The sequence below is a fragment of the Eumetopias jubatus genome, unplaced genomic scaffold (genome assembly GCF_037043125.1).
Source record: "Eumetopias jubatus isolate StellerSeaLion01/CBP00866 unplaced genomic scaffold, mEumJub1_p1.0 scaffold_7, whole genome shotgun sequence".
Taxonomy (NCBI): Eukaryota; Metazoa; Chordata; class Mammalia; order Carnivora; family Otariidae; genus Eumetopias; species Eumetopias jubatus.
In genome coordinates this window covers 60,194,389-60,266,477 of record NW_028274813.1, presented here as the reverse complement: position 1 = coordinate 60,266,477, position 72,089 = coordinate 60,194,389, and the positions used below count along the sequence as shown (strand labels likewise).

The 72,089-nt window shown below is 43.5% G+C and overlaps 1 protein-coding gene across 3 annotated transcripts; it reads right to left on the bottom strand.

Moving 5' to 3' along the window:
- Positions 1–53,344: 53,344 nt before the first annotated feature.
- NKX2-1 (NK2 homeobox 1) lies at positions 53,345–57,071 on the bottom strand. 3 transcript variants are annotated; one of them, XM_088025051.1, is made up of 5 exons: positions 56,639–56,662; positions 56,125–56,263; positions 55,532–55,676; positions 55,048–55,433; positions 53,345–54,093 (listed from the first exon to the last, which is right to left on the bottom strand). In XM_088025051.1, exons 1-5 carry the CDS (start codon positions 56,660–56,662, stop codon positions 53,345–53,347), a joined length of 1,443 nt encoding a protein of 480 aa, XP_087881177.1. The 3 variants fall into 3 exon arrangements, with proteins under 3 accessions (XP_087881177.1, XP_087881178.1, XP_027957948.1); XM_088025052.1 differs by lacking the exon at positions 55,532–55,676 and having other exon boundaries at positions 56,125–56,356; positions 56,639–56,711; XM_028102147.2 differs by lacking the exons at positions 55,532–55,676; positions 56,125–56,263 and having other exon boundaries at positions 56,639–57,071.
- Positions 57,072–72,089: the final 15,018 nt, after the last annotated feature.

Sequence of the window (72,089 nt, the reverse complement as noted above, 5' to 3'; positions counted from 1 at the left end):
CATTTCATATATACAATTTTAAAAATTAGATTTTCCCTGGTAGACAGCTACCTGAGTTTACTATAAATCATTTTCAAATGTGAAAACTATGATTGTGACTTGTTATTTGCCCCACTGGAAAAAAATCACGAGGAGTTAAAATAAGACAGAAATTGTACAATTCTCTCTGGTCGGTGGCTATGCAATTCGTTAAAGATCTTGAGCGTGACCGTCAGGCAGAGACAGCAATATAATGACCCAGCACTCTCTCTGGGGCTTGTTGTGAAGGAGGATGGCGGACACAACTTGTCTGCAGAGCGATGGATTCGTAGCTGCTTGCTGGGTGAGAACATCATTTTACCCAGATTAGAGGAACGATAAATAATCGGGGCTATTTCCAATTTTGTAGTATCACGGGTTGGCATTAACAGATGAGTTATGTCATTTGATAATGGGTTGCCTTCATTATAACATTGGCAGAAGAATTTTTGGCATCACTCAATGACAGAAAGAAAATTAGTTTGAGTAAAAAGTTGTATGTGCTTAGGCCTTAGGTAAAATAAAAATTAAGGTAGACTGTCCTTTCATTTAGCTAAACAATAATTCAAAAATATAATTTTAAAGACAACTTTTCTTGAACTAGACAAGTTGCATAGGGAAAAACAAAAATTCTTGAAATTTAAGATACTATATAGAAGATGTATGATTATAATATGCAAGCAAATTATGTGAAGGACTAGAATTAGAAGAAAGGACTTAAAAATGTGGAAGGACAACATGTAAGAAACTGGTTAAAGTGATAGTATCTGCACGTGCCCGGGTGGCTCAGTCGGTTAAGCATCTGCAATCAGCTCAGGTCATGATCCCAGGGTCCTGGGATTGAGTCCTGTGTCAGGTTCCCAGCTCAGCGGAGAGCCTGCTTCTCCCTCTCCCCCCTGCTCATTCTCTCTCTTGCTATCTCTGTCTCTCCTTCTCTCTCTCAAATAAATAAATTTTTTTTTTAAGTGATAGTATCTGGATAGTGGTCAGTGAGTGAAGGGAACTGTTTGAAGAGTTAAACTTTACATGACTGTATATTCTCTTTAGTTTTCTTAATTAAAAATAACTTCCAAGACATTAATTAGTCAGTTCTTGGTATTTGTAGTGTTTACTTTTTATATATATAAAAAGTGCTATGCACTTGCCTCAAATCAGTTTTTGGAAATTGTTGGATTACAAATGATAAGTGAATAAATAAATACACAAAACTCCGTGAGAAGGCAGTTGGGGTGCAGTAGGCTGAGGGGGATTAAAACAAAGTATTTCATTGCTCTGACTTTTACTCATCTCTCTTTTATATTCTACATTCTGAACCTCATAGAATCTCTCTGCAGATTTCATAATTTCAGTTTTTACCCAACTCATCCACCTTATAATTATGAATATATGGACATAATTAACTGAATCACTTTGAGAGAGGAAAAAATACCCTACTTAAGGCTAATTAGATGAATCATGAATGCCTGGAAGAATGCATTTCAATAAGGTGAAAAACTTTGGATAAAAATTTAATGAAGTTTCTAATTGCATTTGACTACAGAGAATATTGATAAATGTTCATTCCATGCAGATTATTAAGCTGTATCGATTTAGGATCCCAAAGTCTAAATACCACCCTTGCCTCCAGAGGAGACCTGATTGCACTCACATGTCACATTCATAAAAAACATAGTGCACTAATTGGGAGTCTCCCGCCATCTGCACACTTGCTTCCAGGCGCACATAAAATGATCAATGGGAAAGCAGGGTCAATCCAGGCAGACTGTGAGTGAAATTAAAATAATAAAATGTCTAAACATTTAACTGCAAATAGGAAATCTTTATACCCACCCACACCCTATTCTGTAGCATAAAGCTAAGGCACAATTATTCATATACCTCAAGTAATTTGCAGGCTCCATACAAAATCTCATTTAAAATAAGAAATTGCTATTTCTGCACATTTATTCTACCAAATGCCAGCTAATTGCTGCAATGGCCATTATAAAGAATAATTTTCGCTTAGTGAAAAAAAAAGGAATGAAGAGAACATTTTCTGGTTTTGTTCCACTGCGAAGGCTCTATTCAGTGAATACTGAATGCACAGCGTTTCACTGCTACATTTATTATGCTGAGAGGTCAAGTATTACACAGCATCTTGTATTACGCTTTGCATGCTAAGTATTTCACTTCACAAATTGACCCTCCGGTGTACTTGCTACATAATGCTTTAAAAACCCAGCTAAAACGCAGGACAATTAGCAATACTTTTACTCCCAGTTAACAATGGGAACACCAATGTAGGTGATTGCATTTACAGTGTAGCTTTCTTCACAAAACATTTTTGACACATTAAGGTACTTCGGAATTGTGCAGTACCAGTCCTCTCTTGTGAATGGCTTTCCAGCATTTGCAGAGAGAAACAGTTACTGTATGTTAGAGCTTAATTGAAAAGAATTCAACCACGGCCTATGAAGCACCAATTAGGGTGATATTATATCATAAAAAGCTGTGATATCCATGTTCAGACTTGCGCATCAGCCAATACAAAGTAGGACACGATTAAAAAGATATACAGTTTAAACTCTTGAAACTGTTAAATTTAATTAGGAGTTCAGTATGTGGGGGGAGGGAGGTGTGTTTGTGTGGGATGGGGCAGCCGGGGGGCGGGGGGGAGCGCAGAGAAAAGGAAGTTCCCTGCAGGCCTGGAGACCCCAGGCACTAGCTGCCCAGGATAACCACGTCAGTTGGTCCTTTCCATTTAAACCACCTTTAGTTAATGGAAGTGTGCGGCGTTTGCTTTGCCCCAGCGATGAGTTGCTGAGATCAGATGAATATCCCTGCTCAGTCCGGACGTGCTGCTTTCCATTAATTCTGGGGTGCCCACTGGCACTGGCATCTGGGAGGGAGAGAAAGCAGAAGTGGCTTGCTTGGACCGCGGAAGTGGGGGTGTGCTATGATGTGCTCTGGCCCACACAGATCACACACAATTAAAAGAGTTAACTGCATTGCTTTTCATGAAGAAAGACACAGATAATTGTGAAATAAAATGGACATGGCCAGATCAGCATAAGTGTCTTTGCAGGCTTGGCTCTGGATGTAATATTTAAATACTGGAACCTGCATGAATCCCCACTTGGAGGTGACAGCCAGCAGGTAATTATCAGTAAAACAACATTATCAAAGTTCTCGTGCGTAGCATGTTTGACTGACTGGAGTGCTTCTCCTTACAAATCCTGCTAATATCCATTTCAATCTGCTTTAATATGTTCACAAGTTGGGGCTTATTTTGAATTCCACTGGGTAAATGAGGACAGCACACTTTGAATTTGCATACTATACACATTCCTTTCATTTGTGGTGGGGTTTCCAGAGTATTTTTTTAAAGGAAACTACTAACATCCGAATCCAGAAAAACTTTTTCACTATGAGAATGAAGATAGGAAACAGCTCATTTCTCCAGTGTATTTATTTCATCTGAGGCTATACAACAGATTTATGAAAATGATCCTTATTTAGTCTTAAGAAGAAAAGATATTTTTGAATGTATCGGTGTTTAAATAAATAAATAAATGAAATTTATCAGTGTGAATGCAATTTTCTAAGGTACTCAAGCCATTGAAATTAAAAGTTAAAGTAATTTTTTAAAAAGTCTGTGTTTGAAAAAATCAGATGGAAAAGTCCTCTTCTCTGATTTGAGGTCTCTCACTCTTCAGTCCACGAGGTTACTTCAGGCCTTTTTTAAATTTCCACCTTTTCCTGTCCGACAAAAAAGCAGAACTGAATGGCATTTTATTGATGAGATAAATTGGAATTTTGTGTGATCTAAAATCAGATATTCCATGTTCCCTTCTTTCTCAATGAACTCTTCATGACCTTTAAAATATCAGCAAACAGAAAGAAGTATCTCATTAAAGATCCAGGGAGGCCCCACCTTCAAACCCAGCGTGAGTTCCAGATAATTCAGAAGACACAGTCATTACTTTGGAGCAATATCTGATCTCACCTTGGCTTCCAATGCATTGAATTAAATTAAATTAAATTCCAATACATTGAATCAATTAGGACATTAATAAAATAGTTACTGATATTGTGGAAATCTACAGTAAGGTTACATTAAATTGTACAGGCTATTTTTAGGGGCACCTGGTGGCACAGTCGGTTAAGCGTCCGACTCTTGGTTTCAGTTCAGGTCATGGTCTCAGTGTCATGAGATTGAGCCCCATGTCAGGCTTCAGGCTCTGCGCTCCACACAGAATCTGCATAAGACTGTCTTTACCTCTCCCCCTGCCCCTCCCGCCTCAAATAAATAAAAAATTGTACAGGCTGTTTTTGTATTATTGGTTGCACATGTAACAAGAGGCATAGTTTTACTGGGAGATTCTGCCTTTGAAAACTAGGCCAATTAGCAGATTGCAAGGTGGTAGTGATATGAAGATGTTTTCTCTTTTAATGAAAATGGAGCCAAAATGATGAATGTGATTAACATTAGAGGGATTCTAAGGGACATGAATGTGAAGGAGTTTAGATAATGCTGAAACAATTGCATAGGAGTTATACACTGAACAATCTGGACTCTAGACCTTTCTGTCCAACCCCTTTTCTGCGTTAGATACTGCTTCCCAAATGAACAAGACGGAGGAAGTTCAGTTCGAAGGTTTTATTGACAATTCAGTATCTTGTATTAAGATTCTTCCAAGGTGACAAGATTTTGCAAATGTTTCCCTAAATTCATTTTCTGACTAATGGTATTTGTGAAATTCTCACTCTCTGAGGGGGCTGAGAGAATTAATTATCCCATGTGGTCTGGAACTGAGTTGATGATGAAAATTGCTGCTGAGGTATCAAAGACCTATTTTTATTCTTTTCTGCAGGAAGAAAAATGTCTCTTCTTCCATGAACCAGTTTTATCAAAAAGATACCAAAGGGCTTAGGCACCAATACCTCACTTTTCCTTCCTTCATAGTGAGTTACTATGTGACCTCACTATACGTAGTGACCTCACTGTACCCCACTACTCGAGAAATCATCAAATTTTCATTCACTACAGCCAGGGGTCACACCTTCATACACAACCCTGGACCAGTAGGAAATGTAAATGGGTAAAGTGCACTGGGTATAAGGGAACAGTTGGGTGGGGGCACTGGGAAATTAGAAAATGCCAAAAATGCCGTTACTCAGCTCTGGAGATTTGGGTCATGCAGAAATATAATCTCACAGTGGCAAGATCTTCCAGTTTTTCCAAGAGAAGCCAGAAGTGTGTGTGTGTGTGTGTGTGTGTGTGTGTGTGTGTGTGTGTGTGTGTGTGTTTCCCTGATTTTAAAACATTGTGATCAAAGTAAATACATCTAATGGCGTAGGTTTGGAGCAATGGGCCATCAGTTTGCAATCGCTGATATAATTCACCATCTTCAAATGTGTTCTAAGTTTCCTTCCTTATAGTAATGGACTATCATCTTATCATTGTGAAATGGTTTGCATTTTTATAGGCATTAAACTTTTAACTACAGTATTTAGCAGGCAAGTCAGGTATTTCTTCTGGTACATGTATCTTCATAATCACTTGAAATGAAACCCTATGGCCGGAAAGCCTTGTCTCCAGACTTGAGAGTAGCTTCATTCTCGTTTCTATTAGTTAGTAATTTTAATTATACTGTCTAACATTTATTGATCTGTAACTTAGTTCCAAGTCATTTTAGAATATGTGTTTGTACGTGTGTTATCTGACCCAACCCTCACAACAGTCCCACGAGTTAAAACAAGCTAGCTGATATGCAGTAACAACCCCACAGCTTCTGTGATTTAACATAACCAAACTTTATTTCTCACTGATTCTACATGTCCAACATGGATCATGAGGGTGACTCTGCTCACCGTTGTTACTTAGGAACCCAGGCTGAAAGAAACTTCATCTCAATCAGTGCTTCTGCCATCACCCAGATAGGAAAAGAAGATGAGGCACATCATATTCTGGCTCCTAAAGCTTCTGTCCAGGAAACACAGCTTTTGCTTACACTTATTGGCCTTAAAGTTTACTTAGAGGGACAAATACTTGAAAACATAACAGAATTGTATTTTTTAAAATTTAATTCCAGTACAGTTAACATACAGTGTTATATTTGTTACAGGTATATAATACAGTGACTCAACAATGCTATACATTACTCAGCACCCATCATGATAAGTGTGCTCTTAATCCCCATCACCTATTTCACCCATCCCTCACCTGCCTCCCCTCTGGTAACCATCTGTTTGTTCTCTGTAGTGAAGAATCTGTTTCTTGGTTTGCCTCTCTCTCTTTTTTTCCTTTGCTCATTTGTTTTGTTTCTTAAATTCCACATATGACTAAAATCATATGGGATTTGTCTTTTACTGATTTATTTCACTTAGCATTATACTCTCTAGATCCATCCATGTTGTTGCAAATGGCAAGATTTAATTCTTTTTATGGCTGAGTAATATTCCTGTGTGTGTGTGTGTGTGTGTGTCACATCTTCTTTATCCATTCATCTCCTAGGACACTGGGCTACTTCCATAATTTGGCTATTGTAAATAATGCTGCAGTAAACATAGGGGTACACATATCTTTTTGAAGTAGTGTTTTTGTATTCTTAGGGTAAATCCTCAGTAGTGGAATTACTGGATCATAGGAGTTCTATTTTTAACTTTTTGAGGAAACTCCACACTGTTTTCCACAGTGGCTACACCAGTTTGCATTCCCACCAACAGTGCCCAAGACAGTCCAATCATATTTTATTTTATTTTTTTAAAGATTTTATTTATTTATTTGACAGAGAGAGACACAGTGAGAGAGGGAACACAAGCAAGGGGAGTAGGAGAGGGAGAAGCAGGCTTCCCACGGAGCAGAGAGCCCGACGTGGGGCTCGATCCCAGGACCCTGGAATCATGACCTGAGCTGAAGGCAGACGCTTAACGACTGAGCCACCCAGGTGCCCCTGCAATCGTATTTTAAATAGAAGGAAGAGAAGAATAGTTAGGAGTAACATGCATTATCAAATATCAGAAGAACTCATAAAGGCATTAAAAACAAATCAAGTATTTGCATAAGAATAGATAAATCAGTGGAACAGGACATAGAATCCAGAAATAGATCCTGATATATATGAGAATTTAATATATGATGAAGATGTTAGACCAATCCAGTGAGAAAAGGGTGGGTTATTTTTAAATGGTATAGAAAAATTAAGTTGAACTATACAAAAATGATTTTAGATGGGTTAAAAGCTTAACAATAAAAGAATAAAAATGCTTCAAGAATGTCCATGTTTTGGGACATTTTTGTAACTAAGACAGTAAACCTAGAAGCTGTAAAAGAGAAGATATACACTTTTAAGTATATTAAAATATGTATTTCAAATGATAACAAAAATGGGCAAATGAGAAATCTAGAAAAAATTTACACAAATGAAAAATATAATATACAATGAGTTCTTCCAACATACACCCCAAAATAAAAAGAAAATAGCCCACTTGCAGAGGAGCAAAACCAGATAGCTTCCAGATTTATGAAAAGATTTAAATCACCAGCAGTTAGGGTGAAAATAAAGTAACAGTGAGGTTTAAACCCATTAGTCTGGCCAAAAAAAAAAAAAAAAGGTGATTAACGTAACATAATAAAATAAAATTTAAAAAAGAGTAATAACATACATTCTGGTATGAATGCAGGGAGAAATGATGTTGTCATTATTCCTGGCAGAAATGGGAATTATTATAATATTTTTTTTGAAAACAATCTGATAACATTTATTAAAATTAAATAGCCACATCCTTTGACTCAGAATTCTCACTTCTAGAAAGCTCTTCTATAAAAATAAGAGCCCTGGTACACGGGACAAATGTACAAGAGAGTTAATCACAGCATTGTTCAACATAGCAGAAAACTGAAAACAAAATAAGTCATGGTACATGGCACACCACAGAAGTAGCAGGAAATGAAGCAGAGCTACATTAGTTGACTTGGAGACATTCTCCTGAGGTATTTCCTAGTGAGAAGACAAATGTAGGACAAGGGTATATAATATGATGTCAAAAGGGCATATAATGATTTCTAAAAAATGGTGCCCAAAACCCATATGTGGGACTATATATACTTTTATGTACATATATATGCTTACATAAGATTGTATGAGCATGGATAAAAAATATGCAAAGATGGAGCACCTGGGTGGCTCCTTCGGTTGAGTGGCCAACTCTTGATTTAGGCTTCAGGTCATGGTCTCAGGGTCCTGGGAGCCTAAATCAGGCTCTGTACTCAGCGGGGAGTCTGCTTGAGGATTCTCTCTCTCCCTTTGCCCCCTCCCCCTGCTCACGCTCTCTCTCACTAAAATAAATAAATAAATCTTTAAAAAAGAAAAAATATGCAAAGATACAAGCTAGTGTGAGGACATGGGTTGTGGTGGGGTTCAGAGTAACAGGAAAACAGAAGAGGAGGGAGGAGATTTGCAAAGGGAAAAGGAGAAAAATTAGTGTGCACCCCAAAACCCCCAACATGTATGCTATAATCCCATTTACTCATTAATGCAAAGATTTACATATAGTATATATGTGCAAATAATTTCTGGCTATAATAAAAAGATGTAAAAACAAACAAAACAGTTCAAAGGAATTGTACTTTACTATGATTGAGGCTCTAGATTGAGGAAAGTCAATCACTTATCCCATTAAACACGAGAAAGGACTTTAACTATACCACCTGATGGCTGGTGCTTCCCAGAGGTAGATGGCATCCATGTAGGCAGGCAGAGCTCCTCAGTGTTCCCGAAAGGAGGCTTTATGGCTGTGTGTTTGTTGGATCTCCAAAGTATATGGATTTGCCACCAACAATCCTATCCCTGCTCTTCAGGTTCTTACAAGAGAAAATAACCTCAAACTCTGCTATCTGTATGGGCTGCTATCCATATCCCAATTGCTTCAGTTTCCAAAGAGGAGAATGGGCTCATTTCGGTTGCTGTTAGCTAGTAATTTTAATAATGATGATTTTACTTGGATTTTCTTCTAATTGATAGGTCTGGTAAACTTATCTGGGCAAAAGTTTGTAATGGAGGGGCACCTGGCTGGCTTTGTCAGAAGAGCTGTGACTCTTGATCTCAGGGTCATGGGTCTGAGCCCCACATTGGGTGTAGAGATTACTTAAAAATAAAGTCTTTTTAAAAAAACTTTGTAGTGGAAATTGGTGTACATTTTGACCGGAACTTCGAAAGAAAAAAACCACTTGCTTCACAACAAAGTAGACTCAAAGAGGCTGTTGAACGTGTTTGCACCCTGGGAGTTTTAATAATTAGTAGTCTTTCTATGGCTACTAAGGAATTTCTTTTCTTTAATCATGGACGTGTTACCTCTGCCAACTATTTTCAGCCTCTAGTCAACCACACTGTAAGCAGAGAGAGATCTTAACCAAAGAAGAAAACAATTTTCAAAAATTTGAAGCGTCCATTCTTGGTGCAGATATTTAGGTGTCTCTCAAGGCTGCCCAACATTTTAAAGTAGTGGAGAAGCCAGGAAAGGAGCTCATGGATTTTGGATTTCCATCACTCAGCCTAAACTTTCACAGTCAAGTTGGTGAGACAGAGAACGCGTGATTGAGTCTATGCCAGCTCTGTGGTGCTCCACTCAGTGACTTGAGGTAACTCACTTTCACCTTCTACAGCCTAGTGTTCTCGTGTATTCTCTGACACGTGATGTCAGAGAACCCTGCTCTTTTACTTAACAACACTCATAAAAATATGTAATATACACTTAAGTGTATGATTATGGTTTAATTGCTCTTTCCTCCACTAAAACATAATTTCTGTATGGATAGGGACAATATACTATAACCTCAACACCTAACATAGTGGCTGACACACTAAGTTTCAATAAAAACTTATTAATTTAATGGATAAATGAATATATAAAACGAGAGAAATGATCTCAGAGTACCCCACTGACTATCCCACAGTGACTTTTGTATATGTAATTCTCTAAATGCAAGAAACTTTTGATTTTTTAAATTAGGCCATAATTCTGTCACTCTGCCTACACATCGTCTAGTAGATGAAATGCCTAAGAGAGCATGGCTCTGTTCCGTGTAGTTACTCTGCAATAAACTAAACCTTTTAGTCATAATCCCATATCTCTGTAGGGGTCTGTAAGATGCCATTTCATCCATAGCTTTTAGTAGAACTATAGTTCATGTAAGATAGATATTTGTTGTGGATTCTAAAATATTTTCAATCTCCCTTGCTATTTTGTTCCTGGATCTTGGAATCCGAACAGTAATTGAAAAATTACTAGAAGGAAGAAATTCAGAGAAGGAAAAGGACTTAGAATTGTATAGTCCACTGATGTTCCCAAACTGTATTTTAGCAGTAGAACCCTGTTTTTCAAAAAGAAATCTTAGGCAGAAACTTGATATTTCTATATGTTAATTTAGATCTTTATAACTAGGTATAGCTTTTGGGAGGGAGGGAGGAAAAAAGGAAGGAAGGAAGCAGAAGAGAGAGAGGAAGACAGAGAAAAACCAAAGAAGAAGGAAGAAAAAGAAAGAAAGAAGGGAGGGAAGGAAGGAATGGAGGGAGGAAGGAAGAAAGGGTGGGAGGGAGGGAGCAAGGGAGGGAGGGAAGGAGGGAGGGAGCGAGGGAGGGAAAGAAAAGATCTGCCCTGGTTGAAGTGAGAAAGGGAACTAGAGCCCTCCCCCAACCCCCAAGCTTTGCCTTGATCTCCACATTGGGCCCCTGCTCCATCACCTTCTCTGCCTCCTCCTGCCCTGTCTGGTCCATAATGCCCTCTAATGTACCACTGAGACCAGTTTGAAAGTCACCACTTTGAATGAGTATCTCCTTTTAACAAATAAGGAAACTAAGACCTGGTGACTGAGTCACATTCTTTAGTGTTCCAAACCCTTCCCTCCAGACGTAAACCCATTTTATTTTTGTTTCTTATTAGTAGATGATTCTGTACAGTCTTCTCCAAACAATTTTATATGAATCCAGATTATCATTGCTCAACATATTCTTCTTATAGTTAAACCACCATAATTTAGTTCTACCCATATAATTTTTTCAACAAAACAATTTTGAAAATGCTAGAATTCCATAAGCATTGCTTTCTTGTTGCAAAATACAAAGTTTATTTTAAAACTTAAAAAAATGACTTTTATAATCACAAATCTAATTTTGGTTGTATTTATTATGAAGACACAGAGGTGAATTAAAAGAAGACATTATTGGGACCGCTGGGTGGCTCAGTCAGTTAAGCACCTGCCTTCAGCTCGGACCTGGGATTGAGTCCCATATGGGGCTTCTTGTTCAGCAGGGGGCCTGCTTCCCCCTCTGCCCCTCCCCCTGCTTGTGCTCTCTCTATCTGACAAATAAATAAATAAAAATCTGGGGGGGGGGGGAAGAGAAGACATTTTATTTAACATTATGAAATGAAACAGAGTTTACCCAAATGGAGATGAAATAGATGTGGTTACTTCATAGAAAGCAAAAGCTATGTCTACCAAAGAGCAGACATGCAGTTATTGATCTGGAATTGGCACAATGACAAACTACTGTGCAAATCTTCCTCTTCCCAATTAAGGTGTCTCTCTTGAACTGATTGAAAGCCGTTTGATAAGTATACTTTTTTCAAGATGGTGTGCTCAGTTGGGGGTCTTTTTATTAAACTGAAATTCCATCATTAGCTTTGACTAGCACCAGCTGCTTTATAAATTCTGTGTTGATGTAGGCCTCCACTGGTATTCCAAATATTGCAGGTGAATCTCTGACTCCAAAATCCTCAATCATGCAGTATGTATAATTAACATCTGATAAATGCAGAATAGGAAGAAGTCTCATTAGAAGACACAGTAGTGGGGTCATAATCCTATCTCAGCTTCTCAGAACACTGAACCAAATAGTTGTTAAAAAAAAGAAAAAAAGCAAGTCTAAATCTCCCTACTTCCTAACTTTTCTCTATACCTGACCCAAAATGGGAAAGTTAGGACACAAGATGAAGTGTTTTTGTCTTGCAGCAAATTTAGAGACACAATCCAAGATCTAGCACATTCTAATGGATGTTTACTTGGGTGTTTTAATTCCAGATCAGTTCCCAGGAATGTGGCTCATATCAGCCATAATTGTTCTCCCTCCTAAATAGTTTACAGTCTATCACTGCTTTAACACAAAAGAGAAACTTTCCTATTCTTGAATCTATTAATATCTGTGAGATACATGGTATAAATATAGCACAAAAGAGTTAGAGGAAAGTTCCTGGTAATGTTGAGTTTATAAAAACGTTTCTTTGTGTACTAGGTGTGCCTAGTAGAGCTTTTCCTAAATATAGTCGGTGTTATCAGGAAATAAGTTTTAAACCATGATAAACTTGAATTTATGAAATAATGCAATACAGTAAAATGAAATATGCTGTGAGAGTTCAGTGGTTAAGAGTAGAATGTTCTGGAGTTCAATTCCTGAGCCTCGGTGTCTTCATCTGTAAAATGGGAATAATATTAATGTCAGGCTCATAAGGTTACTTCAGGCACTAAGTGAGAGAATGCCTGTATGGTATTTAGCATAGCACAAGGTATTCATTTTCTACTGCTGCACAACAAATTACCATGTATGTAGTAGCTAAAAAACAATACCCATTTATTATCTCACAGTTTCTTCAGGTCAAGGCATGGCTTAGATGGCCCCTCTACTTACAGTGTCACAAGACTGCAATCAAGGTGTCATCTGGACTGTGCTCCCATCTGGAGGCTCAATTGGGGAAGGAACCCCTTCCAAGCTCACTCACATTCTTGGCAGAATTCATTTCCTTGCAGCTCTAAGACCAAGGATCCCAGCTTCTTCCTGGCTGTTGGCTGGAAGCTGCCCATAGTCCCTCACCATGTGGGCTTCTCCAACATGGCTGCTTACTTCATCACGCCGGCAAGGTCAGTCTCCAGGTTGAGTCTTCCAGCAAGACAGAGTCTTTATTATGTAACACAATCACAGAAGGGACATTGCATCACCTCTACTATATTCTACTGTTCAAAGCAAGTCATAGGTCCTGCCCCCACTCATGGGTAGAAAGCAGGACTCACTGGGAGCTACATGTGAGCCTGTGTGCCGCATAGAACAAATGCATGAATGAATAAATGTGTGAATGAATGAACAAACGAGTGAGTGAGTGAGTGAATCCGGATACCGACTTAGGTATGAATGGAGTAAGCCATAGCCCTCTCAGACATCAGCAAATATTAGAAATAGTTCTAAATCTAGGATAAATAGGTGAATAATGGACTCTGTAGGTAACTGCTCTGTTGAAGGCATAACACAAATGTTCAACCTTTGTGAAAGTAATGTATTGAAGACTAGGGGGCCTGGGCTCTGAGGTCCAGAGAATGTCAGTATAAAATCTCAAGGGTGGTGAGGAATGGAACCCTAAGGGAAAATTAGGATTTTTAGTCCCACTTTAAGGTGATAATTTTCTTATAATTAGAGCAAGAGAAGAAATTGGAAGTGAAATAAAATGGTCAAATATAGACGAAAAATTTTTAACTTCTAAGCAATAAAAATGACTAACAATAAAAACAAAAGAAGAATATTCACCACAAATGGAAAATAGTTACCATCTTCAAACATATGAAAATTTATTCAAACATATTTATGAATATTACCAATACCTCAGTGGGTAAATGGGCAAAGGACATAATTATGTGATTCATGCACAGGAAATATAATTAGTAAATTTAATTTGAAAAAAGTTTAAATCTAATATGGATGGGACAGAAGACTTACAAACAAAACTTTTTTAAAGACTTTATTTATTTGAGAAAGAGAGAGAGAGTGAGTGAGTGCAAGCAGGGGGAGGAGCAGAAGGAGAGGGAGAGGGAAAGAATCCCAAGCAGACTCTGCGCTGAGCATGGAGCCCAACACAGGGCTCCATCTCACGACGCTGAGATCATGACTTGAGCTGAAACCAAGAATCAGACCCTTAACCTACTGAGCAACCCAGGCACCTCACAAACAAAAATGTTTAAAGTACTAATCTATAATCCTTGCTTTACTAGCTGATTACTCTGACATAAGAGAGTAAATAGTAAAATAAATTGCGTTAGTATTATTCGCCAAACACCTGCCGTAGCCTGTACTTCATCCTTGGTGGATGGATATTTGATGACTAACTCTCAGTCAGTGGTATGAAAGCTAGTATGGATGACTAGCCAGATCATCAAAAAACTTATTTTCTGTTTCTAATTTATTTCTACTACCCTCATAGCTGAAACACAGTAAAACAGCTATAGATCAGACTCAAGAAGAAAAATATTAGTCAAAGGGACTAGATACTCCACAGGATGTGAATCTGCCCAAGAATGAAGCCAGTGCCTTTAGTTTAATGAATATTCCTAAGACAACACCTTGCCTTCTGATGACCTCCTTTGTTGCTGGCTCTCCGGACGTCGCAGGGCAAACACCATTCCTGGACTTGGCACAGAAGCCATAAGGTAGGTAGGTTTTCTGCCTTTCCCTCTCCCATAGGCCTGTCCTGGGTACACAGGGGATATTAGTTTTGATGCCAGTGATAACGCATGTGTCACCAGATCTTTTCAGGAGTAGGTATAGCATGTGTCTTATCATGGCCCAGAATGGAAGGGCCAACAATTCAATGAATAAGAGTAAGCACTCACTAAATATATGTTGTTGCTAGTGATGTCTTTTACCTTTGGTGGGAGTGAGGCAGACAAGGATGGATTCATTCCTGGAATCAAGACGGGGTCTCTCGTGGTGTCAGGGAGGCAGGCAGGCACAGGTGGGACAGTGGCCGTGGGGGGTGGTAGGTGGCAGCCCAGCCCAAGGAGCACAGTGGCTGCAGATGATGCTGACCAAGGAGCAGCAGATAGTCTCTGGGAGGCCTGACAGCCACAGTCAGGCCCGTGTTTCCAAACACAGCTCCGGGCTAACCAGCTCCAGGAGATCTGGGAAGCTCTTCAAACCAGTGCCACCCCTCACCCCCACGGATCAAGGGTAGGGGCAGTCTGGGACCTGAGGCAAGGCTGGGCGGGGGGAGGAAGGTAACATGGGAAAGTGGGTCAAGAGGGAAAGTGGAGAGAAAAGTTAAAGAACCAGGCAGGGGGAGGTACAGTACATTTCTGAGAGCAGCCCCAAGTTGCAACGCACTGGCAGAGAGGAGGAAGGAGGTTAGGACAGAGACCTTCAGAGGGAACGAGCACATCACACTTTTGTTCTTTACGTTTGGCCCAGGTGAGGGCTGGATGTCCCAGCTGGTCTCCACTGGTCCCTTCCCTCCCCAGTCTATGTAATAAATGTACTCTGGTCCTGATCTTTTAAATGTGATTGTCCTAGACTTGTCTGGGCTAGTTTCAACAATATTTGTCTGCGGTGGGTGGATCTGAAACATGCACGCTTGCCATCAGTATGTCTTTCTTGGACTGTAAAATTTCAGAATGCATGCAGCAACCGAATCTATGTAGTTCTCTACAAAGAGTATGTGAGCTGCAAGCAGTTAGGTGGTTAGTATTTTTAAGATGAAGGAGATGACTCCACTTACAAAATGCAGCAGAGAAGTGAGACCCTTTCTTGTTTGTACTAATACCAATGGGACTTGAAAAGTGAGTCCTGTGCCAGTGGGAAAAGAGCAGCATCCCTCCCGGCCCCAAATGTGAAACTAGCTTTCCTATTCCTCCTCAGATGTTTACTTCTAGAAGCCTGGTGTATAGACATAGTCAGCACTAGGAACAGAGATTTGTTGAGCACCTGGAGGCCTAACTGTGGGAAAGTGGCCAAGTGAAGCTTGGTACCCCTGTAAGATGGACTCTCTAGTGGTCATCAAAAATCAGGCTTAATGATATTAACAGGGAAATGCTCACATTAAAGTAGCAAGTAAAAAAAGCACCTACAGTATGTTTTCAACTGTGTTTTTCTCAAGCATAGAAATATTGGAAAGAAATACACCAAAATGCTAAAGAAGGGTGAGGGGAGGTGATGGCGGAGCAATGGCTTTGAGGTGAGCAATGAGGAAACGGGAACCAAGTGTAGGGAAACGAACATGTTTTTGAACGCGGACTATGTGCAAGCAAGGGGCTAAGCACTTAACTCTGCGAAATTGCTTTTAATTATTGAAGATAGGGGCGCCTGGGTGGCTCAGTCAGTTGAGGTCTGCCTTTGGCTCGGGTCATGATCCCGGGGTCCTGGGATCGAGTCCCGCATCGGGCTCCCTGCTCAACGGGAAGCCTGCTTCTCCCTCTCCCACTGCCTGCCACTGCCCCTGCTTGTGCTCTCTCTCTCTCTCTCTCTGTCAAATAAATAAATAAAATCTTTTAAAAAATTATTAAAGATAAGCACGGAAACAAGGCTCCTGGGAGAAGAGTACCTCTTCACAATGAACAGAAGCCTCCCATCTCGGCATAGTGAAAGAAACAGGAAGGCTGGGATAGTTCGAGTGAAGTCTCAGTGAGGATGTGGATGACTCGGAGGTGGCTAGGAGCCCATCACCCCTGCCGAGCAGCTGAACGTGACAGTAAAGAGGAGAATAGGAACTGGCCAAAGGGGAATCACTGTAGGCACTGTGCACATGTGTGGACAGTGGGGATAGGTGAGACACCAGGCCAGTCTACTCTAGTTCCGAAACCTCATCCAGAATTACGTAGAAAGACTTCTACAACTATAGATGTGTAGCAAAGAAGGCACAAGGCGAAGTGGCCAGGTCATGTTGTGGATAAGAACGCAACGAGATGAAAGAGGGCAGGGCCAGCGCATAGAGAATAGAAGGGACTACAGTCACGCGCACGCCTGGCGCTTGGTGCTTGATACGGGCTTATGCATTACCCTCTCACTACAGCATTGCACTGCAAGTATGCTCTCTCCTGTCGAGCCTCTCCTAGTCCCTCTTGCTTTTATTTGCAATCTTAACCTTTCTACTGACTTCTCTCAGCAACATTTAAATGGGGTTCTTCTTTACCCCCATTCATCTTGCAGCTACTACTCTCCTCTACTCTGTCCTCCCATTCAAAGCCCCAATTCTCTAAATGATCAACTAGACACACTCATTTCCTCATTCCCATACACTCCTCAACCCACCCGCATCTGGCACCCATGCCCACCTTCTTTCTCAAACTGCCTTCCCCCGTGTCACCAGGGGGCTCCTCATTGCTACAAGTAATTGCGTATTTCCATGCCTTCCCTTACCTGACTTTCCACATTTCACGACTGAAATTCAGCTTTAGAGTCACGTGTCTAGCTACTTCAATGGACATCCCACAGTGTCTTTAAACCTCAAACTCGGGGCACCTGGGTGGCTCAGTCGTTAAGGTCTACCTTCGACTCAGCTCATCCTGGGATCGAGCCCTGTATAGGACTCCCTGCTCCCCGTATAGGACTCCCTGCTCCGCTTCTCCCTCTCCCACTCCCCCTGCTTGTGTTCTCTCTCTCACTGTCTCTCTCTCTCTCTGTCAAATAGATAAATAAAATCTTTAAAAAAAAAATAAACCTCAAACTCAATGTGTTCCACGTTGCACTTATCATCCCCAAACCTACTCATTCCATGTCAGTAAAGGGCACCACCACCCCAGCCAGAAACACGTGGGCTCTAACCAGATCTTTTCTCCCTTGTTCACCAGCAGTGCGCCCTCCCTCACTGCCTGTAGCATTCCACTCAGTTCAGACCACCGCCATCACTCACCAGTACCCCCATCCACACGCTGCCCCACATCCATCCCTCCTCTCTGCCCTGGAATGCAGTCCAAAGGATCTTTCTGAAATGCCAGTTTGATTATGTCAGTCCCCTCCTTAAAACTTTTCCATGGATTTCTCCTGTTCCTAAAAGTCTAAACTCCTTTTATGACTTGCAAGATCCTCCTCAAGCTTCATCTTTGATATATCCCCTCTGTACACCACGCCCCGCCACACTTCTTGCTGGCCTTCCATTAGAAGGGTTCTCTTTTCTCTCTGGCTGTTTCCAGTGCCTAAAATACTATCCTCTGGTTTTTCTTTAGGTCGCAGCTATAGTCACTTCCCCAAGTCCAGGTTAAATATCCTTCTGGGGCATTTATTGTATTGTAAATGTTCTCAAAACTGACTTGCACTGGACCAACTCACTTGAAACACACCATTTCCCTAGTAAAGCGTATACTGCCTCAGCCTCATAATGCTGAGAGGTGGTAGACTACGCTCTATGACGTCCACCTTACTTCCGCTCCCACTAGTTGAATTCAACCATATGCCTAACTAGAGCCAGACATGTTTGTTCCAAACTAATTTTGTACCAGTTTTACTTGGTATAATAATTATGTTGTTCAGTGAAATATTATGTAAATTCATAAGGTATGAGTACGGAAGGAAAGTAGTTGTTTCTATGAAAAACAATGTGGGCGCCTGGGTGGCTCAGTCGGTTAAGCGTCTGCCTTCGGCTCAGGTCATGATCCCAGAGTCCTGGGATCAAGCCCCTCATTGGGCTCCCTGCTCAGCGGGGAGTCTGCTTCTTCCTCTACCCCTCCCCCCTGCCTGTGATCTCTCTCACATGCTCTCTCTCTCCCTCAAATAAATAAATCAAATCTTAAAAAAAAAGAAAAAGGAAAAGAATGTAGGCTCCTAAGTGTGAGCTGCTAAAAAATTGTTGTCATGTTACATATGGATGTAAGAGCTGTAAATGGAAGAAAACCCACAAATCTAAAGGGATTCTACTCTGAGATAGATTTGTACGTACCTAAGTTCTTGTCCCAATTTAAAGAAATTTAAGCTGAAAATAATATATATATATAATATTTTTTATGGGAGGGGGTGTGGTTTATGCCAGAAAGATGCCTTGGGGCTTCAGTTATGGGCACATAAAAAGTCCTTAGCCATACATCAAAAGATTGGTAAAATAATGTTTTATTTTATATATAATATAAATTTATATAATTTTTTATTGAGGTCGACGTCACATAACATACAAGTAACCACTTTAAAGTGTACCACTCAGTGTTATTTAGTGCATTCACGATGTTGTGCAACCTACACGTCTCTCTAGTTTCAAAATTTTCTCATCACCCCAGAACACCCTGTACCCTTTAAGTAGTCATTCCTCATCCTCCCCTCCCCTGTTCCCTGGCAACCTCTAATCTGTTTATATTGAAATAGAACATTTAAAACATGTAGATAACAATTTTTTTATGATTCTCTACTTTATTGACTTGTTTGACCAGTCTATTAACTATTGGTCTAATGGTCTAACTCCAGCTGGAGAAGTGGGCTATCCTTACAGCTCCATTATTTTTGCTTGGTTTTGCTTATTTAGTTGCCTGTCTCCCACCCCCAGGCACTGAGTGCTTTGCAGGCAGGGTGGTGTTCTGGCTGTTCGTCCGTGGCCCTACGGCCCCTAGGACGATGTCTGGCATCCAATGTGCTCCACTAATTCACATTACCAAGAAGTTAATCTGTCCAAGGACATATAGCTAGTAAATGATGAGTCACAATTTCAGCCTAAGCCTCTCTCACTGCCCACTAGGTAGCAGGGGATGGGGCCTGTTTGGGAGGCAAATTTAGACAGCAGTCATACTAGAGTTGATACTGAGGAGGGTTGACTAGGTACCCAGTGCTGTTCTAAGCCCTTTTCAAGTATTATATTGTTTAATCTCCCTAACAACTGTACAAGATAAATAGTACTATTAGCCAGAAATTCTGGAGTGGGAAGGGGTGATGCCTGAATCCAATCTAAGTATTATAGGCTTTGAGGAAAGCTTTGGGTCCACGAGTAGCTTGGTCAAATGCCAGGAGAGACCATCATTTTATCACTTTAATAACAACTTCTGGGACTAGTTTTAGGGAAGAGGAACTAGGTTGTGATGGCTGAAATGGAGCCTGCTCTCGAGTTCACCTCACACCCGCACACATACACACACATCTTGGATTGTGTTTCGTATATGCTTGGTTATAATTCTTGTGGAAGATGCCATTTTTTTATGCTTTTATGCTCTGTGGGGTAGCACTGGGTCCTGCAGGTACAACAGTATCTACTCTAAAGTAGAATCCTGCTGCCTCCGGGCTGGGTCCCGCTGCACTTCAGGGCTCCACCGTGCCTGTCCCTCTCTGTGAACCACTGCCTTCTGCACAGTCCCCAAGGCATCCACCCCTCTCCTGGGCACCACCCTTGCAGATAATGCTGGGTGCTGCCAACAAAACCCCAGAGCACCAGATGGGCCGATGCTGCTCAGTGATCTGTGGTACAGCGGGCGAGAATACCTCTCCATTTTCCCTCCGCATCAGATGTTACCAAAGCAGTATTGGCTGGCTCTCTGAAGTCTCCAGAGGTTTGTGTAAAGATAGGTCTTCTTGTTTCTATTCACGGTCCTCTCTCTCTTCCAGGGAAGAAATGGAAATCTGGGCCTGGGGCCAGTGTGACTGACCCTGGGGTACTTGAATAACTACTCTGCTCCAGCAGTGAGGTTTGTAACTGAACTGGGCTCTTCCCACTTGACCCTCCTCCTCTTGTTCTCTCAGGCAAGGTCAGCTGATTCTGAATTCTAAAGGTGGGGACATTTTTAGCCTAGAGCTGGGACTCCATCTCACTTAGACTCAGGACCAAGTGTGGAAATAAGTGACAGAAAAACAATTTGAGACTCTGTAAGAGATGGAGCTCAGGATTTGGTGAACTCTTGATCACAAAGACTTTTAGCACTAACTTATATTCTGAGTCTCAGTGGGAAAGTTTCGTATTTTGTTAAGAGCTTTAGGGAGTTCTATAAAGGGAAATAAAGAAGGTATGAGAAGTGCAATCTTAAAATCTCGTGGCTTAATTTCTATCCCGTCCTGTCATTATAGGAATAATATTAGTGAGATTATGCTTACTATACCACTTTATCTTTTTTAAAGATTTATTTCAGAGAGAGAGAGTGCATGAGCAGAGGAGTGTGGAGCAGACTCCCCGCCAAGTGTGGGACTCCATGTGGGCTTGACGGAGGGGGTGGTGTTGGGGGCCCTCCTTGCAGAGCTCAACACTGGGCTCGATCTCCTGATCTGGAGATCATAACCTGAGCTGAAACCAAGAGTTGGACATTTAACCGCCTAAGCCGCCCAGGCACCTCTGCTATACCACTTTAAAGCCTTGGTTGAAATGCATTTGTTAAGGAATCCAGCCATGCAGAACACCATTAAGGGCTTCTTTGTGGGGTTCAGACAAAGTAGGATAAATTCTGATCCCTCATGGCATTCCTTGCACCTGGGGGGACCCAGAGCAACACAAATAAGCATTCCAAATTTCTGGAGGCTAGAGTTAGGGCTGACTGTTATATTCAACTTTTTGCCTAGCCACATTCTCTTATTTTCTCTAACACACGTGTATTGGTTGTGTGGTGAAAAAGTGAAGTAAAATTAAACAAGGACGAATACTCTTTGATCAGAGTTGACATCCTGTGCCCTGATGGCTCAGTCCTCCTGCAGCCTCCACCCTTCTCTTCCAGCAGAGGATGGAAGTGCTAAAGGGAGTCAGAGGACCTCTGGTCAAATCTCTTCTTTCGCTCCCTCTGCTTTAACACTGAGCAAATGGATACACTTGGGACCTCATGAAAGCCTCCTCTGTGCATTGAACACTCCCAGCTGTTATGTTAAATAATAATAATAATAATAAATAATGTGTCTGAGGCTTTTACAAAATAAATAGGCTGAATGCTGACCCAAAATAAAAGTAAAAGGCTTTAAGCCAATGTTTCCCAGTGTGCCTTTCTGTTATCCACTTTTCAGTGTGATCTTAAATAAATAAAATAATCTACTCTAAACATCCCATTTTTAGACTCAAATCTTTGAGTAAGCTTTCTTCTAAAAATATATGGAATTGGATTAGCTTTTGGTGGTGTTTTTCTTTCCTTTTTCTAATCCATATAAGAACAATACTCTTATGTATATAATTCCTCTGAGTTGGAATTAAACGTATTAGGATCTGAATTAGAATATCTCTTTAATAACTGACTTTCTGTAGTGCCTTTTTATATGTTGGCCACCATTTAAAAAGAATTTTTTTGTTAGAGGAAGGTAACGTGCGTGTGAGTGAGATGGGGGAGGGGCAGAGGGAGAGGGAGAGTGAGAATCCTAAGCAGGCTCCATGCTGAGTGTGGAGCCCAATGTGGGCCTCAGTCTCATGACCCTGAGATCCTGACCTGAGCCGAAACCAAGAGTCTGACACCCCTTGGCCACCATTTTTACCATCATTGTCATCACCACTGCAAACATTTAGATTGGACTTAAAATTTCCAAATCGTTCCTCCACACAGTATCTCTTCTCATAGTTGCCCTGTGATCCCCACTTTATTGAGGGCCAAACTGAGGTTGCTGGAGGTTGAATGACTTTCCTAGGATTTTTACAGCTAATTCAGGTACAGAGCCGGACCTCAATCCCAAACTTTCCAGCTCTACATTTTTTATTCTTTATTCTCCCACACTGCTATTCCATTTCCTTAGTTGCTGGATTTTAGCGGTGATAGCATTTGGCTTGACTTAGAAAATTTCAAATTAAACCTTTGAGTAGCTACCTTTACCACAACCCCGAGAGAACAAGCCAGGGGTACAAACTTAGTCGGAAAACAGCCCTCCTGTCTTATTCTACATCTGTCCCCTCTTTTGAATCTAGCATCAAATCCTAAGGACGTGCTTTGAAAAATCAAAATTGCTGGGGTGGGGGTTGGGAGTGGGGAATAAAGTGGGGTTTTGAATTTTCTCTAAAATTCTATTATAATTGTTCCAGGCAGCTAATGTTTCATTACTAATGTTTAAAAATTATTTGAAAATATGCAGTATAAGTAAAATGCCCAATTAAGAGGAAGCAAGCCTAAGCAATAGAGGGTGAGACCGTATCCAATAAGAGAATCAAACTATGAAGCTAGATTGGAATTCTGGATTTGGGGGTTTCAAACCTGTGAGGCATCTTGCCTCAGAGAGTAAGTGCAGAAGAGCTAGGGCATATGTCTGCCTAAATATGTTGCATGCAGTATTTAGGATATATTTATACTATAAACTATTCTTTGTTCAGCTGAAATTAAATTTAATCGGGCATCCTGTATTCTCTCTGGTAACCCTACCCTAGAGGTTAATTCATAGGGCAGCCTTGGGCCAGGTGCAGAGAATGTTTGCTTGAGGACATTCCTAATAGGCTGGGAGCAGACCAAGGCTGATCTGAGCAAGTCTGGATTAAGTCCCAGGTAGTACAGATAGATCTTTGTTGTGTGTCTCACCAACCACTCGGGCCTTTTGTCTTTGATTGAAAGTCTCTATAAACCATGCCTAAATACTATGGCATTACTCACAAGACCCCTGAGGTATTTTCACATCGTAGGTAATAAATGCCCCTAAACTTAGTATTTGAAATAAGAACTACTCACTGCAATATTTAGTTAAAATTACAAAAGGAATACAAATAAAGCCATTGTTTTGTTAAGGTGCATGTTATAAGTCTTATTTAATTTCCCCATGTTCTTACATGTATGTTTGTTGGGTCAAGACTTCCACTGATGAAGTATTTCAGTTAGCTGCTAAAAGAAATACATTGAAAGAATTACAACTGATGTCCATTTGGGCTAAATACCTACCATCATTATTGTCTCTCAACCGGAATGCCTTTTACTGATGTGATGTCATAAGTGGCCCTGATCCTGGCTCTAGCTTCCTTACCATGTTCACATGTTCGAAACCAGCTGAGAGAGTAAATGATATCTGGGGCGGCTTGGGGGGTGGGAAGCGGGATAGGGAGGATGCAATTAAAGAAACTGGTGAAAGGAAGATGTGAGTCACCTGCCTTCATGCTCACCCACCTCCATGTTTCTACCCAGTTAACCCCCAGCTTCCCAGGTAACCAGAGCTTATCGCTTGGGTGTCTTATGGACAACCATGGCTACAATGAGCTGAAAAGGCAGGGGCAGTAACAGTAACAGTAGTAGTGGTGAGGCGAATCAGGGCCACAAGATACAGGGAAGTAAAGTCCCTCCTCAACACCAGTGGCCTTTTCTGTCCCCGGGTGGCTTGTGTGATGATTATGTCACTCTCCCACAAACTTCTGATACTGTCTTTTAGCATAATGAAATCATCATCATTTTTCTCTCAAGTTACTTATTCTCTACCTCCTTCTTTCATAACCTCATAGTCTCAGTTCACAGAAGTGACCAGAGAATTCTCAAAATCTAATTCTATCCCACTGTCTTTCTCCAAGTCACCTGAATGTGGTGTTCTGGCGAATTTACAGAGCCATGTCCTCGTCAAAGAAAAGTAGCATTTCTCAGGCAAGGCAGCTGATCTCTCTTATTTGTACTCAGCATAAGACCTTTATTTATAGCTTAAAGAAGAAAATGTTCACATTGCTCAGTTTCACGACTTAAGCAGATCAACTGAAGGTATGGGCAAATCATGCCTTTCCTACAAAGCGCTCATGCAAAACCAGAGGGGGCCACTCTCAACAGCCTTATCTGGAGGAGGTTTAAAGAATGAAATCTACTTTTAAAATTGTTCCCGTGTCTGGCATATGTCCTGTTTATCAGATATTCCATCTCCGAGAACTTTGTAGAGAATGGTATTCTTCCCCCTAGCTCTGCTCCAAATCATTTTTGTGAGAGACTGGGTCTAAAATTGTGGTAAGAAAAATCCAGTAGTCTCCAAGAAGGCTTCTTTCTCCTGTTCGGAGCCTCCTTGTCCAATCCCACGTTATGTTCTTTATCCCAAGTAAGTGTAGCTAAGCATGTGCAAATGCCTCAGAGAATGCAAAGTGCTGAGAGAGGGGATTTTATTTTATAACTTACATTTATTCAGTATAATTTTTAAATAATACATTCACATGGTTCAAAACTGAAAATGACATACAAAGGTATACACTGAGAATCTGGTCCACCCTCTTCTCCCGTCCATCTCACCAATCCCTGATGCCCACCCCCACCCCATAGATTAGCACTTGCATCATTTCTTGAGGGGTCTTCCAATGTTTTATGCATATATAAGCAAACATTAATACATATTCTTATTTTTCTACATTCCTTATATGGAAGGCAACATATACTACACATGTTCTGCAGCTTGCTTTTTTCCATATAAAAATATATCCTGAAGATTACTCCAAATCAGTACCTAGAGAGCATTTATTAAACTACCTAGAGTGTCCTTGTTGATAGATGCTCAGGATGTTATTTAACTCTTCCATCACAAACAGTGTTGTGGGGAACACCTCCGGTCTGTGTGTCCTTTTGTGCATGCCCAAGTGTATCTGCAGGATACATTTCCAGAAGTGGGACTTCATAGAATTTTGATCAAATACCTCTGTTTGAACGCTTATCAATGAGTGGCCTGTATTTTAGTTAGTGCTGTCTCCTCATTATTTTATGAGCTTCTAGAAGGCAGAATTGTGTCTCATTCATCTTTGCATCCACAGCCTCTACCACAGTATCTAGCATGTTAATGCTGAATACAAAATAAACTTCCCAGTGTAACTATAACCTTGAGAACATTAAAGTAACCCCTCAATTTAAAAGGCTGAGATCTAGGGTATAGATCAAGAGGCACTTCTAAGTTTCTATTTAAGGATGAAAATAGGACTTATAAAATGCCAGCCCAGATGAAAATATTGAATGAGGAGTGGAGATTTCAAGGATAAGGATGTCTCTTCAAATCCAGGATCTAGGACAATGTCAGGTGTATTTTTTGGGTTATTCACACGCAGAGAAGCTGAACGCTAAAATAGGGAGGAAGCCCGGAGGACTCCCGCCTGGTGAAGATTAGCCAGGAATGTCAGAACAGTACTTCCCTAGCAGCCCGGCTAAGACAGGCCGTAAAGGTAAATGCACCCCCAGATTTGAATCTGAGCAGAGAGGGAGACTGTACGTGTGTGTGTGTGTGTGTGTGTGTGTGTGTGTGTGTAACCTGGTTCTAATCTACCTTCTTCTCCATCTTTATGACAATCGTGTGAATGGCTCCTGATTCTGCTCTGTTAGGAAGGCGGCTAGCAAAGGGACATGGCGAAAACTCAGAACATCCCTCAACTGAAGGCAGCCACACTTCCCAGCTCTCTCCCTCGGCATCCCCGTCCCGTCTCCTCCCCAGCCTTCACTGCTGCCCCAGCACAGAAGTCACAGGAGTGCTCGCTCTCCACTAGGTCATCACAAACCATCCCAGCTGCTACTCAACTATGATTAGTCAGGTTGGAAGCGATGGAATGGCAGGCAGATGTGTAACACTCAGAACTCAGCGAAGCCCTTTTTCAAAATCCCTCCCTCTCAAAAACTTTCAGTGAGGGGTAAGTTGATGCAACCTCTTTGGTTGTATCAGTAAGGTGGCAATAGCATTCAAAACGTATGTGTTTTTACATAGCAGTTTCACTTTGGGCAATTAATTCTACAAATACACTTATAAAAGTGCACAAAAATATGCATACGTTTGCTGAAGTATTATTTGAAAAAACACGACTAGAAAGGTAACTTAAGTATCCATCAATATGGGAATGGTTATATCCACCATAGCATATTACTTGATATCTGTGCAGGTACTAGAAGAATGAAGTAGACCCCTGTGTAGGGAATGGAATGATAGCCAGAGTATATGGCTAAGTGAATAAAAGCAAATTCAGAATAGTACATATATTATATAATTTTATTTGTGACTTAAAATAACATATGCTTGCATATGAATTTAAAAAGTCTATTCATTAGGGCACCTGACTGGCTCAGTTGGTAAAGCATACGACTCTTAATCTTGGGGTTGTGAGTTCAAGCCCCACCATTGGATGTAGAGATTACTTTAAAAAAAGAAAAAAATTTTAAAAAGTCTATTAAAATATATGGGAACTATTATTAGTGGTTACTCCTGGAGAATGGGATTGTGGGGGTTAGGAGCAAAGAAAGTAAATTTTTTTAACTTTATATGCTGTTTATATGGACTTTATAATTAAAACCTTCAGTTGTAGCCAGTCTATCAATTCTTAAGTTCCTCTGGTGTATAGATTTTAGGGTTTCGTGATCATTTTTGACTCAGAATAAGCATTACTTTAAAAATCCTCCAGCTCTCCCTCAGGGCTACCTGCAAAGGCGGAGCCATCTCCTACTCGGGGTCACGGCCGCCCTCATACCTCTGGTGAAGGCCAAGATCGTTAAAGAGAGGACCAAGAAGTGCATCTGGCACCACTCAGACCCATATGTCAAAATTAAGTGCAACATTTCCCATGCACGAGACTTAAAAATCATGACAAAATCTTTGTATCATATTTTACAAGGGAAGAAGAAAAGATGCTCCCGTATCGTGCATGTGTCCTGTTGCTAGAGAAGAGACCGCTCAGGGCAGACATACACACAGTGGCAGATTCTGATAATAGGTTTTCAAATCCTGATAATTGGAGCCATTCAATCAGTCTCTGCCTGATCCTGAGGAAACAGAACCTGAGATAAGAAGCAAGAAGATGAGAAAACACCAAGACAAGAAAACAAATTGGTAGATACAGGTGGCAGTAGACTCAAATGGGGTCTCTTGAAACAAGGCTTTAAGCAAGAATCTTGAACGTACCAAAATTTCATTTGGGACATAAATTTCTAGGCCACCTACTTTTTCCATGACTTCCTGTTGCTAAGATGATGATGTCTTAGGTTACTAATCTAACAAAGTTTTGCAGGGCCAAAAAGTTTTAGCAATTTGCCTTTCTTTCTGCGATGCAGGGGGAGAAAAGTTGTGCGGTGTGCAATGTTAATTTAAATGCCTTGTGTGATTGCTCTTCACTCCAAAATAGTATTTTGTGTTTGCAGATGTAGAGAAAACTACATTTTCTTGGTAGTAAGATGGTAGGTCTATACTGGAAGCCAATAAAAATACCAAGCAAATGGACAATTCATCTTGCTGTGACTATAACCAGGTCTAGTGTAGGGAAATAATCCAAACCCGAAATTCACAAATAATCTTAAGAGATCTTCAGAACCAGAGCATACATTTGAGGTCAGCCCCCAAACCTTTCAGAACTTCCATTTACAACTAGATGCTAAGGCACAATAACCATTAAAAAGATTGGCAGATGAGTTAGAAATAACAGAGATTAAGAGAAAAATAAAGTAGTAATATAGCAATAATTATACCTTTGCTTGCCCTACTCACTTATTGCTGAGCAATTCATCTTCAGTTATAAGAATGTAACTTTCTAAGAGAAGTTTGCTTTCACCAAGCGAATAGTTCTAAGCATGTTTGGTAATTTAACTTCAAATATCTGTGTTGGTGTAATTGGGGGTTTTAAGGCACTAGCCTCCAATATTTAGATCCAGGTATCCAGAAATAATTTACCTTGATAACTAACTTGAAGTCCACGTGCACATTGGCCCCAGTTATTGGAATGGTATGGGTGAAAGTGTATTTGTGAACTCAATTCTCCAGATACCTTGCACATAAATACCCAACGAAAGTCCACAGGGTTGGGATACCTCTTGAGATTCATCTTGGTGTAGAATATTTTCTCCTTTGAACCACTAATCAATTTTATTATGTGCAGTTTCTACAATACAAGTCTATTTGCCCCAATGTCTTAGCATCATAGTACCCTCTCATCAGAATATTGGTTGGATTCCCTAGTGTGAACCACTTATCCAGTTGCTCGCCTGATTTATTCACATGTTTTTGAGATTTGTGAAATGTGGCAGATAAACAGGTTTATGCTGTGTGCAGCTTGGAGGGCAGCCAATATCTGTCTGCCTATACAGTATATTTACTCTCCTTCCTCAAATCTCTCTCCCATACAAAGAAGCTGTACTTTACGACTCAAATCAGTGTAGAATGCATCTAGTAATGTCACTGCAGAAAACAGCAGGTGCTCATCCACTCATTTGCGGTGATTCTTGCAGAGAAGAAAGTGAATCAATGATTCACCCAGTGGACAAAGAAACATCACAGCGACTATTTGGAAAAGTCAAATGCGGGAAAGGAACATTCTCATCTAAAGGTGTGCTCTGATTTTAGAAAGGAAAGCCTCCCACAAGAAAATCAGGAATTTTGTTGAAGTGCTCTGGTTGAACCTGTAGTAAGCAATGGCATGTTCCCTCTCTCCCTGCTTCTTCTGTTTTATTGCTTTTGTGTTGTACTTCTAAAATAAATATCAATAAATCATTGCAGTTAGATGCTCTAATATAGACAGAAATGTACTTGACTCCCTACAGTCATTACAATTGGAGGGGACTCTGATTAGGATGCTTTACTTAATTAAGTGATATCGTCTAAAGAGAGTTCTTCTCTCCATTTTCTGTTTAACAGTCTTATAAAACACCAACAGAGGAAATTCATTCTGTTGTTTGCTTTCCTTATTGTAAATGGTTTATTCTCATTCATAGTTTACAGAAGATGTTGTGTTAATGAAATGCCTAATAAGCCCAAGACTGGTTCAGCTACACACAGAGCCTTGTTTAACTCAGCCCAAGCTATCCCAGGCTTGAGAACACTTTCTCCCTCAGTCCCAGAAATAGATTAAAAAAAATTTTTTTACATCTGTAACCTAAAATTAAGATGATCCAAAAGAAAAAAAATTTTTTTCCAAGAAATCATGCTTCATCTGGTTTATGTACAGTTCAGCAGAGACCTTAAAAATCTGTTTCTTTGAAAAAACAGAAAAAATGGGCAAAGAATAAGCAATCCTTATGCATAAGATGTTATTTGTGAGGCACTTTAATTTTACTGAAAGAAGTCATTAAATTTGGATTGCCAATACAAATATGATTATATATGTTTTCTAAATAAAATGTTATTATGTTGCAACTGAACTCATCCATTTATTGTTTGTTTACCTAACGCTCAAACGCATGTTTTATTCATAGATGTCTGGGAGAAAAAAATTTTGCTTGATAATCACACCAAGCATATTTAACAAAAGCAATTCTCCTTTTATTAGTGAACAAGTTTAAGCAGAATGATTTCATTTTTTTTCCATTTAGTTCATTCAGACTTGCAAAATCCCCAGTATACAGCTTTTGTTTCTCCCCTAGCTGCCTTTTATGTCTTTAATATATGCATGCCTAGCCACTGATGGGAAAATATCATTTCCTGCAACTCTTCTTTTTCCTTCTTAAGTATTCTCTCAGTTGATTTCTGGTTTTGGTTAGTTTTCACTAGCCAGTTCTGTCAAATCATGTAGAAGACAGACAGAGTGAAGCCAAGTAAATAGTTCACTATCCTGTTGAAGATTTTGAACTCTCTTTCATTACAGTGAATTTGAATTCAAAACATATTTACTCGTTCCATTAAAAATAAATAATATGTTTGTATTTTTAAAGAAATCAAAAATTGATAGAAAGTAGTCAAAAAGTGAAGATGTATTAATATTTATGAAATTGTTTTTATTACCAAATAAAACATTTTAACAAAATGCTTGCAACTTTAGCAAAAAAAAAAAAAACGACCTATTAAATGTAACAACTTTATGTCTGTTTATTAAAAAGAAATATAAATGTAAACACTCTCTTAAATGAATTCAACCAGTTTACAATAGATTTTTTTTTACTTTAACACAACATGCAGCTAAAAGCATTTAATGATCTAGAAATTTTAAATACATGTAAATCTCAAAATATAAAAATGAATATTAATGAATCAAATGCAAGGGGCTTTTAATTAATTGCTAACCTAGTAAAAGAACACTTTATAACATTGCTAAGAACCTGAATTGTTTTAATTCCTGACCAATATAACTTGGTCATTTTTCAAGCAAAATAATAATTGTAATAATAACAATCCATCATTGCTAAATTATTAACAAACGCTGTATGACTATAAGGTTTTTGTTTTTGTTTTTAATTGCATAACACTAGTCCTGCATAAAACCATTAGCTGGAAACATTCTGAAGTTACATAACTTTTCTTAACTCCCAAGTTAAATCGGCTCTACCCTAGAAAAAACGTAAAACAATGTACCCCTTAGACATGTTACCCGAAGTGAATTTCAGAAGTTGCCCATAATTGCTTGTTTTAAAAGATACTCTTTATTAAAGATTAGCCTTATATTAGTTCCAAAGTTCATTAAATGTTAGTTATTTTCTTGATTTGTAATCTAGATAATTTTTACAACGAAAAGCTTAGTTAGCCTGCTTTCTATTAAACAAAGTTCTTTATCGATTTTCTTTAAGCCCTTCATTTAAAAAGGTGCCTTTGTCCTGAAACTAAGCATATGACATTTCTGTCCCTTAAGAAAAATTTTAAAAGATCTGAATAACAGCAAGTGAATTCTGTTAGAGATTTTATTCTATTTTCCTATATTTGTTCACTTCTTTAAAAATAAAGTAGTTTTTAAAAATAAAGAACTGGATTTTTTCTTAAGTCTTTAAGATGAATGAGGATTGTGTCTAATGAAGTACCACTGAAGTAAGAGTAGCTGCTGAATCATTATCTCGCAGAAGAATGTGAATACTAGTTTGCCCGAATCAATTATTTTTATCAAATGACTTTCTGTCTAAATTGTTTGCTTTAAGAAATAAGGATCTTAGAGATAAGCAAAATTATTTTAATATGCATTTTTAGAGCATTATTATTCCAATTCCTATAAACTAAACTAAATGCAACAGAGCCAATTTCAGGCTGTTATTTACTGAAACTGCTTTTCATTGGAGCAGGGAACGTTTGTAGCTAAAGCTCCAATCTTGAAGGCAAAAATATCAGAGCTTAAAAATTTAAGCACCAATAGTACTCTGCCTTTAATAGGCTCTTTAGTCAGAAGAAAAAATATTTACATCCTAATATAGCCTCTTTCTGGACTTGTGAGATGTGTGTTCTAAAGTATTTATCATCAAAGCTATTTGTCTCTGTAAAGCAGCAGAAAGAGGAAATTTCCTAAAGAGAACCTAGCTAAGAGACGCCCTCCTGCAATGAAGTAGATCAGATCTGTGCAAAGAAGAGTACAAAGCAATAGTTGGGTACCAAAGAGAAAATAGTTCTTTGAAAGTATTTTTTTATTATTATTCTACAGATACATATAATGTGTGTTCAAGAAAGAACATACTTAGCAAAAAGCTTTTTTGGGGAGCGGGGAGAGAAAAAAACATCCTGGGTGATGTGAGAGGAGAAAACATACAAACAAAACAAAACGGACAACAAACAAAAACAGCCCAAATCAACCAAATTTATTGTCTTCTAAAGCATGTTTTCTTTCAGCAAGAGATGACCACCGTGTGAGGAGTAAATTCCTCTGATCAGCAAGTTGCACTTTATAAATCCAGGAGAGCGAATCACTGACTTGTTTGGAAGACAACTCTTATTCATAGCCCCAGAGTCACCGCTATTTTTGCCCCCAAAAAGGGCACCTCCTAGACTTCCACAGATTTGCCTTTTGAGGGAGAAAAAGTTGTAAACTATTGCCCAAGGGTATATAGTTTGGATTCATGTTAAACATTTTTCACAAACTACCTTACGAATGTGTTTTGAAGCACCTCAGTGGCCCAGAGCAAGCTCTACCTTTAATGTGAGAAGACAAGGTAACAAAAAGTCTGTCACACACACACACACACACACACACACACACACACACACCAAAATTTTCAAAAAGTTTGCGGTGAGGGGGAGGGAGAGAAGGAAAACAAATGTTATTTCTAATGAACAAACTATAAATTTTACAAAAATATAACAAAAGCAACATTTTTGCCCTAGTAGAACAGTTTCTGTTGTAGAATAAGGGAAACTAAAGTAAAACTTTTGAGTAGAACCAAACATTGAACAAATTGTAGAAAAATAATAGTGTTAAATATTGTACATTCTTTTAAGGCTTGTATGATACAGTCAATGTAGTTGCCTAAGTTCACTATTCTGTTAATATGAAAATAGCTACACTGTAGTACTTCATTATTTGCAATATAATAACTGATCATTCATAATATATGGCTCAACGGTCCAGGAAAAGCCCAGCTAGCTTTCCTAAGTACAATCACCACACATAAATCATATAACAACTCAAACCCATGCCCTAAATTTTATTTCCAAAAATTGATATTTTTCCCATATTCAAATGCATATAAAATTAAGAAAAAAACACGTAACTAAGATTATCCCCTAAAACACAAATAGAACAACCTTTGGGGATTTTCAAGATCTTATTTTTGTAACAATAACTTAGTAAAAAAAATTATTGGCAAGAGCAATTGAAATGCATCATATATTTTAATGACTCAAATATTTATTTCTACTCCTTTTTGCATCAAGACTGTGGGAAATTTTTATTATAGCGATCAGATGGCGCACTGATGTGAGAAATGTTGCAAAGCATCCTGTTGATTGCTTCTAATTAACTGCAATGCTCTTGTGTTCTCAGTTTTAGCCGGCACACACTACACAATGCCTTTTATTTTGCTTTGAATGGATTTTTACTTAAAAACAGCTGATCTCAATATCCACAGCATTTTGGCTTTTTTTTTAATCTCAACATTTTCCTGGAATATTTTCTTTTCAGTTTTAAAAGATAAATTTGAAAACATTTCTAAAGCATAAAGTATAATCAGTTAAATTAACAGCACTCGTGTGGTCTTTCACATGTATTTTGCATGTTCTATAGTACGTGATTACATTCTCAAACCACATTTCAATTCCTCTTTAAAAGTTATACATCTGAGCAATGGTTTAAGAAGGAAATTCTGAAAAGCAATTTAGAGCATGCGGCTAATTTTTAATTTTTTTTTTTTTTTTTTTTTTTTTTTTTTTTTTAGTTTTTGTTAGCAGACTATTAAATAGCGCAGAGCTGAAACATAGGACCCAAGCAAGGGGATGGGAAGGATTTCAGAATTAAAAGTATTAAATAAAATTCTTTGCACTCACCTTTCTCTGATGATTTAAGCTCAAACAGCCCTGACAGAGAGAAGTCATGAATTTTCATCAACTTCACACATGTCATACATTTAAAAACATTTTGATTTGCCCTGGGACCCCTGCATGTCTCTGAAAGCACAGTAACAGTGCTGTGCTGGTTTGAAAGTACAAACCCTCTGAACTCCCAGAGCTCTAGAAGATATATTACTAATGTAAACAGCCTCTTATGTGAAAAAAAAAAAGAGCATTAAATAACAGGAAGTTTCCAAGGAAATGCAGACTTTAAAATAGAGTATTATTAGAAGCAGTACACTTCCTATAATTTTAAGTGCCATAATTTTATACGTACACTAGCTTTCTGAGAACATATAATTATCTGACCCAAGAAACAACCCTTTTGGAAAGGAAAATTTATAACTTAAATATTAGAGCTAAATTATTAATTTAGCCTAGTAGATGTTGAAAGTGATTAAATAGTCCTTCTTTTGTGCATATGGGGATAAAATGTGACTCAGGTGAGCAGAAACGCCACAGTTTCAAAACAGCTACCAACATCCTAATATTTCCAGGAGGAAGGCTAAGTATATTAAATAAAGTGCAATAAAGACAGAATTTTGCCCGAAATAACATGTCCCCAGGATTATCCTCCAAATACTTCTCTCTTGAAATTGTGAGAAAGCATAAAGACAAGGTGAGAAATAAACATTAGGAGGGATTAATAAGGGCCAAGTCGTAAATCATATAATAATATAAATAAAGTGACATTACAAATAACTTACGTTGTGCCCTCAACTTTACAGCTGAGGAAAATGAAGCCCAGAAAGGTAAAGTGACCTCCCCAAGGTCTTTCAAAGACTAAGACATAAAGCTGAACTAGAGGAAAGTCTCTTGACTTTTGGTAGCACTCTTTCTACAACACCACACAGTCTTTGAATTGAGCAACAGAACCGTCAGCTCAGGTGGGTGTCAATCATACAGTAAAATAAAACAATGAGCAATGCTGTCTTCACCCGAAAAGGTATCCGCAGAGCAGACAAAATTAATCCGTGATCTTTACCCAGTGCTCACACTCATCTTCCTTAAAAAGATGCCTCTTTGGAAAATATCATTATGCCTTCCTTTTTGCTTAGGGTTTGAAGATTTGTACCTATTTAATAAAATAGCACTCGTTAGAACTCTTCTACCGGGGGCGGGGCGGGGGGTAGAAAATGTTCATCAGCAAGAGAAGAGGGGCGGTAAAAACCACCACCAGAAAGTCTCAATGTTACTAGTTTGTCCCACTTCTAATCCATTCTCCTGTCTGCAGACTGCATGGTTTTTCTAAAATGCACATCTGATTATGTTTGAAGATTTTCAATGACTTTCCATCTGCTGCAAGATAAATCTACACTTCTTAGTCTGGCATTCAAGGGTCTTCAAAATGTTTAGCCCATAGCACCCCTTCAGTTTTACTCCTAACAGTCTCCTCACACTTCCTACTCCGGCAGTACAACCTAGGTATGATTCCCTGAACGGAAACGGAATATGCTTTTCACTGCCTCTGGGCCTTTCCACATACTTTTTTCTCTACCTGGACCTCCGTTTCTCCTTCAAGAGTGAATTCAAGTGTTACCTTTTCTCCTTCTGCCATGTACAGATGCTTCTTCTCTTGGGATCCCATTGCATTTTGCACAGACCTTACATTACTCCACTCATTGCACTGAACTGTACTTGTCTATTTTCATGCCTGTCTCTCCAAACACATTGTCTTTGAGGTCAGAGACATATCTTTTTCTCCATGTGTAGAACTTTGCCTGGTGTAAGCACTCATGAATGTTTACTGACTGAATAAATAAATCAATAAATAGGCCATACATTTTTCTTATCATAAAATCTTTATGTCTTAGGGTGATACTGCCTAGTTCTTCCATATAATGTTTAAACTGGATATGCATTGACAACAGGATATTTGTATCAACCTCCGTTTTTGGTTTCTATCAAAAAAGTATAATGTTATAAATACTCTTTCACTATAGTGAGTTGACTTTGGCATGAACTTGGTGACAAAATACCAACTCCTATCTACATGTGAATAAAAAAGAGAATTCTTCGGACAACAGCGGGTCATCATTGTTCCAGACAGTGCTAAAGAAGATTTCCTTTTAGGGATCCATTTCGTGTTAGGAACACAAGTCGAAGGATGACCTATAACCCACTAAGAGTATAAATGTATATTTGGATATACAGGAAGCAATACCCATATCTTCACGCCAAGTGAGTGCTTTAAAAGAGGACGTTTAGTCTTAAACAAATGAAATTTAGATTTGAGATTTAACTTATTTAGGGTTCTGTTGCTGTTTGACTCCTTCCAGTGTCCTCATCCTGCTGAGCAAGTGCTACTGAGATGCAAATAAACTCTTAGGGAGCCTGCTCAGGTGAAGCCAGGGAATGTCCTTGGTATATATGCGCACATTTTCCTCTTGAAATAATACCCTCATACGCATTGATGCAAGGCTTCACATTCAAAATGGAACAGAATCTGCCAGTCTAGTCTTTTTCAACATGTCCATAATCGTGAGCCAGGGCCCCAAATCAATGAAGAGAGACTCCAGTATTGTTTGGACCAATGTAAGGCAGAGGGCATGCCAACCCTGAAGCTACTTTCAATCTTTTGATTCCCCTACCTCCACTCCACTGGTTCCATGGTACCCCAAGCTGCAGCCCCTACTCCAATGTGAGGGGTGCTCTCCAAGGGATAGGAGCTGGGGACACAGTAGCCATTGCTCTTGCATAACAGATTCCTCTTGGCCATTGTACCACCTTCCCTAGAGCAGCCCTATGTGGCTTTATCATTAACAATCAACACTAGTTCTTAAATTATTTTCTAGGCGATGAGACCACACTGGCCAGTTCCCATCCCCACTCCCCCAAAAATGATAGGATTTTGCGACCTTCTGGTCCCCTTACCCCTTCAGAAGATGGCTACCCTTTAGCATTTTTAAAGGTCTTGAAAGGTGAGTGTGCCATAGAAAGCTGAAATCTGGAATGTAAAAAGAGATTAACTAAGGATTTTCCAAGTCACTAATTCTTAGGGTTCATTTTGTGTTACATCTAAGCTTTGGGGGTTTATGTTTGTTTTAAACATTGCAGTATTACCTCAAACAGTTTTCATTTGAATAGGCAGGGAAATGTAAGCGATTCCTCTCTTGCTAACTAGCACAGAATGGGGCTCCTTTTCTGGCATTTTGAGTCAAACCCACGTAGAATTTTAATAATTTTTTGTTCACATAAAAAAATGTTAATACCCCATTTTCTTTTTATTTTTGTACATCAGAAAAGATTACAAGGTAAATAGTAAAAATGTTTCACAAATTCATTTGTTCAGCAAACTTATTGAACAACTGTTATGTGCAAAGCACTATACAAGATACTAACCAAGAGACACACAAAGGAAAAAAAAAGAATATGGCTATTTATAGCTCTAAATTTAAGAATGTGAAATGTGACCACTATCAAATCACACAGGCTTAGAATTTCCTTCTGTCCACTTGCTATCTGTTCTCTTAAAAGAAAAAGGTCTCTGGCAGGACGTATTAGTCAAGTTAGAAAATGTTCATCAGCATAAATTCTAAGTTTATAACTTAATAAGCAAGAAAAAATATCTATGTCTTCAAGTTGGGTGCAGCCATTTGAAAGTTCCTCCCAAACTTGTAAAAGGACATTGGCTTTGGTTTTCTTGAGGGTCTGAAATGAATCCATTACATTAAAATGGCTCTTAGTACCAAGAGCAAGTAATTATTTGCATTATAAGCTAATAAAATGGAGGGTTAGGCATATTTGTACAAGATCTTTTTTTACTCATTGTTATAGAGATTCTCTCCCATTCCTGCTTAAATGAACTTGGAAGATTGTTCATCATTCAGTATTGTTTAAATTATAAGGCACATATCAGTCATCTGGTTTTTAAATATTTTTCCCCTTTGCTACTGTAGATGAGTAATGTCTACCTTCATTCTTTAAGAATACACTAATGTAATGATAGTCTAATTTTGGCAAAAAATTAAATTAGTTTTTTTATATCTCACATCTAGAGATGTCCTGACATATTAGAAAATACAATATTCTTCTAAAAATACACTTTGCTAGCCTTCCTGAACACTCATACTTCCATGAATTGTACCTGTCTGTTCAAAAAGTGCAACAAAGCCTCTCACAAAGGCAAATCCCCTGGAGAAAACTTCATTGATGAAGTCAGTCTACTTACTTTTCATGGTACCTACTGGTAAAAGCTATGGCTTTATCCTCAATCATGATAGTTCATTCCAGATCCCAAAGCTGTTTCTGATGGAAGAGTATGAGAAAAGGGCCTAACCTGCCAACAAAGGAGACCCAGCAAGTCTCGTTTCACCCTATGGTTCCTTTATGTTAGACTTCTAGATTTTACATCCTCAAGGAAAAAATGCTAATGTTAGAGTGAGATGTATTTTACTTTTACAACGTCCCTGTATGCCAAATACCTACTTGTTTCAATTTGAGGTAGGAAAAGACTATTTTTATATAATCTCAATTTTATATAATTTCTCTGAAAGTTGAGTGCCTAAGCCTTATTAAGTTAGCAATAATTTCTCTATGAAAGCAAATGTGAACAGGCAAAAGTTTGTTTTATTGACAAGAAGTTATAATCTTCCAAATCTTATTGAAAGCTCTTGATTTTTCCCCCCTACTACTGATAAGGGACACTTTTCCTGATTTTTGCCCCTGTTAGTAATGAGAGTCCGTTTCAAAATTGGCCGTTTTCAAAATTGGGACTATCAAGTAAAGCACTTACAACTTACTTTTCAAGGAAACTGCTTGAGGGCTCCTGTGTCATTCCCCTCCCTGCCCTTCCCACTAGTGAATTCCCCCAGAGGGATTTTTTACAGATATGAAGTGGAGAATTTAGAAACAGGGCTGATTGGTGGACCCTCCTGCTGCCACTAAAGTTTTCCTGATACATTCTAGATGCTACCGTAGGATTACATGACTGATTCACTCCTCTCCTTGTCTGCTGGCAGCTAAATGGGAATACTGGCGAGCTGCCAGAAGGGTAGGTAGCCAACCTGCTTGCCCTTGATTGTGACTGCCTGCTTTTAAATAACAGAAGTAGGGTCAAGTAAGTGAAATCACGAACTGAGGAGAGTATTCTGAGAATGCAAAGGCAGTTAATGTCCTTCCAAGCCTCAGATGGCTGGCAACCCTTGGCAGAGTAATCTATGATTTGTGGCACCTGACCCTTCCACTGTGACTGTTATCTGTGTATTCACTAGAAACATATTTACAGAATCTCTCCATTAGCAAAGATGCCTTGTGTGTGATTACCCAATTGTCATGGTCACACTAGGGTTTTGATACAGTTCTATTCAGAAATGAAAAACTGCCCTAAACTGCACACAGGATTGATTTAAATCAGGGAGCCTCAATCTATAGATCAAGACTTCTTTGGGTAGATCTCAAAGAGATCATCATACTCTTGCTCCCCCTTCTTCCTTACCCCAAGACCACATTCCCACCCCCTCCCAGCCATGGCAAGACAGAATCTCCTTTATTCCCTTGAACCCTTACAAATTCTTAATAAAGTTAAGAAGAGTTAGCAATTAGAATTATCCAAAAAGATGAGCCTGTTTAAAATGGACTCCATCCCAGAAAATATTGGAAGAGAGCACTACTTGCTTAAACTAGTTAGCATTGCTCACATTTATATAGTACTTAGCGTCAGAAAAGTACTTTCTCTTCATTTAAAATGTTTTAGTTACAAAGGCAGAGTGAGGTTGTAGGCTAGCTTTCATTCTTACGGAATCAAATACAAAGAACATTAAAATTCGTTTTTCTCTGACACGTGACAAAGAGAACACTTGCTATTAAAAAGTTTATTGGGAAGTTTAAAAGGTGGCATCTCCCTTTCCCCCTCAAATAAATGGCATTGAGGTCCTCCCGTGCCAGAAAATTTCTCTAGTTTACATCCTATGTTGGCTCCCACCTTTGTATTAACTGATAAAGGCGAAGCAGTATTTTAGGGAACCGAATCAAACTCACTAGGAGCAAATAAGTGGTTATGAATCAAAATGGAAAAGCGATAACCCAGACTCATTGTCATCATGTGTCTCCCAAATGAGATTTTCCGAAAAAAATAAAAGTAACAAAGTCGCACCAGATAAATAAATGAAGGCGATAAACTCACCACAGATCAAGCAATACTACTAAGGTGACCTGACTTGACAGTAACCGCAGGCGACCCTTAGGAGCTGCATCGGGGTTAAATGCCCTGAGAACTGCCGAGATCCGGACGACCCGGGCCACTGACCCTCCGCAGTCCGTCAGCCGGCGGCGCCCAGAGGCCCGCGCGCTCTAGGCCACAGGCCGGTCGAGGAGAGGCTAGAGGCCGGCCGCGGGCGCTTCGGGCCCGGAGGACCGCCGGAGTCAGGCCGCTTGAGGCCGGACGCCGGCCGGCCGGGTACCCACGCAGAGAAAGCCCCGGCCGAGGAGAGGCCGCCGCCCCCCACCTCCCGGGGCCGACTGTGCGCGCAGCAGGCCGCAGGGCCAGAGCGAAGCCCGTGCGGAGGCCGCAGTGAACCCTAGGGGCAGCTCCGGGACGGACGCCGCGCTCGGGCTGACCACGCCGTCTCGGCAGTCGCCCTGCGGCGGCGCGGGCGCCAGGCGCCTTAGAAGAAACTCGGCTGCAGGAAGCCAGACGCCGGGCCGGCGCCCACCGCCGGGAGCCCACGCAGGCTGTGTGGCCAGCGAGTGTGGGAAAGCTCGGCGCGGGAGCGGGACGTAGGCGCTCTGTCGGGGACATGGGGACTCCCGGAGCTTGGGCGCCCCTTGCAGCTGGGAGTCATCTCGACGCATTTCTTCCCAGGCGACCTGAATTCAACCCCTGTGAAGATGCTCCAGGCATTAGCGAGTAACAGGGGAAGAAGGGGGGGGGGAGATTATTTAAATGGGGGAGGGGCGGGCGGGAGGAGTAGGAGGAAACCGTACAGAAAAGAAATCCCCATTACCACCAAAACCGTTTCTGAGAAGTCCTGAGGTTTTACGCCTGGAGATTTCACTTTAAAGGCTGAAAAAAAAAATATTCCACTGCTTTTAATTGAAGTAAACAAAGTGCAACAAATCCTAACTCAAATATGATTGCAGTGAGATTAGGGTCTAATTGCTTAGGGTTCAGGTGGAATCTGCGGGCTAAATCCTACAGGGCCAATCTGAATTTCACAATCATTCTGTCAAAAGGAGAGCGATGAGAGCCCACACGCTTCCTAACAAGTCATTTTTAACAGTTACAAGCTTCGCACAAAGACCACACAGGGCGCCTAAGAGATGCAAATCTAATCCCTGGTCATTCTACGGGCCTTCAACAAAGATGTGCTAAACCCTAATAGAAAAGAAATCAGTTCTCTGTCACCAGCCCCTAGTAAAATCTATTAGAGAATGGACAGAGCCTCATCTACAGCAGTTGCTGCAAAGGTTAAGGACAAGTACAAATAAGAGGGACCCAGTTTTGTTTTCCGTGTGAAATATCGGGAGAAGCTAACCCCAAATGAGTGACGGGATTCGATCCGTGGCTTCGCATTCATTTGAACGCTAGAAAAAAGTAAACACACACATTAAGACTTTTGAAGAATCCGTTTCTGAATTTGGGAGAGATGAAACAAATTCCCCCCAAAGTTGAAATCTTTGCCTCCGAAATTATCGAAGAATATAAAGGGGAAAGAGAGGCGAACGCGCGGGTCCAAGAGGGAGGAGCCGGGCTTCTGGAACCGGCCGGGCTGACTTCGCGCTGCAGCACCTAGTCCTCCCCGAGAAAAGCCCCGACGGCCGAGCCGCAGCCAGGTGCGGACTCGGGTTGCGCGCGGCCTCTTGCGTCTGGGACCGAGGGGCGGCGGCCCTCCCTCCCCGACTGGCCGCCGTTCGGCCCGGGTCCCTCTCCCCGACCTCACCCTCGGGCCCCGGAGCCCCTGGGGAGGCGGCCTGTGCTTCACAGGTCGGGACGCGTCTCAAATGTGCCCTTCTGCAGTCACCAACCAAATGAGATCCAAACTAACACCTGTGCCGTGCTGGGGTATTAAAAGGGTTAATATGTCGCAGCTAAAACACACCACACTGCGTGTGAGACTCTTACGAAAGTAAGGGCCCCGGGGCTCCAGGCCCCTCGGAGAAGCCCTAAATGGGCTGGGCCCCGGGCGGGGTGGGGGTGGGTGGAGGGACAGAACCGGTCCTGGAAGGCTGTGTGTGTGTTGGAGGGTGGTGGGAGGGAGGGTGGTTTCCCTTCTCTCCACGGCACAGAGCCCCGGCGGCGGGGCGAGCCCGGGTCTCCTCCCGCGCCGCCGCAGTCGCGGGGCCTACAGGCTGGGAATGCCCCGCCGAGCCTGACCCGCGGGGGGAGCGGGCGGGGGGTGGGGGGGCGAGCACGGATCGGCGGAGGGATCTCGAGGGCAGACGCGGCCCCGCCCGCCGCGCGCCCGCGGGAGGATGGGGCCCGACTGGGTAGCAGGGAACCGGTCGCCTTCTCAGGATCCGCCTTCCATCGTGGGAAGCGGCTCAGGGCCCGAAAATGAGAGCTGGAGGGCGGGCTCGGCTCTGAGTCCCAGCGGAATCGCCCTGCCATTTTCCCAGGCAGCTGGGGCTCCCTCCACGTGGTACCTCCTTCGAGGCCGCGCTGACGGGGACAAAAGAGGGCGCTGTCCAACAGCCAGGGTCGGAAAAGACCGAGAGTCTCCCCTTCTGCTTAAAAGTTCCTTCTCCAACTGCACGGAGGAGGGGTCGGGCACTTGTGCGAAAGAAGGGATTTTTGTCTATTTTCCCGGAAGTTTCCGGAAACCACTATTTCGAGTGCCAGTGGCTTCGCCCCCTGGCCGCAGGCTCCCCTGAATTTTTTCCCTCTCCAAGGTGGAGAGCCCAAATGGCCAGGCTGGAGCTTGGGAAGCGAACAACAGTCCCTGGCCCCTCAGTTCCCTAGCCCTTTGATTTGCTCTGGCAGAAAGTCTCTATTCTTAAGGTCTAGCAGGAGGAAAGGAAGAGGTTGCTAGATTTGCCTCTCAGTTCAGAGACAGACCACCACACAGTACACACATCTACTTCCTCCTCATCCCTTTCTGTGCCTGTCCAGGCCAGACGTATGCCTTCCTTCGCATCTATTGACGTTAATTGAATTTCTCTGCGCGGCTGCTTCTCTTTGCTTCTGTCGTTTTTCTCGCTAGTCCTCTCATAGGCTGACCTTGGTGGTTCACTGGTCCTTTTACTACCCCCCCCCACAAACACAGCGGGCCTCCCATATGGGCTTTACTGGCTTTCACTCTATATGGCTTAGCATATCCACTTTGTCTGTTTTTCCTTTTAGTACCGACATTAGGAAAATGATACCGAATTGCCTGTGAAGTGTGACTGCAGTGGTGAGGCTAGAATTGGACAAGCAAGCCAGTAAAACTTACGCATTGAAATGAAGAAATAAAAAACAAGTAGGATGAAGTAACAAATAAAAAGTAGATGATAGAGTCACATCAGACTATAAATACAAAACTATGATGCTCCTGCCGGTGATCTTTGAGTCCTGATGAAGGTGTCCCACATCTGCCTTGGGAGACAGGGTGGGGGCTCCCTGAGGAAGACTGGCTAAGTTTCTTCTTCCCCTTTGGGATTGCTCCTGAAAACGTGGGCCAGCAATCCCCAGCCTGTGTGTCCTTGGTCCCCAGGGAGGTTCTGGAGGGTGGGAAGGAGTCGCTACACATCAGCCACATGGTCACCATGTCTCTCTGTGGAGCTAGCTGTCAGGTGGCTGGAACTTCCTGCCTTGGGAACCTGCTTTGGCTCTCTGCTGCTCTGGGACACATTCCTGTGCAACCCCTCTGTCCACCCAGCCAAGACTAGGCTGGGTTCTGTCCTTGCTTGGATGAGCTAGCTCACCTTCACCCTAGCAGATTGGGTCTTACTGGTCCCAGCTTCACCCTCACCTCCTGTCAGTTGTAGGAGTTCTGTCCTCCCTGTTTGCAGAAATAGTGAGCCTGAACACTCCCTGCTGTAGGAGGCCTGCCTGACCTTCCCACCTCCACTCAGGATGGATTAATGCCTCAGGACCACTCACTCTTGCTTAACCACACAGAATGAATTCTAGAGAGGAAAAAAAAAATCTAGTGAGTTTACAGCTGGGGTGTGTGTGTGTGCGCATGCATGAAGGATGTCTTTAGATCTTTGTGGTCTCTATAACTTGACATCTGTTAAAGAGAACACTGGGGCTTTTAGGAAGAGTTTTGCAGAAAATTGAGCAAGCCGGCAGGAGCTGTGCAGAATCCTCACCCCCCCTCTCCCCCTCCCGCCCATCTATTGGTTCTCCTTAGATCTTCCCAGAGGTGAAAATTCTTTGCAAGGCCGTTTAAAAAAAAAACTCCTGCCTGAGAGGCACCAACTTGAGGAGGTTAATAAATTATCCCCTTTTGAAATAAAAATGGAATTGGCATTAAGCACATACTATTATTAGACTGAGTTTCTTCCTACCAGAAAGTTCGTTAGATGTTCGTATCTGGGCGGAATCTCTCTTTTCCATAGGAAAACTCATCAGAGAAACAGCAACAGTTCGCTGGCTTTGTTTGATTTTGTTTATTTGTCTAAAGAAAGATCGCGTTTTCAGATTTTTTTTTTTTTAAATCCCTTCAGGTTAGGGTTTGGATCATCACCCTGACCCAGTGAACTAATTATCTATATATTCTGGGGTCAAAGTTAACGGGAAATTTCGACTCATCCGCACACCAGACTTAGTGTGGTCTCCAGAAGGGGCTGGGGGCGGTCAGTATACAGCTCAGAGCCGAGGTTGTTCTGGGAGCGAACTGAAACCCGGCTGGAGAGTCACCTGCTAGCCTCGGGTGGGGGGAGGAGGAGGGTGGGGATGGGGGGGCGTCGCGAGGCTGGGTGGGAGGACAGAGTGTGGCCGTGGGCAGAGCGCGGGATGGAAGGCCGCGGGTGGGCAGGGTGAGGCCGTGGACTGGGGTAGGCGGAGGCGGGGTAGGGGGGAGGCCGAAGTTGGTGGGGAGTACAGAGGCTGTGCGCGAAGGGGGGAGGTCGCGTACATCTGTTTCTCTTGGTTCTAGAACTGAAACTTTCTACGACGAGAGACCATAAAATAGCTCGAGATTTTAAGTGCCCACACTGCTAGCTGAGTCCCCTGACAGCAAATTTGAAACCGCGGGGCCGCTAGGGGCCCTTGGGTCTTTGGCAGTGCAACTGGGAGGCCGCGGAGCTGCCCCTAGGGCTTTGGTCACCACTCTGCGCCCGGGCCCTGCAGACACCCTGCTGGCCCCCGGAACACCCTGGCAGGGCTTCGCGACTGCAACCCGCGAAATTTTAGCCCCGAGCAACCTCTTCTGGCGGCCCTTCTTTTAAAAACAAGTTTAAATTTTATATCAAATCTTTTACCCGTGTACTCTTCACTAAATGACTATTAACCAGCACCGAGGAGAAGCACAAACATGGTTTCTCTCTCACCTTTCTTGCTGTTTCTCTCCCCTCTCCAACCATGGAGTCTCAATTTTCTAAGCAATTAAGTTATATAGGAATATTCGATTTCAAATACACGGGGACTAAAGATTGATGCATGCGGTCTGAGGCTAGAAGAAAATATTTAGTGCTTGCCTGTAGATTCTGTCACCCATCATCTGCTCGGAAAGCGCTCTGTATCTTTCAGCGTGTCCGGCTCTTATGATTGCAAATGGCCCTGTTTTCAAATGGAAATAAGACTTGCAAACTGATTATGTGTATTGAATCGGAATCACTCCCTAGATCCTCTTGTTAAAAAATGTATTGAGAAAAGGATGATGGCTGCAGACCTCTGCAACCAGCTCCCTCTCTTCTCAGGGAGGTCGATCTATTTTGCAACTTTTTGCCATTTGAGCTTGTTTCAGCTAGATGATTACATTCCCATTGTGTTACCGGCCCAACGCAGAGGTAGTACACACACTGCCTTTCAGCCGGTTCCCCTGTCCTCTCCACTAACACCAAACCCGAAAAATCACATACACCACTTACTTATCCATACGCCCCAATACTTGGACCCAAAGACCAGCTCTAACCAGCATGACTCAGCTGTCACAAACACCAACAGAACTCCGCACACTTGCACTGGGCCGTTCTTCCTCTCCCCTCCTTTCCAGTCTCCTCTCCCTTCCTCTCTTCTCTTTTGTGCAGAACCACATACACAGAACCCTCCAGCTTCCACAGACACCCAACCAACAGAATCTAAGTATTTAGCCATGTGGAGAATTTTCAACAACTAATTTTGCATTGGCGTGGCATTATAGATTTTAGAAAACAGTTCATACAGGAAGGTTAATGTCAACTGTCAGGGATGCATGAAGCTCCTTATGCTACCATAGATCTTAAAGATGTTCCCTTTACCCTCATCCAGTGCTAGATTATGGCTGTGGATGGGTTGGCTTTTTGTGGAATATTTCCAAAGATTCTCCTATTTGATTTCAGCATGAAGCCAATGTGAAGTGCATATAGCTATCTGAGCTTTCCCTGCTGTGTGAGTTGTAGATATGATACACAGCAGTACTTCCAAAGTTTACTACACCCAGGCCTCAGTCCCAGCAGTCCAGCCAGGAAACAGTAACCAACATTTCAGTTCATAGTGCAGGTTGGTGACTAGTAATGAACTAGCTACAACTTCTGTCTGCCCTGGCTAGGGGCAGGGATGTATACTCTGTGCACGCCTTTGGTGAAAGGGTTGCAATTCTTTCTGAAGCACACTCAGAAGGGGAGGAAGGAGCCGTCACTGCCTAGCTCCGGACGTTCCCCCAACTTAGTCCCCACCCAGAAAACGGCGCCTTGCAGGCCTCGAGGCACCGTTGAGTGGCCAGGCAGGGAGAGAGGTTTAATCCTCTTTGGCTTCAGAGTTTCCTCTGAAAAAACCTGCCGCTCCAAGTCTGTTTAAGAAACCAAATGCTCTGGGGGCGCCTGCAGGGACCCTAACCATGCCAGGTTTGCTGTATACACCGGCATAGCCAGATTTGTTAAACCATTGACCTGTTCTCCTAGGTTAGAACTGAGGAAACAGCCAGCTCAGAGGAACCAGCTCTCAGTCCTCTTCGTGTCATTACGGTAATTCCCAGGTTTACATCTGCGCGCGCGCAACTCAGCTGTGTGTGTGTGTGTGTGTGTGTGTGTGTGTGTGTGTGTGTGTGTGTGTGCGCGCGCGCGCGCGCGCGCGCGCGCCTGGGAGATCAGGTAAATCAGTGGCGCGCGGACTAAATAAACCCATGTTTTCCTAGAGCTTTGGACACCTTCTAGCAGCAGTATTGAGAGGGAGAATGCTAGGCAAGGTGGAGGCCCTACCGTCTGGGTGATTTTCCACAGAATGGCTCCAAGGCATAGTGACTGGGCAAGGGTATCCAAGGACTCTTTTCATTGCCTAATGTCTCTGATTTTGTAGAAATGACATTGTCAACAATCACCGAAAACCCGAAAAATGCAACCTTTAACCCTCTACCAACAGACTGGTGTTATTGACAATTTCATCTCGCAATCAAAGACAGGATTCCTGGAAATGTGGGAAATGGGGAGAGAGAGGAGAAAAGTTTGCCTTTTTTTCTTGTTGTCTGACTACACTCAGACCTGCCCTCTTATTTCCATGACTCTGTGAAGACCAGAATAGGAGGGACGTTTGCTACAAATGAGGGGCAGAAACATTTCCATTTGATTCTGTTAGCTGGCCAATAGTGTTCATACTAACGATATCTGTTAGTGGATAATGTAGTTGTCGCAAGTGACAATTTCTGTTATAGATAGCTTCAAGAAGTCTCAGCTACAGCTGTGTGTCTCAGACAGCAAGTTCATTTCCTTTAAGAACAAATATTAATATTTTCCCCAAAATAATTAGTTCTCCAGAATTTTACAGGGAAATAAATTAATATTCCAATTTAAAATAGACAATACTAAAGAAAGCGTTTCTTTATTTGCTTTTTAAAGGGACACTCGGTTTCATGTGGCATCTTAATTGAGGTAATGAATACATTCCACTTTCTTGCATCTAACAGGTTCAGTAAGATCCTCTACGAAGAGAATCCTACATTAAATTTTTAAATATCATATAAAGTAGATATATGAGATAGATACATATGTGTCTACATATGTAGACACATGTATGTATGTATAATACATACAGAGACAGGTGTCTTTATGAATCCACTCATACCTACAAATGGAGTGGGCAGAATCAGATGTGAATATTGTACTGGAGGAAAGAGTCCTCTTTAACGAGACCTATTGCCTTCAATTTTTTAAAAAAGTGTTTATTTCCATTTCAAGCAGAACAATAACAATAATCAATTTATATTGTAGTGTCCTGCAAATAACTAAAAAAGAAAGAAAACAGAAAAATGGATTTAAATCTCATCCTTTCCAAAACTTCATTACAACTCATAATAACAAAGACAATAAATGTTTAGGAAGCAGAAAGCAAATGGGAAACATCAAATGAGAAGCCTGGGGCTGTGCCTAGATGCCCTCCAAGTAGGGCATTAGGTCACTATCAGAGAGAAACACAGCCTGCCACTTCAGTTGTGGCTTCAGATGAGGCCGAAACTGTGCTGTCAAGTTGCTGAGCCTGCTCCTCCTTTGCTCCTTTGACAATCATCAAGTTGAGAAACACAACTACATGGGGAGAGGGAGCATACAGACCCTGGGCCTCCTTTTCAATAAAACACATTCTTTCCACTACTCTTATCCATACCCAATGCCTCCAGGCACAGAGGGTGACTGGGGATAGGATACTCCTTCCAGAAGCTAATGCCCAAAGGAGCGCACGAAAATTTTTTGTGCTCCAAGTTGAGGCAGGAGCCCAGATCCGGCCCCACAGAGGGTGGCCTGGAGCCAAAAAGAACACAATTGCACAACCACAAACACACCAGTCAGGAAGTCAGGAAGGGCCAGAGGAAGGTGGTGTCCAGCATCTCTTAAGAGGAACCTGGCTGAGCAAGGAAAACATTCAGCGTCATCCCTCCCAATACTCATGTCTGTCACTTTCCTTCCATTCTAAAAGAAAGACGCATTTGAAACAAACAAGCCAGCAAACCATGCCTAAGAGCCATATCATCTCAGATTCACATTTCCCAACAGGCTTTCTAGTTCTCCACAAATAATATCCCCGTTCACTCTGCTCCCCGCTCTCATAATTGGGGGAGGGGGTGAGCGATGTCTAGAGAGACTGGAGACATTCGATCAGAATTCAAGGCAGCTTCTCACAACTCTCTTGTTTATAGAAAATGAATGTCTGCCTGGCTTGCTTTTAGCTCTGGAAAGGGGTCAGTCTTTATCAGCACGGTTCACACAGTTCCTGGATTTTTTTTCCCTTATCTTAAATTGACCCGCTTTTAAGATAAAGACATAATAGAGAAAGCATTGACCTTACCTGGTCCCTAATGAGTTGGAAGTCAGAAAACCCCGCTCTCATTTCCTCTTATCTCGAGTCGCCTGAGAAGAGACTCGCGCTACCTTTTGTGCACTCGCGCCTGGAGATAGCCCCTCACCGACGCGCTTACTCACGCCGGTGAGCGCTCTCGAGAGTGTGCGGCCTCAAAGTCTGAGAATTCCTCCCTGGGGTCTCAAAATAGGAGACCTCGATGCCAGTCCTAGGCCTAACCCTGCCCCCAGGAGGATTTCAAATCCCTGGGAAGGCTCCCGAGCAAGTCTTCCCTTTTGAAAGGCCAAGTCCTAAGCAGTGGGAAGAAGACCTTGCCTCCTCGAGGCCCAGGGACTGGAGCGCGCAGGGCCTCCTCCGCCACCAGGAGTAAGTGCCCCGAGCGTTTCTCGCACCGTCGGCACCGGCCTGGGTCTGCTTTCCTTCGCGGGCCCCAAGCTATCTCCCTCAGGGCCAGCCCCTATCCCAGAGCCGCTGCCCGGGCTGCTGAGGCATTCCCTGCCCCCACCCGCCTCCCGGCCTTGAGGACTCCAGCTGTACCCACAAGTGTCTCTGTTGGGGGCGGCGGCAGCCGGGACTCCCTTCTCCCCCGCTCAGCGCATCTCTGTCCCGCTCTTCTCGCCTTCCCTGAACCTAGCCCAGTCCCCTGGCCTGGCCGACTGAGAGGCGGCTTTCCTCCCTCTCCGACCCACAGCTCCAGGTTCCCAGGCTGGGGCGGGGGTGGTGTGCCGCTTTGGGATGCTAAACATCAAACAAGCCAAGCCTGGGGTTTCAGGCCCCGAAGCCACTAGAGCCGCACTCCAAGGCTCTCGAGAAAGTCCCCGTGTTTACTTGGTAGGGTGGGGGGGGGGAGAGGAGGAAAGGGGGGATGCTGTCTGCAAAATCTCCCCCACTCTCCGCAGCCCTCGGGGCTTGGGGATGGGTGGGGTGCTGAGGCGGGGGTGCTCAGCTTCTCTGGGATCTTGGAGCCAACTGCGCTGCCCCCCTACGTGGGGAAGCTTCTGGCTCTTCCAGCACTTCAGCTCCAGGGAAATCCCCAAAAGGCTGATTTCTCCAGGCCGGAACATGGGCCAGAGATGCTGGAGACCTAGGGGAGGTCCACTCCAGCGGAAGACGACAATCGGCTTCGCAGGTGGTCACCGAGATGTGGGGTGGGGAATGTCCCCAGCCTGAGGTCTTTTGCTGCGCCCAGCGCGCACATATTTCTTTATAAAAAAGCTTCAGCTCACGTTCCAGGGCCGATTCCTGAAGTTACTACAATCTCCCGGCCAGGAGCTGGAGCTGGTGGGCCCGGGGTGATGGATGGAGAGAAGCGGCCAAGTCTCTGTTAGTCTTGGTTCCATCCGCAGACCCGGCTGAACTCACATTCCCCCCTCCTCCCCCATCCCTAACAAGTAAACAGACTTCAAACTAAGCCGGCTCGAGGTGGCAGGGAGAAGAATGTATTTCATAAAACTCCTTCCAGCGCAAGGGTGTTAAGGCCGAGGGTACCATAACCCACTAAAATTGTGACTCAGGTGCCCCCTCTGGGCCAGGATGTGGGGGGAGGGGGCAGCCGTCCTTGCCAGTTGTAGGCACCGCAAGCCCCGCCCGCCCCAGACCAGACTTGTGCTGGGTCTGGGGCAGGTTAAGCGGAAGCTCCCATGCCCACGGAATTGGAACCTTAGAGCAAACATCTCCCTGGGCAAGGCCCTGGGCTGAGCTGTGATTTGACCACCTATACACCCTGTCCCAGGACCACAGTGGCCAAGCCCCGGTGGAGCTGTGATTTGACCACCTGCACAACCTGTCCCGGGAACACGGCTGCTCATTTCAACACAAGTATTCAAACTTTACTGATTTTTGCTTGTTTTCCAAAATGCTAGGCCTCCTGAGATTTTCCCCCACCAGCACACTCTGTAGACCCAAGCAACCATCCTTGGATTCTCTGAGTCTCTTTTGGATATTGGAAACCATATCTCAGTAGCCAGACCCAGGAGATAAAGCCCACCCTGGCCCCTACTCGTAAGGCACCACGGGTGAGGAGCCTCCCAGGAACTGCTGGTCTGGAGCAAGGCCTTGGCCTAGGCAATTTCCCTAACAAGTTCCTAGGGGTGGAGTAAGGTGGAAGTTGGGTGACAGAGAGAGATGGAGACAGAATAAGAGGAAAAGAGAGGAAGAAAAGATGAAGAGAGGCAAGAAAGGAAAAAGAAAGAAATTCTAGGCATGAAATGAGTACAAGGCAAGTATGAATCAATCCCCCACAAACACTTTCAGGCTAAGAGGGACCTACTTTTGCTAGGTAGGTTTATCAAAGGTGACACAGAAGGGGCAACAGCCCATCTAGGGACTATGATTTCTCTCTGCCCAGAACCACTCTTTCCTCCTCCCTTCTCTAGGGCAACCCTGAGAGTTCCCTAACAACCACATCTGGGTACCAAAGAGACCGGGAAATTCAAAGTAGTAAGAAAGATTGAAGTTTTTTTTTTTTTTTTTTTTTGCTGGGGGTGGCCGGGGCAGTGAGAAGTAGAAAGTTGGGAACAGGAGAAAGATTCCTTACTACAAAGATATTTAGGAGCCCAGAGATGGAAACCGGTGGAACAAAGAGGGAAAGCCCAGCTTCCAAAGTCCTGCCTTCAGTGTCTCCAGGCCAGTAGCCAAGTCAAAAAAATCTCCCAGAACCAGAAGGACCCTGAGAGGCTGGGAATCCATGTCCAACTCTGCATGGGGATAGTTGTTTCAGAGCAGAAACAAGACCCAGATAGACTTCCCCATTTTTGAAAACAGCCTCCCACCAGATTCTAATTCTGACGAGGCTCTGCAGCAGATTAGAAATAAGGATTTGTGTTGAAATCTACGGGGACCATCTGTTCCATAAAAATGATTTCTCATTCAGGATTATTTAAAATGTATGTTATTGAAAACGTTTTAAAGTTTTAATTGTTGACTTAGCTGTATAAAACCACAGTAGACACTTCTGAGGTTTCAAAAAACAGAAGCCTGGATCTAAAAACTAATCCTTTGGTCTCTTTCTCTTCTGTTCTCCCTTTCCCTCCTGATGGAAGTAGTTTAGCTTTTTTTCCTCTATATTGCCAAGTCCCAGGACTGTTCAAGGTTTGGTTCTACTCAATTCGGAGACAGAACAAAACTCCATTTCCCTATGGGACAAGGACTCTGGGCCCAGCTCCTTTGCTAGTTTAGGATCCTTTTAGCTCCCAAACAATGCCAATTCCCATCAGGCCAATGATGAGCCACCCCCACCCCCACCAAAAAAAAAATGCCTTTTAAAGCCAAATCAAAACCAAACAAAAGGTGGACTTTTAATCAGAAAAAGAATCCTTTTAATTTGTATAATTTATTAGAAGCTTCTTAGGAACTATATTTAAGCCAGATATCTACATAAGTTACAACAGAAAAAGACTGACGCTGCAAATACCAAACTGCCAAATATTATACACAGATTTGTCAATGCCCATAAAAAATATGATGGGCTGGGGACAGGGACTGGGTTTTTGTTTTTTTGTTTTTTTGTTTTTTACAACAAAATGTACAGATTACTAAAAACTAGGCGTGTAGTCCAACTTTTGACAGCGTTTTACAGCTACAAGTTCACATCAAACATAAAACAATTTTAGCCAGGGCTCTTCCCGGGGCTGAGCCTGGGCAGCCAGCGGGCGCTGGGAGGGGGCATTTCCTTTGTGTCAATGACATGCGGGTCCTGTCGTAGAGTCTTTCCTCTCCCCAGCCCCCATCTCCCCTTCAAAAGAAATCCTGGTATTTACAAGCGAGTCCACCTTGCTGGCACAGTGTACCCAGAGTGAAGTTTGCGATCTTTAGAGTCCAGAGCTGTGTCACTGTAGAGCCCTCTCCAAACTGCACCCTGCCTGAGCGAGAGAAACCCATTTCAATCACCTAACAGACACCCCAAAAGCTGTTTTTCGTTATGTCCTTCTCGGTTTAAAGACTCCTTAAAGAATTGGATTCACTTGGTTGTTTTTATTTTCTTTTTTAAAAAAATCCCACAAATTTTAGGAAAAAAAAGAAAAAGAAAAAGAAAAAGACGTCCAGCAGTTTGGCTTTTGTGTTTTTTCCCTTGGTCTAAACGGGACAGATTCTTAAGAAAAGTCGAAGCGCAGGGAGCGGCGGGTGTTTGGTGATGTGTGGCCGGCAGGAGGGAAAGCGATGAGGCAGCGCGCTGGGCCCGGCCCGGCCCGGTGTCCTCTCACCAGGTCCGACCGTATAGCAAGGTGGAGCAGGACATGGCGCCATAGTCCGAGCCCGAGGAGTTCAGGTGGGACAGGCTGGACACCTGGCCCTGAAGCGCCGCGGGGCTGGCGGCGTGGTGCGCCAGGTCCGGAGACTGGCCCGCGCTGCCCGGCTGGTGGCCCGGGTGTGCACCCAGGCCAGGGCCACCGCTGCCCACTGAGATAGCCGCCGCGGCCGCCTGAGCCGCCTGCGCCTGCTGCTGCGCCTGCTGCTGCGCGTGGCCCTGGAGGCTGCCGGCGCCCGGCGCCGGGGCGCCCGCCTGGCAGGGTTTGCCGTCTTTCACCAGGACCGGCACGGCCACGCGGCGCGGCGACTGCTGCTGCGCTTGCTGCTGCTGCGGGCACCCGGCGCCCCCGCCGCCGCCGCCGCCGCCGCCGCCGCTGTCCTGCTGCAGTTGCTGTTGTGCCGCCTTGTCCTTGGCTTGGCGCTTCATCTTGTAGCGGTGGTTCTGGAACCAGATCTTGACCTGCGTGGGGGTCAGGTGGATCATGCTGGCCAGGTGCTCCCGCTCGGGCGCCGACAGGTACTTCTGTTGCTTGAAGCGTCGCTCCAGCTCGTACACCTGAGCCTGGGAGAAGAGCACCCGGCGCTTCCGGCGTGGTGCGCTTGGCAGCGGGGCCATGTTCTTGCTCACGTCCCCCAGCGAGCCCAGGCCGCCCATGCCGCTCATGTTCATGCCGCTCGCCGGGCCCATGAAGCGGGAGACTGTAAGCGACAAACGCACAGCGTCGGCGGGGGCCGGGCCGGGCCAGGCCACCTCGGCCTTCCGCGCCCTTGGCCGGCCCGGCCCACCCCGACGGCGCCCTCCTCACCTAGGCCGCCTCCGCCCTGAGAGGCCTAAGTTCCGAGGAGAGTTAGCGCCTGCCCCAGGCCGAGACGTCGAGGGATTTGCTGGAAAGCTCCCCACCTCAACCCCGGTTGCCTCCCTCAGTCGCAGGGCTCCAGCCCAAAAGCAAAGTGGAGAAAGGCCGCTTCTGGTCCTTTCTTGCCCAACCCTGGCCAGAGTCGTTGGGTGAGCGGGCCACAGGCGGCGGACTGGGCCCAGACCAAGAGCTGGGGTCCCACCGTAGACCCCAACTTTGGGAGTTTGGGAGAGTGGGGTGTTCACTTTCGAAAGCTAAAGTCCCAGACGCTTTGCCTCTTGGCCGCTCTCTCCTGTCAGCCCCAGTGAGGGCACTTGCTCGGCCCATTGAGAGCCCCCTCTGAAGCCGCGCGCCCTTCCACCTGCCTAGACTGGAGAGCCAGCCGGGCGGGTCCCCTCAGCGCGTCGCAGTAGGGCAGCCTCCCGCCCGGCCAGGCCGCGCCTCTCTGCTCCCTGCTTGCCCCCAGCTTCCTTAGTTTTTTGGGGGGCGGGAGGGCGATCCCTGGGCACTCTGAGGTCTCCCGAGCCGAGCAGAGCTGCCCGTCGGCCGCATCTGGGAGACGCTGAATACTAGCACCTGCCCGCATGACCCCAGCGTTACCAAGTGTCTCTCCTGGGACCCCTCAGTCCAGCAGAGGGAAGAATCCCCAGCTCCCGCACCCTACTCCCCGGCGCGGCTTCCGGGCCGCCCACCCTGACGCCCGGTGCGCAGCCGGCAGGCGCTGCGCCTGCTTGGCTGCTCTCCCCGCGCCTCCCGTACTCAGCCCGCGGCCCGGCAGTGGGGCGGCCTCACTTACTGGCGGGGAAGCGCGGGTCTGGGTTGGCGCCGTACCATCCGGGGCCCGAGGCGCTGTTCCGCATGGTGTCCTGGTACGGCGGCAGCTCGCTCATGTTGCCCAGGTTGCCGTTGCAGTAGCCCCCCACGGCGGAGTGCGAGAGCTGGGGCACCCCCGCCGCCGTCATGTGGTAGGCGGCCGTGACGGCGCCGTGGTGCCCCACGGCGTGCTGCTGCATGGCCGCGGCCGGCGGAGCCGCCTGGCCCTGCCTGTAAGCCGCCAGCGGAGCCCCGAGGCCGCCGCCCTCCATGCCCACTTTCTTGTAGCTTTCCTCCAGGGGACTCAAGATGTCAGACACTGAGAACGGAGTCGTGTGCTTTGGACTCATCGACATGATTCGGCGGCGGCTGGAGGAGGAAGGAAGAGGAGGAAAAAAAAGGGAGAGGGGGAAGGCGAAGCCTCGCTGCTTTTTTTTTTCTCCCTTTGCCAAATATTCTGGTGTTACCTTAACGCCGATCTTGTTGGATGTACACGTAACCGAGTGGACCGAGTCCGCCTTAATTGGCTTGAGTGGAGGCTCGGGGGCTGCCTCGCGTTTGTTTTAGCCCGGCGCCAGGTTTTAGGCAGCCACCAGAGGCGGGGCGTAAGCGCTAAAGCAACAAGACAATAGAAGCCTACATCTTGCCCGAGATAATTAGCTTACATGCTGATGACAAGGTAAACACCTTTAAGTTTCACTTGTCAGGATTTTTAGGTCTCAAAGAGGGAGAGAGAGAGAGAGAGAGAGGCAGAGACACGACCCAAAGCATTTCTTTACCCCCCTCCCCGGACACCCCCACCCCATTTTTTGTGGGGTGCGGGCGGCGCGCGGGGGGAGAGGGGGGGAGGGAAAGGAGGAGGGAACCGAGAGAGGGGAGGGCAAGAGGTGGGGTGAGGAGTAGCCGAGGAGGAGGGATGGTGGGGAGGAAGGAAGGTGAATGCTGCTTTGCAACCAACTTTCGGAGTTACAAAGTGAACCACTTTCCAATACAGCCGGGGTTCCCGGGCGGGGACAAGTCTTTAGAGGGAGGGGGCCAAGGGACAAGGTAGGGGTTTCACCTGAGCCTGCTGGGGCTGCTCCTCCCTCCCGCCGCGGCCTCCCAGCCCCGCGCCTTCCCACTGCCTCCGGACCACATCGGGCTTCGCGGCGCCGAGCCCCAGTCGCCACCAAACGAGCTCGCGAGTCTGGGGACGAACCCTGGGGCCGCACTGTTGGTCTGCGTGTCTGTCCGTCTGTCTGCCTCTTCTGCCGCCGTCAGAGGGACACCTCTGCTCCCCGCCCCCTTTCCCCCTACCCGAGAGAGAATCCCAGCGGGCGGAGGGGACGCTGAGCAAGGGATCGGCTGCCTCCGAGAGGCTGTCCCAGATCCCCGCGTCCCCCTCCCCCCACCTCAGGGTCTTCTCAGCGGTCCAGGGCCCCATACATCACGCCCCCCACAACCCACACGCGGCTCCCTCTCCCCCCACCCCCCATTCCCGGCCAAGGCAAGCACACTACTGGCCGCTAGTGCTGGGAAGCTGGGGGGCACTAACCCGAAGGGCCATTGCTGAAGTTGCCCCACCTCGAACAAACCTGGTGTCCCCGACCCTCGCCCATCGCCCGGACACGCAGGGTTCTGGGGCTGGAGCTGACTTTCCGAGGACATCACAGCCCCAGCACCCGAGCCCAGGGCCACGCTGTTTTCCCCTCTGATGCTTCAGGGAGGGCGCGGGCAAGGAGCGTCGTGAGTACCCGCCCGCCTGTTGCCGGGCGGAACTGAGCCTGAACCCCGGCGGGACCAGCTGGCCGGGAGGGGGCGAATCCCAAGGCGCGAGCAGCCCAGCAGGCGGGAGGCTGGGCTGAGGCTCGCCTCCGCCCGAAGCTCAGCCATGCAAAAGTGCACTTGCTTCCCCGGGAATAACCAAATATCTTTGTTTAAAGTGGCGGCGTAAATGGCCAGTCGCTTTGTGGCCACGCTGGATATTAGTAGATGAGGATCATTCTGCTTCAATTGGGCGCCTCTCATCCGGCGAGCAAGAAACTGCTTAGGAGGAAGTGGGTTTCCTGTCTGCGCGTTCCCAGGCTTCAAGTGTGAGCCCCGCGCCTTGAGGGTCCTTGGGCGCCTGGAGAGGGGGAGCTGTGGGCTTTCGCTCCCCAGCCGGGCCAGAGGCACCCGCCTTGCTGCTCCGGCCAGGCCCTGGCCTCCAGTCCAGTGGACTACAGTGTCGCGCCCCTGCGTGGCGCAGATCCTGAGACCCACTCCGACTTTCCCCCCTTAGATTCTAAACGTTTTGTTGTTTGGTTTGGTTTTTCTTTGGCTCTTTTAGCCTCCTCTCTGGGATAGGGGCTGGGAGGGTGGAGCGCTCCCTGGCCCGGCTGGGGCCTCTAAGACACTGCGGGGGCCGATTAAGGAGGCTTCTCGAATTTGTTTTTTGTTTTCACATTTTCCTTCCGCTCCTTGTACAGAAGGAGCTCCCAATGATGAACAGGCACTTTTGAACGATTTAATTCAGCAGGTTAGGCGCCTTTCCCATTAACAGCAGTTGTAGTAAGGGAAAGTTGTTTTGTTTATTGGCTTGTTATTGTAACATTTCAGTTCTCTCCTTGAGAAGTGCTCTGTACTCCCTCAATACAAAGGCAACTTCTATACTAACATTTGCTTTCCTCACCACCTATGTCGCTTAACAGAGAAAGCCCAGGGCACCCTCTTCCTCCTCCATGGGCCCACGTTTTCGTGCATCCCCCTTGGCGGCTTTGGGGCAGGCAACCTTGCATTTGGGCACCGAGACCTGCTTGTCGGTTGTACCGCGAAGGACAAGCACCAAGACGGTTCTTTGCCCTTTTACCAGGGGGCTTCTCTGGGGGGCGCTCTCAGGAAGACTCAGACTCCAACTGAGCTTTGGTCGATGTGATGTCAAAGCCCAGGGAGCAAGGAGGGAAGACGACGCTGGGCTCAAGTGAACCGTGGAGGAGAGCGGACAAAACTGAATCCGGATCTTGTTTGCAGGTGGCCCTAGCCCCTGGACTGTGTTTTGACCGGGTGGGTTTCCCAATCCCCTGTCTTCTTTCTCTTTCTCCCTCTCCATTATCTCATATTATTGGTAAGTATAAGAAACACCAAGTATAGAATGTTGTACGTCTCTCCCAGTCTCAATGCCATTTAGAAATGGAGGTCATTCTTCACAAGGTTTCTCTGAGATTCAAATAAGATCGGGCCCATAAAAGCGCTTTGAAAGCTTTGGAAAATTAATTCCATTGCCAGAGATTGAGATTTCTGTATTGTCGTCATTCGTACACCCACCACCCTGCCCTGCCTTTAAGGCCTTGAGTCTGAGTGAAGGGGAGAGTTAGGTGCATCTTGAGCAGTCCCTGAGCCTCGGCCTTCGTCCTCGGCAGCTTTCCAGCTTTCCAGCCCCGCAGCAGGCTCCGGCGCACGTGGCTTGCAGCTCCCCACCTGTCCCCCACGCCCCTGCCCAAGGCTTGCAGACGAGACCGTGACCCCCAGTCACACAGCAGGCGTTCAGTCACCGCCTAGAGCTGATGCCCGAGCTGGGGTTGGGGGGTGGGGGCGGCGCCGGGCTACGGCTGCTCCTCCACCCAACCCCTCCCCCCCAACCAAGATCATGCGGCCACCTCCCCCCGCAGTCGCGCGCACCCGCACTAGCTCTGGGCTAGACCTCACCTGGGCCTTTGCAGCACCTTGCGGCGCCCGCCCCCAGCCGCCCTTCTACCTCTGCCCCTTTCTCTCTCTCTCTCTCTCTCTCTCTCTCTCTCTCTCACACACACACACACACACACACACACCGCCCCACACTCTTTGCCAGATGTGTTGCACTGCCAGGAATAAGCCTGAAGACTAAAACGTCTAGCGGGAGGGGTGGGGGTGGGAAGACTGATACCTCAATCTCTGAGCTTGATCAAGCAGAGGACTTGAGAGTCCTACCCCTGGCCCCAACACCTCTTCTTAACCAAGGCCTCTTCCTAGCCAAGGAGTGTCCTTTCTTTTAGCTGCCTCCCAGAGTCATCTTAAGTAGGGCGACCCCGGTTAAACTAGTAATGTCTTCTCGGCTGCAGGGAACACTTGGGAACACTGAGTTCCCTCCTGTAGGACCCTTGTGCCTTCAGTAACTCCCCCCCAGGGCCGAGTGGTCGCAGTGGGGCCCAATTCAGGCTTCTCAAGGAGCTTTCCCTGGTGGGGCCGCAGGCGCCCACCTCAATCCCCACCACACTGCTTTGCTCTCTGCAGCTTGGTCTGGAATCTAAGGAGCCGCGGAGGCTCAGGCTCAGGCCCAGACCGGGTGGGGCCAAGCAGAACTGCCATCAACCTTTGCTCACCACCTGTGTGGCCGAAGGGAAATGTCTTTCTGTCCCTCCAGAGTCACTTATTTGAGAATTAGAACAGAGGGCTCATACAGAAAGCTGTATGACTCAGGGCCTGTCACTTGGACTGCAAGAGGAATGAAAAGTCCTCCCCAATCCTCACCACCACATTTTTCTAGTTCTCTTCATGGTCCTTCACACCTCTTCTAGGACGGTGAGAGACCATGTTCCCTGGTGCTGATATTTTGCTCTGAGTTTTATCGCAATTCGTGATTTAGTCAACAAATATTTATTGAGTGCTGGCTCTGTGCCAGGCTCTGTGCTGGGCCTAAAAATTCAGCTTTAAACAAGCTAGATGTGGCTCTTACCCACACAGAGCTTATAAATTAACAATAAATCACCCAAATAATAGGCACATAGTTACTTTGTGGCAATGTTACTCTGGGATCCAACTGAGATAGAGAAGGGGTGTGTGTGTGTGTGTGTGTGTGTGTGTGTGTGTGTGTGTGTGTAGCGGGGGGGGGGGAAGGTTCTTCACCATTTCTGATCTTAAAATGCTCAGGGGTGGTAGGCAGAGCACTTGAGTAGAAATCAGAAAACTATGGTGTTGTTTACTGGCCTCCCTCCTTTACAGTGAAACCCTGTTTTATTTATCCTTCTATCTTCCAGTGCCTCAAGAAATGTTGAATTAAGGAAACAAAACCTCTTAGCACCTGATTCCTGAGCAGCAAACAAAACAAAACAAAACCAAAAATTGTCATAATCTCCTTTGTGTACCTCCCAGGTTGTACTAGGGATCCAAGTATTTAAGGAAGAGATGGTGTGCATGAGTTTGTAAAGCACAAAAATCGCTAGCAAATGGAAGGGGTTATTACTTATGGTTCTCTGTCTTGAGTTTATAGAAACTGTGACTCCAGGCCTCTAACTCTGCATAAAGCTCTCTGGGCCCTTGGCTATTCCTGCGCACAGGCCGGCGGTGGGCTAGCCTTCCTCAGCCCGGCGCAGTCTCCCGAGCCTGGCTGAGCTGGGCTCCCGTGTGCCGTCGAGGCAACTCCACCCAGGGAAAGGAAAACAGGAACGCAGCCAGGCCCGGGGCGGGTCGCTGCTCCCCAGTCCCGAGATCCAAGGAACAGAATCCGGAGCCCCCTCTGGAAGGCACCTTTCTCTCCCTGAAGGATCTCGCCCGAACCCGCTGCGCCTTTTCCCCAGGCACCAGACTTGAGAGCCTCTGGAAGATATGCGCGAAGCCCGGGGGCCTGCAATAGGGCGGCTGTCCCCAGAAGGCTTTCGCAGGCGCTGTTCCAGGAACAGATTCGAAGCTACGGCGCGCTCCCTCTGCTGCTCCCGGTCCTGGCTTGAGCGTCTAGGGTCTTTGACGGCCACCTTCCTTTTGCGGACGCTCTCCTCAAACCATGGCCTCTGGGCAGGCCCTGGGGGTAGGGGTGGGGGTAGGAGGTGACGTTAGGACGTCTGAGAGTAGTGCTCCAGGGTTGCCCTCTCGGTGCACTGGCGCGTTCCGGTGTTGGAGAGGCAGATGAGGTCGTGTGTGTGAAGGCCAGAGTCCGACCAGAGAGGAGGAGAGTCCACCCTCCGGCCTTTGGTGTCGAAGAACCCTTTCCTCTGTCAGGTCAAGCCTTCCAAGAGGTTGACGCCTGTGGTCTCGGAACCTGTCTATTTTCATGTCACATATTTCGACCTAGAGTCAACTTGTCCCAGGTTATAGTCAGAGCCCCTATAGTCAGGGCGCCCCCTAGCGGGAAGGGATCTAGGGTAGCCGCGAGTTTGGGGACTGGGTTACAAAGTAGAGAGAAAGGGGGAACTCAGCGCTAGCAGCACCCTTTGAAATGCGCAGAAACCAAGACAGGGGTGGGAAGTAGGGGAGGCTGGCCTGCAACTGCTGGGAGACCCAGCGAGGCCGATGCGAGGAGCCCCGGGGACCGATGCACAAATAGAGCCTGGGCCCTAAAGCGAATTGGCTGGTTTCCTCCCAGTTCTTCGTTCCTGTTTAAATTAAGAGCCTGTAAGTGAGCAACAGAATGGACGGTGGTGATTCCGTCCCACTTTGGACAGGCGGGAAGCCGCCATCCTAAGGAACGGGGACACCCCCCAGGAGGCGCGTGCAGTTAGCAGGAAAGTTTTGGAGCCACTGATGAAGCCGAAATGATAGATTCAGGTAGGATCCTCGCGGCGGCGCGGCTGTTTCGCCCTAGGACCTGTGCAGGAGCATACACCTTGAGATGGCTGAAACCTGTAGCTCTTCCTCCCTTCCATCTCCCATCAACCCGAAGCCCCAGCAGTGTGCGCCCATGGGCCTATAGTAGTCGCATTTTCCTCTGAGTCGCCAGCAGCGCTCTGGGGTTTATTTTTCCGCTCCTTTCCCCCTCCAATCTCCCACCCTTCCCCCAAACCCCAACCCTGGGCCCGGGCAAAGTTTCAAGTAGCAGCATTCCCCTCCCCCGCTCCCCAGGCTCTCTCCGGGAGATTTCCGCGGCTTTGGGTTTTCTGGGACTTGACCTAGGCTGGCTTCCCCACCCTTCACCTCCCAGGACTCTAGGTCTGTCTCGGACGGTTGCGGACCGATGCGATCCGCAGCGCCCTCTTCCAGCCATCAGGAGAACTGCATCTGCAGGGCCGTCCCGGGGAAGAAAGCTTTGTTCCCAGGTCCGCCAGACAAGACTGGTAGTGTTCAGACACTGGTAGTGGTTCATCCGCCACGAATTTGCTCATCTAATTATTCATCATACTGTCGACCCGACCGTTTGCCTGGCTGCCAATCGGTCCACCCAAAGCCACTGCAATAGAGGTGTTATGAGAGACTCTTGGGATCACCCAGCCTCCTGCACCTGCTATTTGAAACAGCTCATGTGTAGATCAGGGCCATGGAAACTGCTGTGATATCTAAAGCTTTCCTTTAATTATATTTTCCCTTGAAATCTATTTATAATTTCCCCTTCATATCAGACGGCAGTTGGACACGTGTTTGGTGGCCAATGTGGTAGTTTACGTTTTCTGCATGCCAGTCTGCAGAAAGCAGTGGCCCTACTAGCTCGACACAAGGGGGCTCTGCTTCCTATTGCAGAAGTAGGTTGCTAGCACCTGGAAAATGCGTAGAATCAAGAATACTTCTGGAACTAGTTACACTATGACAGGTGCCCTCCAGGCCTCCAATCTCTGGCACAAACTCAGCCATCCAGGCTTTCTTACCAATTATTCCCCCTCCTTGGACCCTTGCCAAGACTGCATGCTCTCCACCCCCTTCCTCATGTGCCTAAATTACTCTGCTTTTGTTCTTTTTCACTTAGCCAGAACATCATTTCCACCCCCATTACTAAGTCATACCCTTCTTTTAAAAAAGTCCAATTGCCTCTTCCAAAAATTAAATGTCTGACACACAGTAGGAGCTCAATATGTTTGCAGAATAAATTGATGGATCTATATTGCACTCGTCTATTATATTAATAAGACTGTTCACTCTAATTGAATGAGTTCCTAATTGTTTCATATGTTTGTGTTCTCCTTTCAGCTAGACTGTTGGGTCCCTGACTTCAAGGGCTACGCCAGACACTTAGACATGGCCCCAGAAATGGGCTCAGAGCACTGCAGCATTTGATACTGTTAATCATCTCTTTTCAAAACTCTCTCATTGGCTTCAAAGTCACCACTCAGTTGTGGATCTCCTCCTCTGTCTCTGGCCATTTTCTTCTTCATTGTTGGGCTTTCCTCCTCCCCTGCATGCCCATCTCCATGGCTTCAATTACCACCTATGGCTGATGGTTCCCAAGTATGTATGTCCAGCCAAACTCTCTCCAGAGCTTCAGCCCTATATTTCCAGTTGTTTACCTCCTCATATGAATGTCCACCAAACTTAACGTATCACAACCTGAACTCAAATCCTACCCCAACTGGCTTCTTGTTCTGTGTTCTAGATCTAGGTGAATGGCATGAGTATCTCCCCTCCCCACAACCCCCTTTGGCTCTTGTATTAGTCTGCTTGGTCTTCCATGACAAAATACCATAGATTGGGGTGGGGGGCTTAAACAACAGAAATTTATTTTCTCAATTCTGGAAGCTGGAAAGTCCAAGATTAAATTCTAGCAGGTTCAGTTTCAAGTGAAAACACTTCCTGGCTTGTATCCAGCACCTTCTCACTGTGTACTCACATGATGGAGATCTCTCTCTCTCTTCCTCTTCTTATAAGGCCACAGTCCTACCAGATTAGGGCCCCACCCTTACGACCTCATTTAACATATTTAACATTAATTATCTCCTAAATACCCTATTCCCAAGTACAGTTACTTTGAGGGTTAGGGCTTTGACATATGAATTTGGGGGACAAATTCAGTCTAAACAAGCTCCCAAGCCATATACCTGAATACCATCATTTTCCCCTTCCTCATCCAACTAGTCATAAAGTCATATCAATTCCACATCTTAGATGTCTCCAAATCCAGCCTCACTTCTTCATAATCAGTTCTTCTCTCCTTTTACTACCTCCATCAAGGCCATTCATCATCTATTGCCTAATCATGTAGCTCTTGTTTCTACCTTTAGGCTCTCTCCAGTCCAGTCTATGCTCCTTGACCACAGGACAGAGTCCAACATACCTCTCCAAACTAATTTCTCCCTGCCTCACTACCTACCCCTCCACACTACTCTCCAGTTACCCTAAACTTCTGTTGAAGGAGGTCACTGAGAGGATGTGACTGCTGGCCGAACTGTGAACGGAAACTGGGCGATCAGAGGCTCTCCTCAACCCCTCCCCTATCCTTGGAATGAACATTCTGCTTGCTTTCTCTGCCCCCAGAAGCTGCCCCAAGGATACAGCCTTGAGATAGTGATGTGGTGTTGAGACTGCCTTGATGGTACACATAACTGAACCCAGTTAAGGTCTCTGTATAGACACTTAGGATTTGACAGACTGGTGGGGAAAACTACTCCTCTTGCAGTCTCCGGGAGAAGCCTTGTAATTAAGTTCACTTGCTCACTAAACCTGCCACCTACTAATCTGGAGTGTCCTGTATCTTTCTGCAGTCTCTCCCTGCCCTCCTTTGATGGGGGGGCTGGTTTTAGATTATCCCTGGTAAGCTCTGGAAGTTGCAAACCAACAACTTCTCACCTTTCTTTTCATTTTATACAGTTTGATTGAGGTATAACTGACATACAATAAATGGTACATATTTTTAGTATAAAATTTGAGTAAGTTTTGATGTATATATACACCCATGAAACCATGACCACAATCAAGGAAATAAGCATATCTAACCCCACAAGTTTCTCCTGACCCTTAGTAAGCGTTCTCTCCTCCCCTCCCTGTACCCACCCCAGTCACTAAGCAATTACTGATCTGCTATCGGATGCTACAAGTAAGTCATCATTTTCTAGAATTTTACATAAACACTATTTTACATAAAAACTATTTGCACTCTATTTTGTCTGGCTCTTTACACTTAGTGTAATTATTTTGAGATTCATTAATGTTATGACATGTATCCATAGGTTTTTTTTTTTTAATTATTGCAAGTAGTATTCAGTTGTATGGATACACCAAAACGTGTTATCCATTCAACTGTAGATGCACATTTGGTTTATTTCCAGTTTGGGACTATTACAAATAAAGATGTTATAAACATTTATGTCAAGTCTTATGAAGACACATGCTTTGATTTGTCTTGGGTAAATACCTAGGAGTGGAATAGCTTCCATGTGTGAGTGTCAAAGCATTCAGTTTTTTGCCATTAACGATGATGTCAGTCATAAGCTTTATGGAGATGCCCTTTATCAGTTTGAGAGAGTTCCCTTCTATTTCTGTGTGCTGAGAGTTTATGTCAGAAATGGATATTATGTTTTGTCCAGCACTTTTTCTGCATCTTATGAGATGAACCTGTCATTTTTAATTTTAAATTTAAATTTTTTTCATTTTTTATTTGTAGTCTATCAATAAGGTGAGTTACATTGATTGATTTTTGAAGGTTAAACCAATCTCGCCTTTCCGGGATAAATTCCACTTGGTCATCACTTGTTATCCATTTTAGATATTATCATATTCAATTGGCTGAAGGTTTCTTAAGAACTTTTTTATTTATACTCATGAGCATATTAGTCTGTAATTTTTCTTTCTTATAATGGCTTTGTCTATTTTTGATGTCAGTGTAATGGTGGCTTCATAAGAATGAGCTGAGAACTATTCCTACCTCTTCAATTTTTTGGAAGGGTTTCCAAAGAATTTGTATCTCTCTTCCCTAAATTTCTGAATGTTTGGTAGACTTCCCCAGTGAAGCCAGCTGGCCTGGCATTTCCTTTGTGGAAAGATAATATATAATATAATATAATATAATATAATATAATATAATATAATATAATATAATATAACATAAATGATATATATAAGATTATATAATATATAATAAGATATAAAAATATATTCAGATTATCTATTTCTTCCTGAGTGATCTTTGACAGTTTGTGTCTTTAAAGGAATTTGTCCATTTCATCTAAGTTGCTGAAATAATTATTCATATAAGCTATTTCCTTATTATCCCTTTAATACCTGTAGGGTCTATAGTTATGTCACCACTTCTTTTATTGCTGATATTGGTAACTTGTGTCTTCTCTCTGTCTCTCCTTTTTTTGATAAGTCTAGCTAGAAGTTTACCAGTTTTATTGATCTTCTCAAAGAATCCACTTTTGGTTTCATTGATTTTCTCTATTGTTTTTGTTTCCCATTTCAATAATTTTGGTTCACATCTTTATTATTTCTTTTCTTCTGCTAACATTGTGCTGAATTTGCTCTTCTTTTTCTAGTTTCTTAACATGAAAACTGAGGTCATTGGTTTGAGACTGTATTAGTTTCCTATGGTTGCTGAAAAAAATGACCAAAAACTTGGAAGCTTAAAGGACAGAAATTTATTCTCTCCCAGTCTGGAGGCCAGACATCTGAATTCAAGGTGTTAGCAGGGTCACACTCTGTTCAGAGGCTCTAGGGGAGATTCTGTTCCTTGACTCTTGCAGCTTTTGGTGGCTATCCACAGTCCTTAACTTGTGACTACATTACTCAAATCTGTCTCTGTTTTTGCATTGTCTCCATTTCACAGAGGTCTTCTCCTCTGTGGTTCTCTTCGCTTCTCTCTTAAAATGCCTGGATGGCATTTTGAGCCCAGCTGGATAAGCCCGGGTGATCTCCTCATCTCAAGATCCTTAACTTTATATCTACAAAGATGCTTTTTCCAAATAAAGTAACATTCACAGGTTCTGGGGATTAGGATGTGGACATATCGTTTTGGAGGACACAGGTCAACCCACTGAAAAGACCTTCTTCTCTAAATTGACATCTTAGTGCTACAAATTTCCCTATAAGCACTGCGTTAGCCATATCCCATACACTGTGATAGGCTGTGTTTTAACTTTCATTTTCAAATCAGTTAAAATATTTTCTAATTTCCATTTTTATTTCTTTTTTGATTGTTGGGTTATACAGACTTAAGTTCTTTAATTTCCAAATGTCTGGGTATTTCCCAGAGATCTTGCTGATATATTGTGATTCTGTTATAATCTTGGTTCTATTGTGATCAGAGTACTAATTTTGTATGACTCAAATCCTTTTAAATTTATTGAGATTTACTTAATGGCCCTGTATACAGTCTTTCTTGGTAAATCTATGCATACATTTGACAAGAATGTTTACACAGCTCATACAGAGTGTTCTATGAATGTCAGTTTGGTCAACTTGTTTCATAATGTTATTCAAGTCTCCTCGGCTCTTATTGTTCTTCCATCTACTTGTCCTATCTATCAGTTAAGACCAGAGAGGTACTAAAATCTTCAGCTATAATTGTGGGTTTCTCTATTCTCCTCACAGTTCTATCAGCTTTTTCTTCGTGTATTTTGGAGCTCTGTTACTAGGTTCAGAAACATTTAGGAATGCTATGCCTCTTGAATTCAACACTTCATCATTATAAAATGATTCTTTTCCTCTCTGGTATTATTCCATGTTCTGAATTCTTTTTTTTTTTTCTGATATTAATACAGCTTTTTGATTTGGATTAGGGTCATATATCTATTTTTCTTCTTTTATTTTTAGCCCATTTGTGTCTTTATAGTTAATGTGGGTTCTTGGAAGCAGCATATACCTGGGCCTTGCTTTTAATTCATTTAGATAATTTTTGCCTTTAATTAGGATATTTAGACTAGTTGCATTTATGATGTGATTATTGCTATTGCTGAGGCTAAATTGACCATCTTGCTGTTTGTAGTCTACTTGAGAATTCTCCTTTTTCCTTCCCCCCTTCTTTTAGATAATCAGTGCTCTATGATTCCATTTTACCTCCTTCTTTTGGCTTATTAGCTATAATTTTCATTGTGTTATTTCAGTAGTTGCTTTAAGATTTAATTGAACTTATCACAGTTTATCTTTAAATGATATTATACCAACTAATTTGCTTTTTGGCCTTTGTGCCATTGTTGTCATATATTTTACTTCTAAACATATTATAAACACCATAATAAATGCTTGTTACCTTTGTCTTACACAGTCAGTTATTTTTTAATGAGATTTAAATACTAAGGAAAAAAGTCTTATATTTCACATGTAGTTGATATTTGTGGTGCTTTTCAGTAGATCCACATTTGCATCTGGTATTATTTTCCTTCTGTTTGAAGAATTTCTTTTAAACATCTCTTGTAGTTCTGATGGTGATGAATTCTTTCAGCTCTCACCTCTCTGAAAATGTCTTTATCTTCATTTTTCAAAGATACTTTTTTCATTAGGTATAGAATTATAGGTGGACAGTGTTTTTTTTTTTTCTTGCAATATTTTAAAAATGTTACTCTATTATCTTCTGGCTTACACTGTTTCCAGGGACTGCACAAAAATGAGGAGCATTGGAAAGGTTTCACCCCTCCTCCAACAATCTCTATAAACTCCCTCCAGACTCTGATATGGAAAGTTTATTTTTATTACCTTGTGTGAGTACAGTTTCATGACCCCTCCTCCCATCTACCCAAAAGGCATATAAGATTGTTACTTCTTACTGTATCCTATATAGAAATTGTGAAACTGTCACTGATTGCTTCCAGATCAGCAGTTGGTATATTTCTATGTGGAACTATTAGAGTTAGACATTCTATAATCATTATTTTAAGCCTTTCCCAGAATGGAATGACATTATCATGGTTATTCTTCTCTTATTCTTCTCCTAAGTCTCTTATAAATTATCCATCAAGATTTATTCTTTTGAGAAAATGAGGTGGAAACTACAATATAAGTTTTCAAAAGGTTACCTTGTATTTCAGTTGAAGTTGTTCATTAAAAATCTTGCCCCCTTTGGAAACAAGATATTAAGAGAAGATAGACTGAATTCCAGACCAATTATAAGAAATTCATTTGCCTGGGCATTTTGAGAACAAAGTTTGGGGAGCATTCTTAGATAAAGGGAAAGTCCTGGACACATCCCAAGAAATGTTCCAGTCATTTTCGCATTTGTAAGAAATGGTAGTATTTTCCCAATTTTTATAGATGAAGAAACAAAGGCTCAGAAGGGTTAAATACATTGCTGAATTACATAGCTAGTAAGTAGTAGAGCTAAGTTTTGGTTGTCAGCATGCTATATTCCAAAACATAAGAGGAGTCATAGTCTAGACAAACAGGGACTTTAAAGAATTTTCTATCTATCTCCCATTCATATCTTCTAATTATATTGTTATTTTGACAGCAGGATAGTTTGAATGTCCACTCACCTGCTTAGAGAAATTTTTTGTATTTCCCCCTTTTGTCTAGCCCAGTAGTTCTCAAACTTTAATGTGCATAAAAATTACTGTATCAGATTATATACACAAAATTGTGTCACCATTTTATAGGATTATCTAGAGTAATTTTGATATCATTAGATTTTTACCTTAAACATGATCACATTTAAAACCTAACAACAGAGTACTTTGGGACCACACTCTACTCTTTCCACTCTATGATAATGTTCCCTGATTTCCAACAAAGAGGTTCCAGTCCTTTTAGGAAAATATGGTAAAAAGGAACACACTGTGGAGAACAGTATAGTTATCCTGTTTGTAGGACTTTACTTTCACTATGAAAGGAGCGTGATTAATGGACCTAAAGAGTTTAAATTCTTTTTTGCAGTGAAGAAGATGACTTCTTTTTTTTTTTGAAGAAGAAGACTTCTTAAAAGACAAAGTTAAGCACAGAAGTTTTATCTGAGACAGTGGCTCTCAAACTTTAAAGAGTGTAAGAATCACCTAAAAAGCTTGCTTGAAGTGTATATTCTTGAATGGGAATTCTGATTCTGGTAATGGAAAGTAGCTTATATCAGACTAAGCCTTCTCAGGTAACAATAACAAACTCTGGACAACACACATACACAATTATTTGAAGGCACCAGAAAGTGATCTAAAGCAGGCAGAAATGGAAACTGAAGGCAGTTCTAGTCTTTAATGGACTCACAGGGTGAGAATCAAGTTTACAAGGCTCTTCCAGTGAGAGCACTACTCAGACCACATAGCACAGGGCAGGTAGAAGACAAGCAGAAAAGCCCAGTGTTTTGAGCTTGAGGTATCAGAGGATGGAGTCAGAGGCTGCAAGAATATCTGGAAAATAAAGGAAGGAAAATCCCAGAACAGAGGAAACCATGTGGGAGGATGAGAGTGGGAGTGGGGAAGGGAGACCCAAAATTTGGATTTAAATGCCTCTCAAATCATAAGCTAACTCCTGAAATGCATATGCACAGGAGATATTCCAAGGAGCTCAGCCAAAAATAGTAGGTGGAAGAATGTGAAAGCTGAGCAGGAGAACTTGGGAGTTTGATCTTACCAAGTTAAACGGATTCAGTGAACACCATTGAAAAAAAGGTTGCACTGGAAGAAAAGACAATGTCACAGGACTGAAAGATTGGTCCCCAATGTGAGGGGCAAATAAATATATCTAGCAACATGTAAAACCAATGCTCCCCAAGTTCAAGAGAAATCAGCTAGGAAATTTAACTACCTAGTAGAACAAAAGTCAATACTCTTAAAAGAATAACAGAATATAACAAAATCCAGAATCTAAAAACTCTAACATATATTATTAATAATGGCCAGATTATAAAAAAAATAACTAGGCATGTAAAGACATAGGAGATAGTTCCTAAAGTCAAAAGAGAAAGCAGTTAATTGAAACAGACTTGCAAATAACCAAGATGTTGGAATTGGCAGAAAAGTACATTTAAGGAAGCAAATATACATAATAAAATATGTATACATTCAAATACAAATTACAATAATATAATAATAACTGAATAAATAGGGGAACATTATCAGGGAAATGGAAAATATTTTAAAAATCAAAAGGAAATTTTAAAACTAAAGAGTCACAATATATGAAATGGGAAAACAATCACTGGATGAGTTGAAGAGAAAATTGGAGATAGCAGAACTTGACAAAAGATCAATAGAAATCATTCAATCTGAAAAGCAGAGAGAAAAATGATTAGAAACAAAAGCAGAGCGCAGTGACCTGGGAGACAATATCAAGTGATCAAAAAGCATAAAGCAAAGATTCATTTTCATGCCTTTTTGATCATTAAATAAGCAGAAGGGAATTTTCTGTTTTAAAAATATTTCTATCATTCAGTGAAGATTTTTATTGCTTCTGGCATGACCATCAGAATTTTTATCCCTGAATAAAGGTATCTCTTGCTATTAGATTGGTTATAGCGTTCAAGAGGTCCAGTCATTCCACCAACAGTGTGGCAAACACCTCACCAGCATGATCAGTCCATTAAATTGTGGATGCCTTGGTTAAGCTTCAACAACAAAACTTACACTTCTGGGCAATGTGTCTCAACGAAGCCTCTTCCATCTGCTTCATTAGCTAACCAAAACATGGCTCATTATTGCTTGACTTGACTTCTCCTGCCAGCAGAAAATTCATCAGTACTTTTGATAAGTAGCTCTAAAATATATATAATGCATTTATATTTTATATTTATATATACTTCTATATATATAAATTAGCTTCCCCCCCCCAGAGGATTGGGAAGAGTGTTGTAAAGTCACATCATCTTTTTTTGCCATCTTCCTTTAGTCGAATCTCATATTTTTTTAAATTAATGAAATTTTTCTTTCACCAGTTTGTCTAGATCTACTTTTTTGTCTTGAAACTGTGGCTGAAGATTTCCTTCCAGTACAATGGATATAGCTGTAACTCCACAAGATCTGTCTGTACTTTGGCTAGTTGATATTCTCCAACATGTCTTCAAGAAGGAGAAATAAGTTTCTCTTATACACGATCACATTGGATAGGCTGGTTGCTATGGTAGATGCTTCCCAGATATAATGATTCATCATAGAAATTCTGTGGGTTTCCAGCTAAGTTTTAGTTTTAACTGTGGCTTCTCTTTAAGAAAAAACCCATAAAGGTTAGAAACTCCTCCCATTCCATTACTCATTAGAACTTCCTCATCCAGTGTGAACTCTGGAAACTTTTCAGTTGGCAACTCCACTCACTGCCTAGCCTTCTGGAATCTCATTCTATTTATATGCTGCTTACATTCAGTCAAAAACTCAAGGATATGTTATGCATATTTCTGGAGCTCTTTTTTGTCATAGATCCTTTCTCTCTAGAACTGTTCTGCACATCCTAGCTACATTATCCTTCTCAAACATTTTTTTCCTCCTCAAACTTAATCTCTGTCTTAGCAAAAACACTACATGCTGCTTGAGATCCCTTCTCTGTGTC

What these genes read in the sequence shown, in the direction of transcription:
- NKX2-1 (XM_088025051.1), bottom strand. Translation starts at nt 56,662, where the DNA reads ATGGGCGAGGGTCGGGGACACCAG. An exon ending in AGCAGCCCCAGCAGGCTCAG is followed by an intron (nt 55,677 to 56,124) that starts GTGAAACCCCTA and finishes TTGTTGCTTTAG; the next exon opens with CGCTTACGCCCCGCCTCTGG. An exon ending in AGACCCGCGCTTCCCCGCCA is followed by an intron (nt 54,094 to 55,047) that starts GTAAGTGAGGCC and finishes TGTCGCTTACAG; the next exon opens with TCTCCCGCTTCATGGGCCCG.